The sequence below is a fragment of the Eublepharis macularius genome, chromosome 19 (assembly GCF_028583425.1).
Source record: "Eublepharis macularius isolate TG4126 chromosome 19, MPM_Emac_v1.0, whole genome shotgun sequence".
In the NCBI taxonomy this organism is placed as follows: domain Eukaryota; kingdom Metazoa; phylum Chordata; class Lepidosauria; order Squamata; family Eublepharidae; genus Eublepharis; species Eublepharis macularius.
Window position 1 is genome coordinate 4,846,375 of NC_072808.1, and position 63,200 is coordinate 4,909,574.

Here is a 63,200-nt window from a genome sequence, read left to right on the forward strand (position 1 = left end):
AGGAGGCAATGCTCGCTCCCCGCCTTCACCCAGCTGGGATCAGGAGTGGAGCAGGTGGCAATGCCTGCCCATTCCCTTCACCCAGCAGGTATCAGGTGTGGAGCAGGAGGCAATGCCCGCCCCCCGCCTTCACCCTGCCGGGATCAGGCGCAGAGGAGGAGGAAATACCTGCCTGCCCTCCTCCATTTTCTAGAGCCCGTTGTATTTTTTCCACAAAGGGCTTTGTTGCTAGTTACTCCATATTCTGCCCAACTCACCAGCACCTGCTCTAGCTCTCTCTCTTGCCCACTAGAACCTATTCGGGGTTCTTGCCTGACATGTAAGATTCTTCAAAGTTCTACCCCGTTGATCCATCATGTCCTGTCCTTCCCTCAGCTACCTTAGCTCTTCCTCTGGCTCTGAAATTTTAAAAAGACCAAGAAACATCTATTTGGAACACTTAAGCCTGAAGAAGCATTTTTTTTTAATATTCTGAAGGCTTGATTACAGTGTTTTTAAAAGACTCGTTGAATGACTCACTTGCTTTATGTCAAACTTCTAAGCAACTTTGAGTCTTGCCAGCAGGTGTCACTGAATTCACAGCGAGAACATTTCGTTATAAGAATTTCCCCAAACGTTTCCCCCTTTGTTAAGTTTCCGCATGGATTATTTGTCCTGTTCTCAGTATTGTTGGGAAGTGGGTCTTTTTCCTGTTCCCCCCCACAGCATGGTGGTGCATTCATGTACCCCTTGGAATCTCCCCAGTTTTTTCACAATCTTTCCAAAACCTGCTTTTCTGTAAAGTTTTAGGAAAGAACTACTGCGGCCAGGGCTTTTTTTCTGGGGAAAGAGGTGGTGGAACTCAGTGGGTTGCCCTTGGAGAAAATGGTCACATGGCTGGTGGCCCCGCCCCCTGATCTCCAGACAGAGGGGACTTGAGATTGCCCAATGCGCCTCTGTCTGGACATCAGGGGGCGGAGCCACCAGTCATGTGACCATTTTCAAGCGGTTCCGGAACTCCGTTCCACCGCGTTCCTGCTGAAAAAAAGCCCTGATTGCGGCTAACCCTGGATGGCTGCTGTGTGGGTTTGGGGGGCCCTGGGAAGAGAGCGTTCAGAGCCCACTGCTAGGCTCCCCTTCTTGCCCTCCTACCCACATGCACCCACCTGCCTGTGTGTTCTGCCATTGCTCATTCTCAAGCTCTCCCACCAACTGCAGTCACACAGCAGCCCATACCGCCCTTTCCGCGATGGTGCTGGGTGAAGCTGCCATGGCCACCAGGAATGCTTTGCCCACCAACTACATGCCCTTCTCCAGCAGTGCTGGGCAGCCTATGCAGCTCGGAGTAGAGGTGGCAGAGTTCTCACAAGCAGGAAATGGAAGCGTGTGAGTGGAGGCACCAGAGGAGATGCATGAGTAGGGAGTCAGTCAGCAGCAACGGACCCCAGCAGAAGCTATGGGCCTTGGCAGCTGCCCCACCTCGCTGTGTGATGATGCTGGCCCCATGCCCCGTGCTGATCTTAGGCCATGCATAACTGGGGTGGGAGCTAGTAGCCGTACGCAGTGATGCACTCTCCGACATGCATTGTCTGGACCAGGGCTTTTTTTCAGCTGGAACGCTGGGGAACGGAGTTCCGGAACCTCTTGAAAATGGTCACATGGCCGGTGGCCCCGCCCCCTGATCTCCAGACAGAGGAGAATTTAGATTGCCAGAGGGCAATCTAAACTCCCCTCTGTCTGGAGATCAGGGGGCGGGGCCACCGGCCATGTGACCATTTTCGCCAAAGGCAATTTAAACTTTAAAAAACTCCCCCTTTGTTCCAGCTGACCCAAAGTGACGTCATTGTGCGGTCTTGAGTTCCACCACTGAGTTCCACCACCTCTTTTCCCAGAAAAAAAGCCCTGGTCTGGACAAAGCTACATCGTGCATATACATGATTATTGCTGTGCAAACCCACGGTACCATTTTATGGTTTGTTTGTTTTTCTCTTGGACTTTATCATCTTTAAAGGGGAGGGGAGACGAGGCCAGGTGTTCCCTCTCCCTGCTGGTGAATTTATGGAACCACAGAATTGGACTTCCTTGGCACTTTGGACGGCAGTTACCCCACTGCTTGTGTTCAAACTATTTTGTAAACATGCCAACAAATGGCTTGGAAACCTGGCACATTCCCTTGCATCAAATTCACTTCCATAACTATTTCCAGGAGATGTTTCATAAAAACTGACCCTGGACAGACAGCTCCGAAAGGAGGATCCAGCCCCGGCGCCACTGCGTTTGCCAAGCGTGCGCTGGTCTTTGTTCCCGCAGTGACACATGAATGTATCCATCTATCTGGCAGGACGGAGTACCCCCATTGATCCCCTGCCAGCTTGGAAGGAGTCTCTGGGAGCTGAAGCAGGAAGCTTTTGAAGCACCCCAGATAAGTTAAAGGGCGGGGAAGGCTTTTCCAAGATGAATTGGATAACTCCAGAGATCAAACAATGGCAAATATTTCAGCATAAAATACCCTCTCCTAAAAATCAGAGGGGAGAGTGGGAGCCAAATATATTTTATAATATACACAGGTTTGGGAAATTAAATTAAAACGCTTAACGTTTATTATAGCGCATGATCTGGCTAGTGGTAAGCGCCTTTTAAAGCCCCGCTAATTCCAGGGGGAGAATTGCGCACATGTCACTTGTCGCTGGAGCATCAACAAAAGTGAAGGGAATGTCCCCCAAAGTTCCTCGCCCTTCAGCTCCCCCCCAAGCCCAGACACACCAGTACTGCTGTTGTGGTGTGAAATGATGGCACAGCCTGCCAGGGGGGGGGAATCAACTACTTCAGAAAGCACACACAACTACCATGGCAGGTGGATGGCTGCCTAGGATGGAGAGCTGTGGTCAAAATTACAGGTGTCTAAGGTGACGCTATTATTGGCCTTTGCACCACTGCCTCATCTTCGATGAGCATGTCCATTTCAAGGACTTTCTCTTGGGAGATTATCACCAGGGCTCAAATGTGGCATCTCTTGTGTGCCACTCTTGTGGCATTCCCTTGAACTATGGCTCTACGTGTTGCTTCTTCCATCTATGCAGCTGGGTAGGTCCATATAGGGTTTAAGATGAAGAAGGCTTGTCATAGGTTAGAACACAGGAGAAGTTTCATTACTTATCTCTCTTCATCTGTTCCTTGGAAGAGGAGGACTCAGCACTGTCCCTTTCCTCAGGTTTCAGAGGGGGACAAACCAAAGAGTTAGAAAGATAGAGAGGTCAGGGCACTCTGTTTACTACTCGGACTATCCCTTTGATGTGTAGATTGCTATTTTCAGGATTTCCTCCTTCTGACTTCCTCCCTCTCATCTCTTCTCTCCCTGGCTTTGTTCCAGGTGACATCTTCTCCTCCCTCCATCTTGGAAGCATGTGTGCAGGACTTGTCCTAGCATCCATGTTCATCCTTAGACTAGATAGATAGTTAGGATCTCTCTCTCCTCCTTTCCTATCAGAGTATGGAGTTCCTATAATAAAGAACTCTTATTTCCTTTCTAAATATGAACAAGTGTATGCTTTGTTATTTTCTCTCCTGCACACACACCAGCTAGCGGAACCAGCTCACAACCACCTATAATCACGCTTAGACAATGGCCCAAACATGGAATCCTTTAATTAGGTTTCTGGGGACAACATACAATTTATTTATCACTTGGAGCAGGAGTCGGGGGCTCTAGTCTCCCCTCCCATTCCCACCAAGACTTTAGCTTTGCTCTGTGATGTCTGTTCCCCATCTTCCAGAACTGGAACGTGCACCTTCGTCTCCTGCTTCCCATTGCGTTGTAGTTTCCTACTGATCCCAGGCACTTCCTCCTATGAGCTTACGTTGCTGTTTCGTTACTTGCTGGCCCATATGGTCCCCAACCCCCTTCCCTTGCAAAAAGTTTACCCCCTTAACATCAATGCCAAAATACGGTTCCCATTTGCAAATATGGGATGCTGGTATATGGGGTGTCACTGGGGCATTTGTGCTACTATAGAATGCTGAGTAATGCCCAGGCTAGCCTGATCTCTTCAGATTTCAGAAGCTAAGCAAGGTCAGCTCTGGTTAGCATTTGGATGGGAGACCTCCAAGGAAGTCTATTCTGAGAGCCAGGCTACAAGTGACGCCTGACACAGGTTGGACACTTGTCAGCTTCCCTCAAGTTTTGATGGGGAATGTAGGCGTCCTGGTCTTGCAGCTTGGCTCTCCGACTGCTGTCCAATGGACTTTTCAACTGTCACTTGTCCAACATTCCGCCAAGCTGCCTACATTTCCCATCAAAACTTTAGGGAAGCTGACAAGCGTCCAACCTGTGTCAGGCGTCACTTGTAGCTTGGCTCTCAGTGACATCCTCTAAGCATAGATAATGGGCACATTGGAAATGTTTGCTATTCTGTCGCAACAGTGATTACAAATTTGGAGCTGTGTGTGAGATAGTGATTCTAAATTAATACAACATCAAAGGGATGAAGGAGACAGATGCACCTACAGGGTTTTTGTTGGTTGGTAGGTTGTGTTTGTCTTGCTGTGGAGCGAGCCCTTCTCCTCTCTGTTCTTGCTTCTCTGTAGACACGTGCCTTCCTTCCTCTGCTTCAGAAGGGCTTTTTGACTTTCTGAGCACCCCCCTCCCTGCACCTGGTGTTTGGCATGTGTAGGGTTATCCGGACATGTGACAAAAAAGTGGCTCTGTAATTGCCATGAGATGAGACCAGTTTGTTCTCAGCATAGCCAGATAAGCTGGTAAAAGATACAGCTCTGTAATTGCCACAATCAGCTTTGGGCACAGCCAGCTTCTTCTGGTTTTGGTTGCTGCTGGACTCATCTAACTTCTAGTTTGCACAACCACCCCCAAATTGGTGGGTAAAGATCCACAGCAGGCTCACCACTCAAGTGGAATACATCCGTCTTTAACCAAGGTGATCCAGTGCTAGTTGCCTAATCTCTGAGAAGTGCACAGGTTCTTTAGCAGAGCACAAAATGAACTTGTGGTTGTGTGCTGTGCACGTGTGGTTTGGGGGTATAAATGTGATTTTGATAGGGACATAAATTATTATTGCTATTGTTGTTGTTTGATGACTGCAGCTGCTCTGCTTTACCGCTGCACTGAAAACCAAATAAAAGTCAACTGGACCTGAGAGGAAGAAAATGGGGAGGGGAACCTAAAATAAAAAGAGAGTGACCATAGGGCAGCCAGTGTGTCAGTGCCGAAGAAGATACTGCTTAGTATGCTAGCCATTAAATGGCTCTGCTTTATGCCATTGGATGAAAATAATTGTAGCCTTGTGGCACTCGTGCGTCGGGTTTCGGGGTGTGGCTGCAAGTTAATGTGATGTATTTTATGGCGTCACCCAGTTAATTTAATCGGCCTTCAACAGGCATGAGAGAGCAGGCGCTGCGTGACGAGCCAGTTTCAGTATGACTGCCCTAGTTCTAGCATTCTCCCTCTCTTTCAATAAATATTATCTTTGGTTAGATTCTCTAAGGTTTATTTAGTAGTAGTAGGGTGGTCTTAGGGCACAATCCCCAGGTTTGACCAAGAGAAGCCACTGCCCATTTTATTTGTGTGCGTGTGTGTGTGTGTGTTTGTTTGAAACATGCAGGGCTTTTTTTCAGGGGGGACGCGGTGGAATGGAGTTCCGGCGCCTCTTGAAAATACTCGGCAACAGTGCTTGAAAATAAAATGATTTCAAAGAATCCCATGTGTTTCTTCCTCATTTTCCTCTTGAGAGTTCCACCACCTCTTTTCCCAGGAAAAAAAACCCTGGAAACACGTATTAGCTGTCTTTCTACCTTGCAGGAAGTTAAGGCAGCTTACGATACAAATAAAACGACAATAAAAAAATTAAAAGGAAAATTTTAAAAAACAGTTTAGAACTGCCAATGAACATAAACAAACAGTTAATTTAAAGCCGTCCTAAATAAAAATGTCTTTCGCTTCTTCCGGAAGATCAGCAGTGAAGGGGGCCAGGCAAACTTCTGTGGGGGATGCTGTTCCATAATCCATTTTACAACTGAACAGAGGTGATCTAAAAACACCGCAAAGGCCTGATCTTGTTTGGGCGTGCATAGCAATGTTCTCTCTGCTAGGTTGCCAGCTCTGGGTTGGGAAATTCCTGGAGATATGGGGGGAGGGGTGGAATCTGGAGAGGGTGGGGTTTGTGCAGGGGATAATACCATACAGTCCACCTTCCAAAACTGCCATTTTCTCCAGGGGAACTGATCTTGGTCGGCAGGAGATCAGTTGTAATTTCAGGAGATCTCCAGCTGCCACCTGGAGGATGGTAACTTCCCCTCCTCAAGTGCCAAAACAGCTACTGGGGAAGGGGATAGGACATGCCCATTATGGCACTTGAAAAGGCACAAGGTGGAACAAGAGCGCCTGGGCCCGATCAGGACTGGGCCCTCACATCATTTTTAAATTGCCCGCTAGGTTCCGCTATGGCAGTGAGGTCTCTGGGTTTGAGCTGGGAACACCAGCACATCTGGTTGTGCTCTGGGCTCTGGGCAAAAGTCCAAAATGGGGTCCCAGAATCTGAGCCATCCCTCCCAACACAGCTCAGCCCCTGCCATCATCACTCCAAGCTCAAGCTAGGGGTGGCCTTCACCCCATGGAAGGCAGGCAGGCACATGCAGCTGCCTCCGGAGCCCTCAAGTGGGCACACAGAGAAGCAACTAGCCAAGAGGTGGTGGGGGTGAGCCTGCCTTCTTGCTCTTCCTCTTCTCCCCCCCCCCCCGCAAAGCCCTGGGAGCAGTACAGCCCTCTCTGATGCCCTGTTGCTAAGAGGAGAAGAGACTGACATCCCAAAAGACTCCAGAGTCAAGCTCTGAAAAGATGGATTCTGAAAATTTCCAGGAAAAGCTAGCTACGGGGTGACTATCAATTGGTTAGTGCCCGAGTCTCCAAGACACCGCCCACGATGTCTCCAAGACACCGCCCACATCCCCTCAGCAGTTTTTGCAGCTGTTTTTAAAACAGCTAGTGACATTACTAAACGAATAATAAATCAACATGTACGTGGCACCTAAAGACAAGGTGGATAGCTTGCTTCGCGTGTGAAGGGCGAGGGGACAGAATGTCAGCTTGACAGAATGTACTTCCATGCAAATATGTGAAGCGAGGAAGAAGCTAGGCGCACATCACTGGCAACTTCCCTTTAAGATTGCATCTGTCCTCACCTTTGGAATGCCAACCCGCTTGAGGCTCCCCTGGCATTTCCTTTAGTGACAGCAGGGGGGAAAAAACATTTGTACCCAGGATTTTAATTGAAGGTCCCCATCCTCTTCCAGCTGTTTTATAGTTTGCTTCTAGCCGTTTGTGGATATCATTTCCATGTTGTTTTTATGGCTTGTTTTAATATTAACTTTTTTAGTGATTTGATTGTATTTGTGATCTGCCTCAAGCATGTCTCTGGAGAGGCGGCATAATACATTTTCCATATAAATAACTACTACAACAACAACATTTGATTTATATACCGCCCTTCAGGATGATTTAACACCCACTCAGAGCGGTTTACAAAGTATGTTATTATTATCCCCACAACAATCACCCTGTGAGGTGGGTGGGGCTGAGAGAGCTCTGAGAGAGCTGTGAAAGACCCAAGGTCACCCAGCTGGCTTCAAGCGGAGGAGTGGGGAATCAAACCTGGTTCTCCAGATTAGAGTCCTGCCGCTCTTAACCACTACACCAAACTGGCTCTCATATATAAATACCCTACCGAGTACGATTTAGATTTTCATAAATGTGTGCAAATGCAACAATGCAAACATTTCTGTATGCACTCTGGGATTTTTGTTTGGGTGCAGTGATTGGCTGAGTTGCCTTAATGTCACAGAGAGGTCTGGCAGGCAGGAAAAAATCGCCGGCTGCTGTTGAGTGAAGTATCTTGATACAAAAAAAAAAAAGGCAGGGCAGGTAGAGGTAAAAGAAGGGTGAAGGTGAGTGGGGCTTTTAACTTACCAGGAAATTTCTTGGTGGGTCATTGCCAGCCACGACTGCAAGTGCAGAATAATAATAATAATGATAACAACATTATTGTTATCAATAATGATAACAACTGCACTTATATACCACTTTTTTAGACAGATTAGTGCCCTACTCAGAGCGGTAGTTCCAATAGTGCTGTCATCGCTGTCACAATCAAGCTCCAAGCTGAACAGACCCTGCGGCGTGGCCAGCACCACAACAGCCCCTTAGAATAGTTGGCTCCTGGGCTGTTTTAACATCCCATTCATCTCCTACTGAACAGGATGCATTAAATGGCATGCTACATTTTTTTTTACCCAAAATGGCTGAAGTAGATTATTCCCCATTACTACGTATGGATGTGAAAGTTGGACAGTGAAGAAAGCGGACAGGAAGAAAATGGATTCATTTGAAATGTGGTGCTGGAGGAGAGTTTTGTAGATACCATGGACAGCCAAAAAGACCAATAAGTGGGTACTAGATCAAATGAGGCCTGAATTCTCCCTAGAAGCTAAGAAGCTACGGCTATCGTACTTTGATCACATCATGAGAAGACAAGATTCTCTGGAAAAGTCAATCATGCTAGGAAAAGTGGAAGACAGTAGGAAAAGAGGAAAACCTAAAACTAGATGGCTTGACTCAATCAAAGAAGCCAAGTCCTCCAGTTTGCAGGATCTGAGCAAGTCTGTTAATGGTAGGATGTTTTGGAGGTTTTTCGTTCATAGGGTTGCCATAAGTCAGAGGCAGCTTGACAGCACATCACACAGAGAGAGAGATGGAAAAGTCACAGCCATGTTTCGTTTTGGGTCCCACGGCTTGGTGTGAGATTGAACAGAGGCATAGAAGGGCAGTGGGTAAAGAGGACAGCAGGAAGCAGACAAGGCAATCCCAGCTGGTTTACAACTCTGGCAGAAGATCAAAGAGGGAGCCTCATCCTTGCCTCCTTGAAGTCACTCCTCCTGCCGCCCCTCCCACTCAGAGAGATCTTCATCAGGCATGGCTCAGAATTAGGCACTCTTTGGTGGTTTTTAACGAGTGTCTTGTTTGGGTTAGGCCTCCAAGCAGAAGAACAGGGGGCCACTTGGCTCAGGGCTGCAAACGATGATTAACATGGAACGGGAATACCCAACATCTGGAGATCGAAGAGAGATCTTGTAGTATAAGAGATGAAAGAGATCAGGGCAAAAGCAAACTTGGAAGCAGTAAAATGAAATGGAAATGAAGGGGGAGGCTCGAAGCGGCAGGGCCTCTTTCAAAGAAAGATGTTTCAATTGGAATCTGAAGGGTGTCTGGAAGGGATAGGGTTCCCAGCTGCCCACCAGTGGGGGGCAATCTCCAGGGGTTTACCCCCCCCAATGCCCACCGATCACTGGTGATCAGCAGGAAGTGGCAAACCACTCGGTGATAGCCTGCCACCAGCGGGCAACCTAGGCAAGCATGCAGCACGCATAATCCTGGTGGGGCATGATGGGCTGTTTCCACCTGTACCGGCATAGCGCTAACCTCTTGCAACGAGGGTGTCTTCCTGGCACGATTTCTGACATCATTGCGCTGTGAAAATGGGATCGTGGTGTGATTATGTCAAAAATCAAAGGCGCCCTTGTTGAGAGTGGTTAGCACTATGTTGGTACGTGTGGAAACGGCGTGATGTCACTTCCTCAAGTGACGTTATCGTGCTGGAGGTGGGCACGCGCCAGTGCTTCACAGGGGCCAATTTTGGCTCCCAACAGGCTGAATTGGTCCACCAGGAAGGTATAGGGACCTGGCAACTCTATGGAAAGATGCTTACCACCGCCCAAACTTGAGCATGGTGTTTCTCATATTTGGAACAGGGTGATGCTTGCCGTCCCCTCCCTCTTCCCAAAACAGCTGTGTAGCAAACAGTGAGTTGTACGAAGGCAGCAGTAGCCCTGAGCCAACACGGTGCCACTTTGATTTATGTTGCTCCAGCTGTTGGGTAGCCTGGGAGCAATTTGACCCAGCACTCTCTAGAGCTTCATCGGCTGCGATGCAGTTGCATGGCAGTAAACTAAGGTCTAAACTGTACAAGATGTTAGAATTCCATGCTTGGAATGGCTTATTTAGCCTGAAAAAAGTAGCCGCTGGACACTCAGTATGGGTTAAGGCCTTGACACTTCCTTATCAGGGCTAAAAGCTGCCCAGGAGGAGAGGGAGTTTTGATCAGGGAAAGGGTTCAAGAAGAAAGTTTTTAAAAATCCCTCTCCCATGCTATGGCCCCACTCCACGCCCATCGTGAAAGACGAAGCTAAGTCGGTTTCCGGTTCCTTATTCGCAGTTCCTAGTTCCTTATTCGCAGAGCAAAAACACAAATATTGGGGGAAATTGAAAAGCTCCGTACCCCCAAATAAAGACTGTAGGAGCACATGTCATACACCTCCATATCCAGCGGACGCTGCCCTCTAAGTGGATCTGTACTGGGTCCTCCTACAAAGCCCAGTTCTTGAGTTAATGGCTTCAAAGTAGGGTGCCCCCAGAACAAATGCACCTGAAAAAACTTTGGATGACCTCAAATCAAACAGCTCAGCAGTCTAGAGAATGTTTCCTACCCCAAAATAAAATTCCCCCAATATTTGTGTTTTGCTCTGCAATTAAAGAACTAGGCGCCAGGAACTAGGAACCAACTTCAGCTTTGTTCTTTTTGAGGCTGGATTATAGACTGGGAGATGTGAAACGTGTTTTTTGGCTGTAAGTTAGATGATCAGCTGTCTCTACAGTGGCAACACATGGAGATGCTTTGGATAGGGTTAGGACCAGGGGTCATTTCGTAGAAAAAGAACTGGAGGAACTCATTAGCATAACTCATTTGCATATGCCACGCCCCTGACATCACCTATCCTGTCTATTTTGGACCCAATCCTGGCTATTCAGGGCTGAAAGTGGGCCCAAAATGGCAAAAAGAGGCTGAAAATGGCCAAAAAGGGGCCCAAAATGGTCAGGATCGGGCCGCTGCTGAGTGGGAGAGTGATCCACCACCCGTCAGAGGCCCAATCCGGGCCGTTTCGGCCACAATCCAGGCTGAAACGGGCCCAAAATGGCCGAGAGTCAGGTGGGCAGGGCCACCTGACATGTGACCTCTTTGGGGAACTGCCGGAACTGCGTTCCAGCGCGTTCCCCCTCAAAATGAGCCCTGGTTAGGACAATCCTTGGCTCAGGACAGCACTCCAGTTCTGACTGCTGGCCTTAAGCCTCTGCTTAAAGAGGGTGACAACACTAAGGTAACTGGGCTCCCATTTTGAGGTCTATTGCTGACCATTTGCCCAGTAAGAAAATTAGGTTTCTAAGGGCAATTTCAAAGTCCTTGTGTCCCCCCTCCCACAAGGCCACCGTGAGGACTTTTGATGAGATGTGCTCTGGGCTTAAATTACCACATGTGTTGGGGTGTGATTCGGATAGGGACTCCCATCCTGAAACAGCCGCCATGAGCCCAATGCTGTCCTTGCTCACCTGGGAATTAATTTCCAAGCACAGAACTCGCAGTGCTGTTCACATTGAATATCCTTGTGGTGGCCATACGAAGGACACAAGGACTTTGTAATGTGTGAATAGGGTTGCCAGCCTCCAGGTAGTAAAGAACCACAATAGAGAGGCTTTCCCAAGCTGACAACCAAATGAACAAATCTCATGTAAGGAAAGAATAGCAGTAAGTAGTAAGTCCAGACACTTCTCAGTGTATCAATAGATATGAAAATAATTTAACCTCTAATTGAGAATGCAACCATTCGTATACATTTATCATAAAGCCAAGTTCATATATGGTATTGAACACAACCTAATCTCCAAAACACCGTATTCATGAATTGGCAATCCCAGCGTTCCAGGAGCAGATTCTCTAATGTCCCGTGAAGTAGCTGAGATGCCGAAAAAAGTAAACTGAAGTCCCTCCTACAAAGAGTCTCTGTTGTAGAAGAGGAAGCCAGTCTGTGTCCCATGGTAATGTGTAGGTCTTTCCGTTTTACTTTTTACAGGTAGGTGGACCGATGTGGCTGGAGATCTCCCGGAATTACAACTGGTCTCCAGGCCACAAAGATCAATTCACCGGGAGAAAATGGCTACTTTTAGCGTTGGACTCTATGGAATTATGCCATGCCAAGGTCTTTTCCCTCCCCAAACCCCTTTCTCCAGGTTTATCCAAGTTTCACCCCCTAGATCTCCAGGAATTTCCCAACTTGGAGCTGGCAACCCTATGTGTGAATCAGCCCTTTAAGCAGGGAACACTCTGAAGGAAGCATCTTTCCTCATATCGAATACCAGGATCCATTTTAAAAAAATATGAAGTCATAATAAAAAGACGGTGCCTCTGAGCATGTGCAGCATGCATTTCTTTTGGAAACCTCTATCCCATCCGTGGCTCAGCTAGGCTTACCTGTAACAGATAGAGATGAGCCGTACCACAAAACTTGATGTGCAGGCATGCTGAAACCCTAGCAGCACTGAATATTATGAATATTATCAACACTGTGTAAACATGCTTTTGCTATCACAGCAATAAAAAACGTATACAAAACTGTCACTCCAACTCATGGACACCCTCTTCTCTGCTGGAGCATACTGATTAAGTGGTTGGGCTGCAAATCAGCACTCTGCCAGTTCAAATCCCACTACTACCATGAGCTCAGCAGGTGAGGTGGCCTTAGATAAGCCACTCTTCTCAGCCCCCAGCTGTATTGTGGGGATAATAATAACACTGCCTTTGTTCACTGCTCCGAGTGGGACACTCATCTGTTTAAAAGAGCAGTATAAATGCACAATTGTTGTTGTTATTAATATGCTCTGATCCAGCCTCCCCTTCCACCCCTTCAGCTCCGGGGGAGGAAAGTTTTGTTATAGCAGATGAAAAACAGCCACCCCACACCCATTCAGTGCAGAGAAAAGATAAGGCCCAGTGCATCCATTTTTGTACCTCCCTTCCTAAACAGCATGACAGAGTGGGTTTTGTGGAGAAGCCATATACTAAACAGAATTTCTGTGCCTGCAGGCTTCGGTTGCTGCTCAAACCACACCGAAGCATTCAGCCCATAATTTCCTAAAATATCAGACTGAAAGCAGAGCACAGGGATGAGAAGCCAAGTCCCTTCCTCCTTCCTCCTTCCCCTTGAGTGCCTTGCCATCAGAAACATAATTTGAGCTGAACATTCCCAAGATGCACGGGCAGAAAGGGGGCAGGAAATGTATCAGGAAGCCCATATAGACAAATAGTTCTCACAGATCTGGACCTCTTTGGCTGGAACGTGCGCCTTCAAAGCAGACCTAAGCTTCAGAATTTCTCTGTTGACTTTTTAAAAAGATATTTTAGTTATAGCTTTGTAGATAGATGGCTATATCTAATAGTAAAGCGGCCGGGCACCGAGCTGATACCAAAAACCCTACAATGGGACCACCCATAGACAAAGGAGGGGTATAGGGTTGCCAGCTCCAAGTTGAGAAATTCCTGGAGATCTGGGGAGTGAAACCTGGAGAAAGTGGGGTTTGGGGAGGGAAAGGGCCTTGGCATGGCATAATTCCATAGTCTACCCCCAAAAGTAGCCATTTTCTCCAGGTGAACTCATCTCTGTGGCCTGGAGACCGGTTGTAATTCCAGGAGATCTCCAGCCACTACCTGGAGGCTGGCAACCCTAGAGGGGTATCTACATACTCAGAGAAATCCACAGATAGGCATAAATGCACACACACAAAGCTATATATATATTAAAAAGTTGGGAAATTAACAAAAAAGATAAAACAACGGTCAAAGAACAAACTGTTCCCAAATGGGCAGTTAAAGAGGGAAAGGGAGGGGAAATCAGGCTGTCCCTGCAAGCTTGGTCTTGGAAAAGGAGATTTTGGGGGTGGGAATTGTCACGTGCCATGGGATTCCCAAACTGGGTATTTCCCTCCAGGATTCTTGTTGGCTCCCGGTCTTTCACAATATCTAACAGAAAAGTGGCTTGCCCATGTTATGATAACAGAAACATCAAAACCAGGCCACCCACAGACAAAGGATAGATTTCGATATACGTGGGGGGTTTCCAAGGGATGCAGAAAATATGACTTTATAAATTAACCAAAGAGGAGGGGACCTCAAATAAAAACAGCCTGAGGAGTCTGAGGAGTAGGGTGGGAAATGCCAAATCCTCCCCTCCGCCCCGCACCCCCACAAGCATGCCTTTGGCTTGCTTGTGTCCTCCGTTTTAGATGTGGATATGTATAAACAGTATTTAATTTCTGCCAGTGCTCGTCGAGACTGCCTGAGGACCAACTAACTTTTGTCCACACAAACTTTGCATAAACCAGAAAGAAAAGCCGGTATGGCTTTTCATGTGACCTGCTTTATTTTAGGAACCCTATTATCCTCCCTGCCTTTATTTATTTATTTTAAACATTTGGATTTTAAAACGATGTTTCAAGTATTATAAAAAATACTGCACCAAAAACACACATGCAGTTACAAACCACAACGCCAAGAACACGGAGGAGGGCCTATAACAGTTATTGGCGGCACACCAAACGAAACAAAAAAAGTCTTTAGTAGTAGATAGCACTAGAGGGGAACAGGGGACACTCCCTAGGGAGGGAGTTCCAATGTTTTGGCGCCATTACCAAGAAGAACCTTTCTCGGATTACCACCCATCTGGTCTCAGATGGTATGAGCACCTGAAGCAAGGTCTCCAAAGATAACCAGGCTGGACAGGTAGGTTCATACGGCAGAAGGTGATTCTTCAAGTATGCTGGCCCCAAGCCATATACAGTTTAAAGGTCAGTAGCAGCACCTTGAATTAGGAAAATTGGGAGCCAGTATAGATGGAACAAGACTTAAGTAATCTGGTCCATTCAACCCACTCTAGTCAGCGTTCTGGCCCACTGTAGCCTTCGGACAGTCTTCAAGGGCAGCCCCGCATAGAGCGCATTGCAGCAATCTAATCTAGATGTTCCCAGGGCATGTACTACAGTGGCAAGATCTTTTCTGCCCAGGATAGGCCGTAGCTGACTCACCAGCTGAAGCTGCCCTGGCAACTGCTGCCACTTGTTTTTCGAATAAAAAGCCCAGGTACAGGAGCACTATCATGTCTGAGCCCCATCCATGCCAACGTTAATGACCCTTCTATGCTGAACCACTGTACCCTGCTGTCATTTTACCAGTGTCATAACTATTTCTTTCACAGGCTTCCACATAGGGTTGCCAGCCTCCAGGTGGTGGCTGGAGATCTCCCGGAATTACAGTTGATCCCCAGGCCATAGAGATCAGTTCCTCTGGAGAAAATGGCTGCTTTAGAGGATGGACTCTATGGGATTAAATCCTGTTCAGGATCCTCCCCTCCCCAAATCCTGCCTTCTCCAGGCCTCATTCCCAAAATCTCCAGGAATTTCCCAATCTGCAGCTGGCAACCCTACTTCCACAGGTGTTTATCTGGACTGTAACAGCTTCCAGTGTTTTTAATCTTGTACTCCCTCTCAGCCTTTGCTATGTCTTGCTTCTTAGTAAAATCAAAGAGTCCAGTAGCACCTTTAAGACTAACCAATTTTATTGTAGCATAAGCTTTCGAGAATCAAGTTCTCTTCGTCACATACGGCTAACTCCTTTGCATCTTTGCTTCTTAGTGACTCACTTTGATAGTACAAAGACGTGGAACATAAATCAAAGTGGCACCGTGTTGGCGGGAGAAGGGGGGACCTGGCACTCACCTTCCTGAAGTCTTCGCATGCACACTTCCTGTACAGTGTGATGTCACTTCCAGGAGTGACGTCATTGTGCAGGCTGTGGGAGCATTCCTGCGCTTCTCCCCAGGCCAGGGCTTAAAGAATCAGCTCATTTGGGACCCAAATTAGCCTGTCGCAAAGCACTGGAGCACTCCTGCGGCCTGTGTGATGTCGTCACTCCTGGCTGGGATGTCGTCGCACTGTGCCAGGACTGCACCCCAGGAGGCCCATTCTCCCGCCTCCCCCCTCCCCCCAACGGCCAGATGAGTGGTGGCAGAGGGTGGAGGCTGGGAGTGGGGGATTCCCCCGTTCCCCCCCACCGGGGGCCGGCAATCCAAGCATGCACATGTGCATTTATGGATGGCAGATGTTAGTGGTATGCATACACGGGGGTGAGTGCATATGTGAATGGATACTGGGTCTTGTCGAGGTACTGTAAGCAAAACTAAAAATACTCCAGTGCTCCCAGACCTTAAGCACAAATTCCCATGCTTAACACCGGCAAGTCCCGACTCAGATTAAGGTCCTCTCTGCTGATACCCAGGAGGGGTACAAAGCCAATCGCTTAAATAGCTTCCCTTATTTATGAACTGTTGATCAAGTAACCTTAGCGGCTATGGACAAACACAAGCTTATGCCTGTAGGAGGAATCCGAGTTTGGTTGCCAAGCACATTCTATGCCTGTATTTTGCTGGTGATGCCGTGCAGTCTACGCCCTTCCCTACTACTGAAAGGTACCATTATCAAACAACTGCTTGAAATAGCTTGAAAGAGGCCACCCGGCAGCTGCATCAGCAAGTTGGAACAGCTCAGGCTACCAAACCACACCCCAATGGGTGCTTCCAAGCTTGCAGGGCTCATGCAGGGTTTGTCGAAAGAGCACTTCCCCCAAACTAGGCCCTTCCTGTCTCTCCTGTCCCTGGGCTATGGATGCCAGGCTGGGGGACTCTTCCAACCCCATCTGCTGTCCCCTGGTCCTGCTCTCCTGGCTGGCAGGCGAAAGGTATCTAGGGGAGGAGAAACATGCACGCACAACACTCCCACACTCCCCTGTCGCATCGGGAAAATGTCATTTTCTGGCACAATGGGGGAACATGGGAGTGTGTGAACGCTCAGGCAGTCATTGGCCCAAGAAACTCTGATTCTTACTTGACAGAAGCTGGTTTCTCAGAAGGAAGGTGGGAGCAGGGGATTGCTTTGGAATAAGGAAGCTTCACATTTCTTTATCAAAGTGTCAGAGAACAGAGCGTTGGACATAGAGCAGAACCACAAGTGACAAAAGGCACAGATTGGACACTTGCCAGCTTCCCTCAAGTTTTGATGGGAAATGTAGGCATCCTGCTCTTGCAGCTTGGCTCTCCGACGGCTGTCCAACGGACTTTTCAACTGTCACTTGTCCAACATTCCGCCAAGCTGCCTACATTTCCCATCAAAACTTGAGGGAAACTGACAAGTGTCCATTCTGTGCCTTTTGTCACTTGTGGTTCTGCTCTTAGTTATGCATGACCAGGATTCAAGCCTGACTATATGTTATACCATTTATGGGTCTGCCTGTGTCCACCCAGGATTGCCAGACAAACACGGGCAACCTGCAAGTGGTGGACCAGAATGGGCTAATGTAAATATGTGGGATTCCAACAGCACGACATCATTTCCAGCACAACCCCGGAAGTGATGTCAATGTGTCGGTGCAATGCTCTAGGATTCCCCCCAAACTTTGGAATCCTAGAGCAATATGATGACATCACTTCCAGGGTGGTACCGGAAGCAATGTTGCAGTATCAGAAGTCATTTTTCTTCCACTGCTGTACCTAGCGGCAGCAAGCAACCAAGGCAAATTAGCGGTAAGTGGCAAGATTTGGCTTGGGAAATTACTGGAGACTTGGGAGTGGTACCTGGGGTGGGTGAAGTTTGGGGAGGGAGCTTAGCAGAGATGTCACTGTAGGACTTTTGTTTTGCCTAATCTCTATGGTATACCATAGAGCCTTTAATCAAAAACTGCCATTTCCATCAGGAATGGTATGGAGAACAGCGGTAATTCTAGGGGAACTCCGGCTCCCATATGGAGATTGGCCACTCTAATATACATGCTCACCTATTTACTGTCATTTCAAACAATCTCATGGGTCATGAAAAAAAATTAATTCTATAACGGCATCAATAAATCATACGATAGTATGATACAGCAAGCTGCTTGTGAGTGGAGTGATTGTCAGTGCAGCAGGGAGGGATGGAGCTAAACTCAATCTGCATTCCACCACCTCTGCCTCCTTTTTTAGCTGCTTTCAAAGTCCTTTTCCTTTTTGCTACTGTAGTAGTGCACCACAGCTCATCTGGGAAACAGAAAAGGAGGGGAATGGGGGGGGTGGCTGGGCTGGGGGGGCAACACAGTCTTGCTTGTGTCTGTGCTTTTGAGCAACAGAAGAAAAGGGGACTGGGCTGGGTGTGAGGAGCAGCAGCAAGCAGCGCAAGAAATGGGGTGTTTCCATGCCACTTGTTGCTGCCTTGGCAGGATGTGTTTTCATGCCCTTGTGTCAAGGCAGCCTAAACCATCTGCCATAGTTTAATTGGAGAATATTACTTCTAAAGCCCCATGACGCAGATTGGTAAGCTGCAGTACGGCAGCCCAAGCTCTGCTCACGAACCAAAATTAAGCACGAACCAGGCTGGTTCGTGGTTCACAAACCACGGTTTGTCAGATCCCATTTCTGACGAACCACCACAAACTTTAGGCTGGTTTGTTTTTTGGTTCGTCACTGTAGACAGCTTGGTGCCAATCAATCAGTTTCCTAGGCAACAGGGGATGGACTTCCTGCAGACCTTTTGCAGACCTGTAAGTGACCTTCTGCTGACCTGGAAGTGATGATTTTCTGACCTGGATGTGACGTTTTCATGAACCAAACGAACCGGTTCACGAACCAGGGGCAGGTTTGTGAAAGTTCGTGGTTTGTAGTTCGTGAAATTTGACGAACCACGAACCACATGGTTCGGGTTTTTCCAGTTCGTGCCCATCTCTACTCACGACCTGAGTTCGATCTTGGCAGAAGCCGGGTTCACGTAGCCGGCTCAAGGTTGACTCAGCCTTCCATCCTTCCGAGGTTGGTAAAATGAGTACCCAATTTCCTGGGGGTAAAGTGTAGATGACTGGGGAAGGCAATGGCAAACCACTCCATAAAAAGTCTGCCAAGAAAACATCGTGATGCGACGTCCCCCTATGGGTCAGTAATGACTTGGTGCGCGCACAGGGGACTACCTTTACCTACCTTTTTACGTCTAAAGCACAGAAGATTAAGTAAGCGGGGGATCAAGTTCATCATGCAGTAAATCTGCAAACTGGGGTGGGGGGAAACAAATTAATATCAGCAGCCTGGAGTGTTCTAATTTTATATGGGAAGAACAGGCCATCAGATTATTTCAGTGACCTTGTAAAATGGTTCAAAATGTAGTTTTGTATTTTACATGGGATTTTCATAGGGAGGTGCACAGCTAATGTTAACTGAAGACCGAGGAAAATTCCTTCAGGGATAACTGGCTGGTATACATATTGATCTGGGGTTGGCAGACACCAAAATTAGTTAACCTTATTCTCTTCCCCATGAAAACGAGCAGAATATGTTCTCCTGGTGCCCGTTCCTTTTCCACTGATTACATCCGTTGCCTCCATAATGATAATTATTTAATGTAATAATAACAGAGGAAGACAGTTGTACTCTGCAAAACCTCCCCAGGGTGAGATGGCAGCTCTAAAAGACATTGGGTCAAATTGAGCTGCATTTTCAGTAAACGGGCAATTAATTGCCATGCCATGATTCGAGGCCAATGAACACCACACTGCTGGCTTTTACGGCATTTTAAAATCACATTAAAATAGCGGTGATGTCCCTGTGATGGGCATGAGGATGCTGTCACATTTGGTGTTGGTAAGAGCGCAGGACTCTAACCTGGAGAACCGGGTTTGATTCCCCACTCCTCCACTTGCAGACGGCTGGGTGAACGTGGGTCAGTCACAGCTCTTCCAGAGCTCTCTCACCTCACAGTGTTTTGTTGTGGGGATAATAATAACATACTTTGCAAACCGCTCTGAGTGGGCATTAAGTTGTCCTGAAGGGCGGTATATAAATCAAATGTTGTTATTATTATAGTTCGGCCCCCAGTACAAGAGCATACAGTGTAACAGACAGTAGCCTGCTGAAGATCTCAACCCACGAGGCTCCCAGTTTCAAGCCATGGATTGTAAAACATCTTGTGACAGCAATACTGAAAGATGTTCCAAACTCTTTCCAGCTCTCTCCTTCTAGGAACATTCCCATTAGAGAACGTCCAGTGGGAAAAGACTGGCGATGATCACAGTGATGTCAAATTTTTCTGGCAGGGTTCTTGCGCTGCACACAAGAAGACAAAATTCAGCAGCGGACTCTTTCCCCAGAATATGAATGCTCAGAAGGGAAAACTCTCAGTTACCGGATTTTAGCTACGTGTGCCGCCAGTAGAAAAGGTGGCCCTGGCTAGCCTGATTAAGATCTTTTCCTGCTATATCCCTTTATGAGGAGGCTTCCGTGAAGCTTGTCAGCCCCAGGTTCAGCTACAAGCTCAGTCAATCATAGAGTTGGAAAGTAATGAAAGGCCAGTTTGCCTATTCTGGCATATAAACCACATAATCTGTTTCTGGGTATTTTGCTTTTGATAAAAAAAAAACGGACATAAAATGCTACTGCCAGACTGTAATTCCAGGGTCTTTTTCCCCAGAGTCCAGTGACCGAAAAAAACGCAAAACCAAATCAAAACAAAAAAAACCCCTCCAACGTAGCCACCTCTCCAAAGCCTGCGAGTTCTGGGAGGAGGTCTCTAAGTGATCCACATCGACTAGGGTTGCCAGCTCCGGGTTGGGAAATTCCTGGAGATTTGGGGAGGTGGAGCCTGGAGAGGGTGGGGTTTGGGGAAGGGAGGGACCTCAGCGGGGTATAATGCCATACAGTCCACCCTCCAAAGCATCCATTCTCTCCAGGAAAACTGATGTGTGTTGCCTGGAGATCAGTTGTAATTCCAGGAGCTCTCCAGCCGCCACCTGGAGGCTGGCAATCCTAACATCGACCTTGCTGAGCCCTTACCCTCCAAGTATGACTTTTTGAATGCTCTCAAAGCATTATTCACCAGGCTGAATATGAAACAAGATAGTACAGAAGTAGGAGCATTGATATTACAAACTATCCATTATGGGTTTTTTAAAACTTGTTCCACATGCAGTGTGTTTTTGTCCAACAGTCTTTAAAAAAAACCCTCAGAGCTGTGGACTGTTAGTTTTGCCTGTGGTTCACTGCCCTCTGAACTCCAAGGAGTGAAATGAAAACAATATCATCGGATGGGAATGGGGGTGTGAGGTCATGCTTGGTAAAGGCAGAATTTTCCAGCTGGCAATTTAACATGGACGGAAACTGCTCTCACAGCTGTGTTTGGGACTGTCTCCAAGCCAGTACAACATTGGAAGAGAGAACGGAAATTTACCTAAAATCAATAAAAGGAAAAAAAATAAATAATTCAAAAAATAATCCAATTCCACCAGAATTATCAACAGATTTTTACGAATTCGTATTTTTCTCATATTTTGTGGCCCACAAAAGCAGGAGTTTTTAGAAAATGATATTTGACCCTATGTTATGTTCTGTAGCAGAACTTCCTCCAAACCTTTATGTATTACATCTTTATTCCACCCATCCCAAGGTTACCCTGGAAACTTTATCTAAGATTGCCAACCTCCAAGAGAGTTCCCAGAAGTACAGCTGATCTCCAGTCAACAGAGGACAATTCCCCTGAAGAAAATGGCTTTGGAGGGTGGACTCTATGACATTATACTAGGGTTGCCAGCCTCCAGGTAGTGGCTGGAGATCTCCCGGAATTACAACCGGTCTCCAGGCCACAGAGATGAGTTCACCTGGAGAAAATAGCTACTTTTGGGGGTGGACTCTATGGAATTATGCCATGTCAAGGTCCTTTCCCTCCCCAAACCCCACTTTCTCCAGGTTTCACTCCCCAGATCTCTAGGAATTTCCTAAACTGGAGCTGGCAACCCTACATTATACCCTGCTGATATATCACCTCTCCCCAAATCCCAGTCTTCCTAGGTTCCGCCCCCAAATCTCCAGGAATTTCCTAATCCAGATTTGGCAGCAGAGTGGAAATTTGAACTCAGGAATCCTAGGGCCAAGCTACCCATGACGAATGACACTTGAACAGCAAGTGGATTGAGTGGAGGGCAAGTGAACAGGGAGAAATACACTTGCTGTTCAAGTGTCATTCGTCATGTGTAGCTTGGCCCCTAGTCTAACATCATACTGGCTGTTCAGTCAAACTACCTCTTGGCATTCTTGAGAATAAAACAGAGGAGGGGAGAGCACGAAAGGAAAGATTTAAAAAGTGTGATGTGGATAATGCATTGTGTTGGAATCCTAGGAATGATAGCTATCTAAAGTTTAGTAAGATGCATCCCTTATTGCTGGCCTCTGTCACTCAGTAGTGATTCTCCTAGTTGTTGTTAAATTTAGGCTAAGTAGGTTGTAAGCGAGTTGCAAAAGAGCTGGGAAACAACAGGGAGTGTTCATTGTAGGTTGTAAAAGCCCTTTGGGCAGCAGTGATTCAGCCATGCCCATATTTTGTCCAGTCCCTAGCACATGGTTGCATTAGTATACAATAAGCGTGACACATTAAGAGTAGTCCAGTGTGACTGGAACCATTATGACTCTGCCATAGAAGTGATGAGTTGGGAGCAGGACCTGTTCTCAGTTAAGAACCTGTTCTCACCTGAGAAGTGAAACCTGGCCTTTTTGAGGGGCACTGACATTCCAGTTTCTAACTCAAATGAGGCACATGGAGAAAATGGTGGTTGTATCCATATGACTTGACTTCACTTTGAGGGAAGACGGGGGAACCCTAGCACATGTCCTCTGCCAACCTCAAACTGGGATTCCCTTTAAAACTAGTTGCTAGCCCTGGTTTAGTCCTAGGATATTTTTAGGGGAACAGAGAAACAAGCAGCATTTTGAGAAATGTCCTCTTATATCACCCTAGTGTTTTCACCTATTTGATGAAGCATTTCAGATAAAACATCCCAGTGGATGGCTTTAGTGTTTTGTGCAAAGATTGGTTGGGTGATGCGCAGATAAAAATTCTATTTTTTGCGCATATCCAAAATCCTGAGTAATGTCCTGAACAGTATGTTTATGGCGATTAGCTTTACACTAACATCAGAAAATACACCTTATTTAAAGATTTTCAGAGGCCTGTGGTAGCGTAGAACCATGATTATTCACATGGCATGTGGTAATCTTTCGTGATCTACCAGTCTCTAGTCAAACTGGTTCTCCAGGTTTACATAGAAACTAGGTCATTTCTCCCCTTACATGGAGTTATTCTGGGGAAAAGTACAATTCTGAAGTAGGTGGTAGCCCATAAAAGTTTATCTACATTTACAGCGCAAGAGTTAATCTAGTCTAAATCCATAGACATATACAGTGAGATCCTAAACAGTTACCCTAGTCAAAACCCATTGTAATCAATGGGTTTAGCCTGGGTTAGCTGTTTAGAATTTCACTCATAGTTAGAAGGCAACTCTACATAGGATTGCATGGAAAATCTTTTATTTTTCAGATGCTTGATCTTTCCCCCCCCCCCCTCTTCATACAACAGATTAATGTAGATACCCTTTCAAAATAATCCTCAGCAGTTTCAAAGTGTGAAATGGCTCGGTATGGCATTGTTTATGGAAATGTTTCTGATATTGACTGTACTAATCTCGCACTATGTAATCTGCCTTGAGTCTCAGTGAAAAAGGCAGACTATAAACGACATAAAATAATAATAATAAATAAATAAGGCCCTGGTATTTATACACATGCAGGTTCATCACCTTCAGGAGGAAGCTGAAGCCTGAAGAATAACACAGTCTAGCAACTCGAACATATTTTTAATACAAGGAAAAGATTTATAATTGATAGGAATCAAAACATTGGGATGCGTCCCTTCTGAACAGAAACAGCAAATTTGTTTTCTTAAATTCTGCCCCTCATGCAGAGGCCTTTGAGCATATGCAAAGTGCTCCCTTTTCTGAAAAGATACCATCTTCCAATTGAAAATAAAAACAAATTTATTTTTTTTCAAAGGTGGTATGTGAAAAGATGCTGTCTTGAATTTAAAAAATAATTTAAAAATAAATTTAAAACAAATACATTTATTTTGAAAAACACACCATCTTGAACTTAAAATAGTAATAATAAAAATAAATAAAATAAAAACAAGTAAAATATATTTATTTTTTAAAAGGTATGTGAAAAAAATAAAAACAATTTTTTTAAAAGACGGTATGTGAAGAAATAATAAATATATATAAAAACAAATAAAAATTTTATTTTTAAAAAAGTATCTTACAGGAAAAAAATAATAAAAATTTAAAGTTTCTTTTCCTCCTCTTGGCTTTATGCCTTTTTGCACTGGCAAAAAACCAAGGAGGAAACAATTCCTGTCAGGCTGCTGAGATTCTGGCCTCATGCGAGGCCCTGAGATGGAAAACCACCCGCGTCACTTCTCGTTATATAACCCGTTTATTAAATGGAGGAAAAAAGGCGGGACATTTCCTCCTCCGCCTGATCTAAAATGGCGTTACATCCGTCACTTGTGGAGGCGTTTTTTAACCCTCACAGCAACCGCTGTCACCATTGGTTTATTTAAGATTCTGCCCATTTTTCATTGGCGGCAAAGATCCTCCCTTCTGTCTCTCCTGAAAGCTCTTTGGCTACATTTCCGATCGCTCCGACACGCACCCGCCCACCTCTGAAGGCGGATTGGCTCTCCTGCCTCAAATTCCCTACTTCAGCGCTTACACGCACTCCCTTCTAAATCCTTGATTGGGTTAGCGCCCACTGAGGAAAGATCCCCTCCCGCCTCTCCTGGCGACCTCCGATTGGCCGCCTGGCCCGTCAGTTACTTTGCCTCTTGCCTCATCCACTCGGCTCGTTTCTTCGCCCTCTCGGTCAATCCCCCCGCCTCCTCGCCATTGGGTGGAGCTTCCTCGAGAGGCGTTTCCCGAAAGGGAGGGGGGCGCCGCCGTCGAGTTCCTCGTCAACTGCGCCCACTCGCTCCTTCCACACGTCCTCGGGCCTCCGACACCCCGCCCCGCTCCTCTGAATGGCCCGACGGGGCGCCGCTCACCGCCAGCCCCGCCTCCCGCTCCCCGCCATTGGGCGCGCCGCCGGGAGGCGTGTCGCTGGGCTTGTGGGGCCGAGTCGGCGCCGCTCCCTCCCCTCGCCAACCCTTTGGCGGTCACCGGTGGGGTTAGGCTGCCTCGTCACCGACTTCGCGGCCCCCGCCCCGCCCACCCCTCCGGCGCCACTTGGGCTCGCCTCCCCCCTTCGGCCAACATGAGCGGTAAGGACGGGACCATCCGCCGGGCGGGGGGCGCCGCCTTCCTGCCCTCGCGCGCCCCGCCCAGCCCAGCCCCCCGGGCGGAGGGACCCGAGCGGGGGAGGGGGGACGCGCCTGAGGAGGGCAGGGAAGGGGAGGGCAGGGCGGCCGGGGAGGGCCCCGAGCAGCGCGATTGGGGGCGGAGGGAGCCCGAGGGAGGGAGGGACCAGGCCGGGCAGGAGCCGGGCCGGGGGTGGGGATGCCGCGGCGGGGACGCAGCGCCTCTCGGGCGGGAGGCGCGGGCCGGAGGGCGGAGAAACGAGCGGGGCCGGCGGGAGGCGGAAAGGAGGGATTCGCGTCTCCTCCTCAGGGGGGGGGGTGTCTCTGCGCATACGCAGAGGGCGGCCTGGCCTGGCCTCCCCCCCCCGCCCCCGCATAGAGCCCGGCGTCGGGATTGGGGCGGTGGCAACGCGGGCCGCGTGGTGGAAATCGCCTCGGGTGGAAGTCGATCCGTGCTCGCCTGTCGTTGCCAAAGAGTGTAAGAGCCCAGGAGGAGCCCTGGAAGACGAACCCGATTTATTGTAAGCTTTCAAGAGCCGCAGCTCCCCTCGTCACATGCATGGAGTAAAGAGTCCAGAAGGCCGTTTAAGACTTACTCAGTTTATTGTAAGCTTTCGGGAACCACAGCTGTCTTCGTCAGAGGCATGTAACCAACTTTATGGTTGCATCAGCTTTCGAGAACCACAGCTCTCTTCATCAGATGCATGGAGTAAAGAGTGCAGTAGCCCCTTAAAGACTTACCCACTTTATTGTAAGCTTATGAGAACCACAGCTCTCTTCGTCACATGCATGGAGTGAAGAGTCCAGAAGCCCCCTTTAAGACTAACCCACTTTATTGTAAGCTTTTGAGAACCACAGCACTCTTCATCAGATCAGATGCATGGAGTAAAGAGCCCCTTAAAGTAGCCCCTTAAAGACGAACCCACTTTATTGTAGCATAAGCTTTCGAGAAGCACAGCTTTCTTCGCAGTTGGTTAGTCTTAAAGGGGCTATTGGACTCTACTCCATGCATGTGACGAAGAGAGCGGTGGTTCTCAAAAGGTTATGCTACAATAAAGTGGGTTAGTCTTAAAGGGGTTACTGGACTCTTTACTATTCAGGAGGAAGTGGCTTCCGAGTCAGATGCGAATTAGGATTGGAGCCCAGGGGCACCTTGGAGAGTAGCGTTGCCAGCTTCCAGGTGGTGGCTGGAAATCTCCCAGAATTGCAGCTGATCTCCAGGCGACAGAGATTAGTTCCACTGGAGAAAACAGCTGTTTTGGAAGAGGAACTGTGTGGCATTATACCATTCGGAGGTCCCTCTCCTCCCCCAAACCCCGCCCTCTCCAGCCTCCACCTCCCAAATCTCCAGGAATTTCCCAACCTGGACCTGGCAAACCTGTGGGAGACCCAACCAGATTGTCAGGGTATATGAGCTTTCGAGGATCACATACAGAGGTTACCTTTTGCATGCCGAAAGTTTCAGTTGAGTAGCCAAGTGGGTCTGCCTCAGAACAGCAAGATTTGAATCCAGTATCGCCTTAAAGACCCAACAAGATTTTCAGGGTGTCGGCTTTCGAGAGTCAGAGCTCCCTCCTTCAGATACCCAGTAAAAAGGAGCTCTTAACTCTTGAAAGCTGACCTCAAAAATCTTGTTCGTCTATAAGGTGCCCCTGGGCTCCGATCCTGCTGTTCTTCTGCAGACTAACATGGTTACCCATGGTAACATGGTATCTGAAGAAGTGAGCTGTGTCTCACGCAAGCTCATACCCTACCACTAATTTTGTTAGTCTTATAGGTTACTGGACTCTTCCTCTTTTCCATGGTTACCCTCCTTAGACATGAAGCATTGAGCAATAACTTCCTGAAACCCCTAAGCAGAGATACTCTCTTTCAAGTCCATGGAAGTCTATGGGCTTCCTCTTGTGCGTGGCGTAGTTTCTTTTGATGTGTGCTGTTGGAGTATTAGACTTAGGCAGAACTCCTTGGTGACCCGCCTGTCAATAGCAAGTTTGCATTCTTCTTGGTCGCTTCATACAGCGGTTCACAACTTGTTTCGTTTCCCCCATCATCTGAACTTTGTTTTAATACTCGAGGCAGCTTTGCACGTGTGTGTATGAGCCTGGCTGAGGGGAGGCAGTTTGTGTGTGGTGCTTACCACCTTGCAAAGAGGAAGTAATTCCTCCTTTGCAGGGAGTTGGGGGGGTGTTAATAATAGTGCAATGAATCTTGGTACTTTTTGTCAGCGTGTAATGTGGAAAGCTTGTTAAAAATCTGGCACGGCGCTTCTCCCCTTCGTTCTTTTGTTTCATGCAGAAATGTTTAAAATGCGTATGTAAGGATTACTCTGAGAAAGGGGTCCTTAGTGAATGGATTCAGTATTCAGTGGTATTTTCTACCATGCTTGAAAACAAAAGCTTGCTATGTGGTGGTAAGAGAACACTGAATAAAGTGGGATCTGTTCCCAAGAAAATGTGCTCTCTGTTTAACTTTTATCTCTAAAAAGCAAGCAAGCAAGCTTTCAGGCTTCATGTTCTGACAGGAAGAGGAAGTGTGTGGTTTGGTGTGGTTGGGAGAGAGAGTTGGGTTTTGATGTGTCAGACCAGGCTCAGTAGCTCCACCCAGCACACAGGCTGGCCTTATTTTGCCATCTCTCAGCCTATGAAATCCTACGTGGTTGGTTTGAATTTGCATACTGTGGATTATCGTAGGAATAATAAAATAATCGCTGCAGTCTTTCTTGTCTCTGTCTTTACTCTTGGCAATGCAGCATCTCCCCCCCCCTTATGTTCTAAGCTCCTACTTAACTTTCCATTGACACATGCCAAGCTTGTGGGATGGAGATTGGCGTCCTTTAAATGCCAACCATGTTTTATATATTTCATTTGCATCCCAGCCTTTCTCCGTAGAGTCCTGGGCGGCATACATAACATCCCCAAAACAGCCCTGTGGGGTAGTTTATGCTGAGACACAGTAACGTGCTTGGGACAACTGTGCAGGAATTTGACTGTAGCACTCTCTGGTACAAAGCTTAGATTGCTCATTGGAACAAGTAGCTCTGTCTGTGTTCCTTATTCCCCACTCTCCATTTTTTCTATATGGATCTTAACTTGGGGTTGGATCTCCGTGGTGCTTGCTGCTTTTGAGCAGAAGTTCCTAAGACAGGCGTTTATGTCCCAGTATCCAAGTTGCACCCCGTGTTGTTTTGTGCTGTCTGCCCTCAAGGACTTCCTTACCCGTCACTGCCTGAGATGTTCGAAAATATAGATTTTAAAAACATCTCCCTGTTCCATCTGTAACAGTTCTGTTTTTATTCTTCTCTGTGTGTGTCCCCCCCCCCCGCCACCTCTCACGCAGACCATGATATTTCAGAAGAAATGGTGATTGTCAAGACCGAGAAGACAGAAGAAGGTTGTAGCAATGATGGTGGAAACTGTGAGGGTCAGGTAAGTTCTTAAAATAACGTGTGGCCAAATTGGCAGTCTTGTGGGGGGCAATGTCTCTGGTCCTTGGGTAATACTGTGGTACATTTTTGTGAATGCCCTTCTGTTTTCTGCTTCATGGGATAATATGGGTTGGCCCTTTGGCATTCCTTATGAAACGTGCTCAGAATTCTTGGAACTTTTGTGACTTACGGATTGAAAAGGGGGTGATGGCAGCGATCCCGTCCCTTGTGTTAACATGCAATCTAAAAAAAGCGATCCTAAACAAAGTTACTCCAGTTGAAACCCATTGAATTCAGTGGGCTTAGACTGGAGTAACTCAGGATTATAGATCCAGAGGAGTTAGCCGTGTTAGTCTGTAGTAGCAAAATAGAAAAGAGTCCAGTAGCACCTTTAAGACTAACCAACTTTACAGTAGCATAAGCTTTCGAGAACCACAGCTCTCTTCGTCAGATGAGATTATTACAATGTTAGTTCATTAAGGGTTGTTCCTCTCAATTTTAACAATGACAGTATGCGCGCTGTCCTTTGAACTGTGCCAGAATTCTTAGCTGAATTAAAATTTCCTTGCCAAAGGTGCCGGCGGACTGTGGATTCATAGACTAGCGCTTGCTGGGACATCTTTTTAAGGCAGTTTTGAAAACCACTCCCTCTCTGAGGAAGGATTTCTGTTCTTTAGAAATCTTCCTGCTTTCCTTCTCTCCCCAGCAGCGTAGCGTGATCCAGCACTCCGCGATCGCAGTCGCTGCTCCTCGCAGTGGGCGGGTCGCTTATTTTTTTACAGGCTCCCTGCATGTATGTTCCTCCTGCCTTTCCCCGCCCTTGTTCTGTGCTTCCCGCGGGGCTGTCAAATGGGCACCTGACTCCTGCTTCTGTGTTTCCTGTTAGGAGTCTCAGCCTTCTCCTCTGGCTCTGCTGGCAGCCACGTGCAGCAGGATCGAGTCCCCCAACGAGAACGTGGACGGCTCACAGGGACAGCAGGGGGCCTCGAATGAACTGGACCTCGCTGCTGCTGCTGCGACTCAGATGTCCCAGAATGGCAATGGCTGGCAAATAATTTCCACTCCCTCCGGGACTTCTGATTCTCCAAAAGACCAAGGGACTAACAGCAACGATGAGAGCGATTCGTCGTCCAAAAACCGGCCTGCTGTTACCGGGCAGTACGTGGTCACCACCACCCCCAGTATGCAGAACCAGCAAGTCCTGACGAGCTTGTCGGGAGTGATCCCCAATATTCAGTATCAGGTGATCCCCCAGTTTCAGACTGTGGACGGGCAGCAGCTGCAGTTCGCCACCACCCCCACCCAGGTCAGTGTCCAGCAGGATGCCTCCGGCCAGCTGCAGATCATCCCCGGGACGAACCAGCAGCTCATTGCAAACCGGTCGGGGACTGGCAACATCTTGGCTGCCATGCCAAACCTCCTGCAGCAGGCCGTCCCCATCCAGGGAGTGAACGCTCTCTCGGGGCAGACCCAGTACGTCACGAACGTCCCACTAGCTTTGAACGGCAACATCACGTTGTTGCCCGTCAACAGCATTGCTGCCAGTTTGGCCCCCACCTCTCAGTCAGTTACCCTGAGCAGCTCCGGCTCTCAGGAGAGCAGCTCTCAGCCGGCCACTTCCGGCGCCTCCATCAGCTCCTCCTCCGGCGTGGCTGTTTCCCAGGCCAGCTCTGGCTGTTTCTTTACCAATGCCAACAGCTACAACGCCACCACCACCAGTAACGTGGGGATCATGAATTTCTCCACCGCCGGCACGGCAGGAACAAATATTCAGGTGCAGACACCTCAGAGGACAAGCGGTGCTCAAAACGCCGATGCTTTGCAGGTTGCCGTCCAGCCGGGGCAGCAGAAAGAGGCTGATCAGAATCAGCAGCAGCAGCAGCAGATCCTGGTGCAGCCTCAGCTTGTGCAAGGGGGACAGGCGGGCCAGACCTTCACCACCCAAGACGCCCTGCAGAACTTGCAGATCCAGACTCTCCCCAGCACCGCTCCGATCTTCATTCGGACGCCCACCGTGGGGCCGAACGGGCAGGTCACCTGGCAGACCATTCAGCTGCAAAACCTTCAGGTTCAGAACCCGCAAGCTCAGACAATCGCCCTGGCTCCCGTGCAGGGGGTGTCCCTGGGGCAGACCGGGAGCACCAACACGACGCTGACACCGATAGCGTCCGCCTCTCTGCCCAGCGGCACCGTCACCGTGAACGCCGCTCAGCTCTCCTCCGTGCCGGGCCTTCAGACGATTAACCTCGGGGCCTTGGGAGCAGCCGGAATCCAGGTTCACCAGCTGCAAGGGCTTCCACTCGCGATAGCGAATGCCACTGGTAAGTGGAGCTTTGTGGTGATTGCTCTTTTTGCGATGATCCCTGTCTACATAGTAAGAATTCTGAGTATCCATAGTAAAGGTTTCAACTCACATTGCCCTTTGTCAGCAGTACGGAGTAGGTTAATGCATCTGATGCGCTGAATAGAGAAGCAGTCAATATTCAGCCCCTGAGGTTCTCCGTAGCTCACATGGGTTGAAGAGTTCTAGATTCCGGATTTTAAAGATCAAGTTTTGAGCCCTCGTAGAGGAGGGGAAAATGCCAGTGGGGCAGGATCCAGCAGTAAATTTCTGCTAATAGAGGTGATTTTTGCCAGCTGCAGATCTCAAACTCCCTTCTTATGCTGTTCCTGTGGGCCCCCAGTCTCCCAGGAGCAACAAGTTTTTTTGTGGGGAAGGGGTACCTTTGGGGCAGTAGTGGGAGAATTCGGTTGTCTCCTTATTGAGAGAAACCATTTCAGAACATTAAAAGCGTCGAAAGTGTTCAGAGTGTAGTGTTGGCCTCTGGTGTATTGAAGATACACAAAATCATACTCGTTTCAGCAGTGTGGTCCATTTCTTGTAGGATCCTCCATGCTGAAGAAGCTCTGCGTCTCTTGTGTGCTTTTCCTAAGGAATAAGTGTTCTGAATGGGTTTAGACAGCTGCCTCTTCTTCAGATGACCAACTGCCTAGATTGTTGTTGCAGTGTCCAGCATTGTGGGGGCAAATCTGAGCTGTCACAGTTAGAAATGTGGGGATACGGCAGCGTGTGCTGTGTGGCTCGGTGGTCCAGCATCCGCTTGGCATGTCCCAGGTCCAACCCCCAGCATTTCCAGTTAGAAGGATTAGGTAGCAGAAAGACCTGCACCTGGGACCCTGGAGAGGCGTTGCCAGTGTGGATGGACAGTGCTGATTTTGATGCGCCCCAGTGGTCTGATTCAATATAAGGCAGCTTCATGAATCCTGTTTCCACACACCTGCAGCTTCGTAGGAACCATTTCTTCTAATGCTGACCCGTGTCGCTGTGGCTTGTGTGTGCAAGTTGCACCCGCATGGACAGGTCCAGTCTTTACACACACGCTGCAGCCGCATCGGGTAGCACCACGAAGAAACCGTTTCTGCAGAGTGGTAGGAGGCTGTGAAGGGGGCCCGAATGCCGATACGCTTGGCCCTCTGTGTAGTGGCCTCACCACACAAGGAATCTTAGCGTAAATGGTCATCTGAATCAGAAACCGCCTTCTAATCTTCATGGTCACACAAACCAAGAACAGCAGGCGATAAATACACCTGCTGGTTCAGGATTCAGATCGCTGCAAAACGAGCTGCCGCTTCCTGCGACGGGTTGATTCCAAAGTTCACTGAGGACACTTTATGGGCTGTTAACGCTTCAGTTGCTCAATGACGAGAGTTGTGCAAGTAAAACCCTTGTGATTTGGGAATGGAAGGTTGCGTGTGTGGGAGGAGGAAATAACAGGAAAATGCCAGAAATGAAAGGGGAAGGAGCAGGGGCGGGGATCACATTGCTACCAGTGGATCTCCCATGTAAGTACATTCTGAGTTGCCTCCTTAATGCGCTACCTATTCTCCCATTACATGACGCTGAATAATAACACAGCCAGCCAGCTATAGTGATCTAGCAATTCCTGTGTGTGTTTGCCTTTAAATCTCCTATTGTGCGGGGAGAAAATTGTGGCCATAGGTGCTGAGGCAAGGAAAATGGTGCTGATGGAGCCTGGGCTGCAAAAATGCACTCTCTTTCATTCACACAGTGTCCAAAGGTGCTTTGACTTTGATCACCCCCATTCTGCAGTCACTCCATTGGCTCCGTGCTCAGTTCAAGGTATTAGTTATCACATACAAAACTCTTCACGGCCTTGGTCCAGCACACCTACAGGACCGCCTCCCTCTCTGTGTTCCTTCAGGGCAACTTCGTTCATCCAAACAGGGTCTCTTGCAGGTGCCACCCTGCACATTGGCGAAATCAACAGCAGCCTGTACACAGACTTTCTCTGTGGTGGCCCCTTCCCTGTGGAACAGCCTGCCTGAAAAGGTCGGGAGAGCCCCCACCACTCTCCTGGCTTTCTGCAAACGATGCAAAACCGAATTATTCAAAAAGGCTCTTGTATTGTAGGGAGGGGTCCTAGATGCTCCGCTAATGAGTTAGGGACCATAGACTTCACCACTATGTTGCCTTATGTACTATTTATTTATTTATTTTATTCGACTTATACCCCACTCTATCTGTTGCTTTAAATATGTGCTGCTCTGTCAGCCCTAGCATTGCTTATGTTCTGTTTCAGCATTTCTTAAACTCTGTATTGGATTCTTGCTAATACTATTCCTTTGTAAACTTGTGTTTATTTACCCTATGGTACTGTTTACGAAATTGTCCTTGATACTGACTGTACTAATCTCACACGGTGTAATCCGCCTTGAGTCTCAGTGAGAAAGGCGGATAATCAATCAGTCTGTCATCAATCTTTCCCCCCAAAAAGATCGTATCGAACCAGGTTTGGGAAAGACTGGAGCAAAACAGGGGCACAGAAGCAGAATGAATAGAGGACAGCCTCATGTGGGGGCGCCCCCCCCCCCAGCAGCACTCTTGTCAGAAAGCCACGGTGGAGCAAAACATCTATATGGAGACAGTCGCAAAGCTAATACAGGCTATGACAGCAGTGGTTTTACCGATCCCATTCTCTGCGAGCGTTTGTGTGGTTCCCAAATGTATATTTTAAAAAAGTCATGTATCTCACGGGTGTACAACGTTCATGATCTCATTGGGGACGTGTCTCATATTCAGACTGACACACAGCCTTCCAGTTGTTACAGAGGGCCATTGATAAGGAGGTACATTTTCATACAGTCGAAGACAGCGAGTGTAAAACGGCATCATGTAAATGTGGTTGGAAAGTAATTCTTGGCACTCAGAACGTGTAGCCTTCTTTTGAAAGCACAGGTCTTGGGTTTGCTTGTGAAAGTAACACTTTGCAAAGCCTGTCTTGTTTCTTCTTGTTCCTACTTTGCATTGTTCCTGGGATGGTGCGTGTTTGAACAATCTGTCATCCAACTGAAATTAAGCTTTAAGTGCCGTTCGGTTTAATTTTCTATTTCCTTCACAGAGAATAATTAAGCTGCTCGGGGTGGGGTGGTGTTGTATTTGCAGCATGCAGAATTGTTGCACATTTGGGGAGGTTTTTGTTCTTGCGCTTGTGGCTGTTTGTGGCCTCTCTCCGTGAAGCATGCGCCTTGTTAATAGTCAGGGGCTAGGGCCCGTTCTACTTATGTGACATAGTTTGCATAGGATTTTGATGCCGAGATGACTAGGTCATATTCAAATTGTGTTCAATGATGGATGACTCCACGCTTAGTTAAAATTCTGCTCCCAAGCAATCTAAATTCTGGACCAAGAAAAGAGAAATTCCACAGCTCGCTTAATTGAAGTCACTGCGTCTGATTTCTCTGCTTAAGTCTACAGTTTCTGTTGTTTCACGTTAATTCTGCTCGTCACTCCAGGAGGCAGAGCTATGACGGCACTGCGCCCTGCCCTCTGACTGCAGGAAATCTTATTTAGCAACTCATCAGGCTGCTGAGATTAGAGCAGACGTTGCTGTCAGACTTCAAGCCTATCTTTGCAGTCCTTTTAACTCAGCATTTCCCTGCTTAAGGGTGCCGTCTCAAAAGTGGGTTGTAAAAGGCTGTGGAAGTGAGTGCCAGGCGTTTGCAGTTTTACTGATTTGTGCACGCTCTTTTTTTTTACCCCAAGTGTGTCACTGTGCTAAGTAAATTTGGACTTTGTCACCATACCAAAAAGGTAGGGGACCTCTGTCTTAATGAAAGCAGAGGGTTTTACATGCTGAGCTAAGCGCAATGTGCTCCTTTTTTGCCTCCCATCAGAGTTTTGGTTTAAACAAGCCTGATTATAATCCTTTCCACGACATCTAGGATTACCAAGATCAGAGTAATGGCCAACTATAAACAGTATGGCTGTTGTACCTCCAGTGGTGATTTTTTTAAAAAAAATCCATAATTTCATGTTAGAGCTGGTTTGAATGGTTTCTTTAATTTCCATAGAAATGTCCTGTGTTTTACAAATTTGGGCGCATAAAACTCTTGATAAACCCCAAGCGCGTCAATACACTGGGGTCCCCAGCATATTTGAGCCTTCAGATACTTTGAAGTATTTTGAAAGGGGGTGGTGAGTGCCTCCCCAAAATGGCTGCCAGGGGAGGTGGAGCCAAACATTACTTCCCTCCCCACTTTGCAAAAGAATCACAGTAGGGGAAGGGATAGAAGGGAGAAAGAGAAGGGGGATGAAAAGAAGGAAAAGCCCGCAGGGGAATGGAAGCCCAAGCCTGCATGCTTACGGGTCGTCCTGAGCTCTGTTGTCAGCGGGCACTGCTGCTGTAGTGTCCATGGAAATCCCTTTCGTTTGAATGCCCTTCCTTACAAAGGCCCCACCCAATTTCTGAAAAGCCCGGCGGGGGCTAGGGGAAGAATCGGTGGGTGCCCTGGCACCCAGAGGCACCACTTCAGGGAACCTTGGTCTACCCTGTGGTGTTATTCTTCGCAGCTTCCCCTCCTCTTTTCAAGAGATTGAGGAGCTGTAGTTTTCTGAGGCGACTGAGACTTCCTGGTTATTGGTCCTTAGCCCCTCACAGGACTACAGTGTCCTGGAGTCCTTGAGGGAAGCGGTTAAATTCTCTGCCTTTGCAAAGTAGATGTAGCCTGCGTGTAACAAAAAGGGCTGTAGCAGCTCTGGCCTTATGGAGCTTACATCGAGGCATTTAATGGTTGGTTGAGCCTGCTTGGGATGTGTTAAGAGTAGAGCCAGTAGCAATATTTTGCATTGTTCCTCTTCCACACAATGTCCTCTAAGCTCATTAACTCAAGGATCAAACCAAACTATTTTTTTCTGAGCCAGTCCTTGACCTGAACAACAAAGCCCCTTAACGGCATCTTAAAGACTAACACATTTGTTGTGGCCTAACTTTGGTAAGGCAGTAGCTGTTTCTTCCAGGTTCATGAGGTGAAGCAAGCTTATGTATTTGACAGAATGAGTGCTGGCTCACCAAAGTGTGTGCTACAATAAATATGCCACAAGACTCCCTCTTGTTGGGGCTGCAACAGAGTTGCAACACTAAACTGGCACAGAATGCTTTAAAAAAAAAACCCAGATCATTAGTTCAGAAGATCTTTTCAAAAGTGACATGGTATTTCTCTTACCAGGCCCAACCAGAACGAACCAAGATGTTGTAATACCTGGAAGGGTTTTTATCCCCTTTGGGTTTGTCACGGTTTCTGTTTCCTTAAAGTGCCAGGAGCGGGGAGTCCGGCAAATGTCTGGCACTTCAGTGGTTTATAGCTTATAAACTAAAAACATGTTAAATTCCGAATTTAATATTGAATGTGCAAGGTCTTAAAAAATCATCTATACTTTATGGTCCTTATTCCTGATGCTCTAGTTATGGGTGAGTTGGCCTCATTTCCTGTACCCATACTATGCGAATCATCTTTGGGGCTTGACTCGTATTTAGATTTTCTCATGCAAATACAATCTCGCCTGGTTCTGGAGCACAGCCAAACCAAGTTACCAAGCTTTTAGTGGCTTCAACTGGGAACAAACCAGAACAGTTACAGCTGGAGCCAAACGTAAGCTGAACAGAATTGGAAATCCTTGTCTCAGTAAAGGACTTTGATCTACATGTACTTCTCTCTTAACTCAGACTCTTGGTAGCTTTCAGCACTTGCTTTGCATTTGCATTTATTTATTTTAATTTATATCCCACTTTTCTCCCATTTTGGGAACTCTGAGCAGCCTGGAGCAGTATTTTCCCCCCAACAACCACCCTATGAGGTAGGTCAGGCTGAGTCTGTGCCAGGCCCAGTGTTACCCAGTGAGCTAGCCTGGTAGAAGCATGGATTCAAACTCAAGTTTCCCAGGCTCCCAGCCTGACACACTATCTGTTACGCCACACCGGCTCCAGTTCTGTATTAGCAATCTATAATTGGCACATTTACCAGCAGAGAGATTTCACAGATTTTATTTTTCTATGCATCATCATACACTTGAGGCCCAGCACAGTGTGGAGCTCAATATGGGAAAAGGCAGGAACTCTGATGAGGCACGGTGCTGGGCTCGCAGCCAGGAGCTGGTGAGTTCCTACCTTAGCTGTTCCACCAGCCTGTCTGCTTACATCATGGCCCTTAATTATTCTGGAGTAATATCACATTATTGCTAGCAGTGAGGCAAGTTTTTCTGATTTTGTTATCCTATATTGTCATCACACATTTACTTGCCATCAGTGTATATGGTGCTTTACAGCATAGACAGGGAAAAAAGAGGGGGGGGAGTCCTCTGCTCCAAGGCACTTACTATATAAAGTTGGAACCACAAGAAGGGAGAAGTTAGGTTAGCATGTGTGGAGCATTCGCAAATACAGTCACGGACATTTTAAATAAGAAAAGGGTGTTTATGTATGGAGCTAACTGGGCAACTTAAGTTTTTTCAACAGCTGCTCACAAGCATCTAGTATGAACATACGCGAAGTGGCTTAATGGTCAATAAGACTTTTTGTCCATCAAGGCCAGTATTGTCTACTCAGAATGGGAGTGGCTCTCCACGGTCTTTCACATCACCTACTTCCAGATCCTTTTTAATTGGAGATGGTGGGGATTGAACTGGGGACCTTCTGTACATACAGTAGATCTTCTACCACTGAGCCGCAGCCCCTCCTCCTAAAGGCCAAATCAAAAAGATGCCAAATCAAAGCTGCCCGTGTTCTTTTTTTTTTTTTAAGCTAGAGAAGATTGTTTGACTTCCTTAACAAAAACGTGGATGGTTTTTAAAGCAAAAATGGAATTCGGGCGTGCGAGTCTTAACGTAATGAGCGTTCCTCCTAAAGATTCAGCAATGCTCAAAATAAATCTAGCCAGACCGGATTTCTGGAGACAGCAGTGCAAGGTATAGATTTTGATGGATGAGATAGTAATGAGTAAATCCTGTGTTTTCTGTTTGTGCGTGTGTTGTGCTGTATGTGCCTTGAGCGTGCGGAGCAGCAAGGCTTTTGAGCCTTTCAGCGTAGCCATCATTATGTCTCTGTGGCCACCTCCTTTAAAGACACGATCCATATTTTCTGTGTGTGAGGAATGTAAGGCTGTTCAGAAAAAGGGGGACCGTTTAACATAGAGCAATGGACATTGGGTTGATGACATATAACCTGTCCACAGAAGGGGCGCTTTTGATGATAGGATAGTCTAGTAGCAGCAATGAATTCTTTATAAAATAAATAAAGGCAGGTCTTGGAAGAATTCGTTCCTTTGCAGGACAACTGCAAAGTTCACCAAGCCAGTGGTCTTTGACCTTTCCAGACTTGAGACCCACTGAGCTGCAAGCATACGGCAGGAAGTCACATGGCAGGAAGTGGGGGAACCAGAGTTGGGATGTTATTGCCCACAGCCAGGACTGTGGGCAGCTAATGAAGAAAGCCAGCGGCAGGAAATGCAGGCTGAGCACAAGGAAGTGTACTGTAGTGAGGAACAAAAGTCAGAGCCATGGAGGAGTCTTCTTCGTGGCGGCATGGTCCTCTCAGCAGGCGGGCTTACGGTGGTTCTCCTGCTGCTCGTGCACATGCAGAGAAAGCAGATCTAAAGAGCAGCAGAAAATGATGTCTCCGTAGGGGGGTCTTGACCCAGCAAGTGTAGCTCTGCAATGCACTTGAGGGTCATGATCAGTGGGCCTGAAGCCATGGTTGGCTAGCCTTCATCGTGACAGGAGGGCCCATGAGCCTGGCTACAGGCAGAACTAGTCTGCATCTCTGGTTTCTCAGTGTATTAGAGGCAAAAGTTCACTAAGGGCTGGGCCGTAGGGGCTGCCTGCAGTAACAATCACCAGAGTGGGGCTGTCTCATACTAATGGCGCCCCTTGCCAAAAAGGCAGGCCCCTCACAGCATTTCATTAAAAGTGTACTGTACACAGAACAACCTCAGCTTTTACCTGCAATCTTATCTGTTCAGATAGGAATAGTTGTTGTAACAGTCAGGCTGCAGGGACCTCAATAACGAAGCAGCTTGAAATGTTTTTAGCAGATTGGACCTAGTAAAATTGGAATGTGGTTAGTTGCCTTGATGTCATTCTAGTTATCTCAAGAATTAGAGGAGGGATCTCAAGAGAAAGGTGCGGTAATAAAGCAAATAAATAAAAGAATACTTCATATTGGCTTGTTAAGTTGTGCAGATGACTGGTGCGGAAACAGTTGTGATAGTTTGGGAGCATGGGGAATTTAGGGGAGTGCTGAAACCCCCCCTGTTTCTCCCCCTTTTGCATGGATTGTCCCCCATGAGGATCGTTTTTTTGAGGCTTTTAGCTGGCCAAAGAGGATTTAGTTGATCCTTTTAGCTGATCCATTGAAACAGCATATTATCTTCAGTATAGGTTACTTGTTCAGGAATTGAAAGGATGGGAGGGTTTGAGGAATGTTACTACCTGTTTTCAGATGTTTTAATGTTTTCTTTCTTTGTGTTACCTCAAATGGAGTCTTAATATCTTGAAAAATGCAAGTAGTATACCCCTGGTCCCCTGCCTCATTTAAACTTGTCTCCAGCCAGTGAGAAGTTTAACCAGTCTACCAGTTAAAACTTGCAGCCATGGTATTTTGGCCAGCTGTCACCTATGGTACGTACCATGAAATGGACCTGCTGTATGCTTTTGATTTGATAACTGAGGCTTCCATGCAGTCCCACAGAGCACCTTTTTGGGTTTGAGCCTCGCGGGTTCTAAGAGAGGAATACTTTGGCTGCTTGTTCAGATTGTCGAGCAAGATGTTGATTCTGGAGAGGAGGTAGTTATGTGGCCAAACATGCAGAAGTTGACCAGGACAAAATAGCAAATGTCTGATAAGTGAATATTGGATGATTGCTCTAGATTGGAGATAGGAACAAAGTGAGATAAGGAGGAGGCACAATTTTCCTTATGCCTGTTGGAATATCTTATAGTGAGACTTGGAAACAGAGAGAAATGAGACATGCCTGGGCTTGTGTGGCTATGACATCTTATCCCTTGACTGCCAGAGTATGTCTGCTGTGTTTACTCTTAGATTTTTGCAAGCTTATCTTGAAGCAGTAGCTATAAGTAATGCAGTAGGAACAGGGAAGGATATGGCTAGGAGTAACTGCTACCTACGTCTTGTCTCGGGCAATTTAAGGTCAAAAGTAAATGACATAAAAATCTAATATGTTTACAAGCTACTAGAAACAAATAAATGGGATTACTGTGAATCAGCATCAACTTGCCTGTTGTCCAGGCACCATAAAACTATCCAGCCCTGGCCTGGTGTTAGAAATACTAAGTTTTTTCAGAGCAGTCTCTGCAGACAGATCTAGAACTGTTACAAACAGCTGTGCCATGAACAGCAAAAAAACCCCGCACCCTCCCCCCTTGACTGAGTACAACAAGAGATGTAACCTAAAATTTTAGTACCTGCTATTGTGAGTTGGTAGGTTTGTGCAAATGTTGAAGGTTGGCATGCCGTTGTTGCTGGCGCATGGGGCATGAATATACTCAAAATTTCCGTGACTTAAAAGCCAAAATATTGTATACTCACTGTTGCTCTGATGTGATGGAGATCAAGATGTTTTTGTAAACGTAGTATAGTAAAAATAATATGCCCACATGTACGGTCCTCAGCAAGCAGCTAAAGACCAAATGAAGAACTTGAATTCTGTCATGTAAATAAAAGCTGTTTTAAGTATAAATGGAGAGTGCCTCAAAATATGCAGTTTTATTTTACGCAGTTTTATTTTATTTACAGTAGCAAGCATGTTAAGTTGCGTGTTGACATATCTCAGTCCAGCAGACTGCAGATCCATCCTCACTTTGTGGTTGTTTTAGCCTCTTCTGTAGTGTGGCTTACTGAGTGACATAACAAAAGTGGGGCTGGGTAATTGCTGTCTAGTTTAGCTGGCTCTCCGCCTACCCTGTGCAATCGTGTTGGTACTTGATGCGTGGGTGAGGTGTCTAGTTAAACAGCGTGCTGACGTGGGACTAATAGTGGTAGCGGTGTGCCAGTCCCTTTACCACCGTTTACAGTTTTCATCGGAAATGAAGGTAATACTAACTTTTAGCCAAGGAGTAGTCGATGGTCATTCTTGCTAGAATTTACCTAATACATCTGAACACTGCCATGTCCCTTAAATCAGTAAATAAGAATTCATCATGGAGAATGTGTGGTAGTTGCTGGGAAGGTTAGAGGCAGTGGGGTCTGTCAGCAGAAGGCGCTAAGGCTCGGTATACAGATGCAGCAGAATGAGGGAGTAAATGCAGTAAAGATGCTCCTGGCTGCTGGTTGGGACTGCCATTTTTAATATTCGCTTGTATGGGGGCGGGAGGCAGGGAGGGGACCTTCCCTGAAAGTTGAAAACTAGCACAGCAGGAGCAGACTGAGCTATAATTTCTTTCCTGCTGTACTGTTTTTCTGTTTATGGGAGAGGCGCTTTTTTTTGGTCGGGGAATATTACCTGCTGTGATCCTTTCGTGTCTACAGCCGGATTGACTCTTGATTCAACTACATGGGTAGACCAAGTCTGGCTGTCTTAAGGAGCTGTATTAAATCATAACTGCATCCCGTTTTGATCTACTGCCGAGGGGAGACTGCCGGGTGGCCGTGGGTGGAGGGAGCGTCCATCTAGACATTCCACCCACTGTTTCTACAGGGAAGCAGAATTTTCAACCCCTTTCCCCACTTCCCTTTTGGCCCTTTATAGGGCTCTTCTCCCCAGTTGTGCAGCTAAGCCACTCCATAATGCATGGTTGGCAGGAAAAAAAGAGAAGGTCCCGAGCTGTGAGAGGGAGTGTTACGGCTATTATGTCTGCACATTGGCGCGTGTGCACTGGAGGAAGATGGGGCATCAGTTACAAGTGATAGCAGGACCAGGCGCATGGACGTAGTTTCTACACGCTCCCCTGCTACTTGCTGCTGTGTTGAGCATGCGTTTTGGCGCCAGCGTCTCTGACCCACCTGTGTTCTTAGGGGGCCGTGCTTGCTTTTTCCACAGTTGAAACTAGGGGCTGATTTATGTGAAAGAAGGTTTTGTTCCTGGTGCTTTGCTGAAGAGGATATGCTTGGCACATAAGCCCAATTATGTCTACAACCTGATGCTTTTATTACAGGATGCATAAAGAATGAAATTTTACTCTGCTAATAAAGTGCCTCCTGCAAACACTTGTATTCTCAGTTGAATGGGGAATTGAGGAAAATAGATTTTAAAATCAAACTTTGTTCTGAGTGTGTTTGCTTGCGGTGCTCGGATTGCACTGGATTTAAATTTTCCCCTGGAATCAAGACTTTTCTGGCAAGTGGTGATGAAACTGCAGAAAACTGAATTTGTAACTTTTACAGGTCTAGTGTTTGTGCAACTGATCTGTGTTATTTACACCAGAACTTCCTCCTTTGGTAGATGAATGCCCGTTGCAAAACCCACCTGTTATTAACAAGAAGGCAAGCACATATTAGTCAGCTGCAATGAAGCAAGGCTTACTCATTTGTAATAGGAAACGCTCTTAAATTGTTTCATTGTAGTCTAAGTAACCTCCGCTTTTCTCCCTTCCCACAAGGAGATGTTTTTAATTTGCTGTCGAAAAAAACATCATGATTAAAGAATATTGAGAACTATAAATACATGGAATACAACTGCTTGATCTGCTGCTCTTTAACCTTGAAGCCTATCACATTTCCACTGTGTGCCAAATATCTCCCCCCCACCCCCAAGGTCCCCAAAACAAAAGAGTGATTAACTGCTAAACTAGAAAGGGTGTTCTGCAGTCTAGCATAGAAGACTGATGGAATAAAAAGTGAGGATCCAGTTTGGTGTAGTGAGCTGTAGGCAGCGCTGCAAATCTCTTAATAATAAAATCACAGTTCTTTGCTGAGGGAATCTAAATTTGGTGCCAGCTGAATTTTGCAATCTGTATATATTATACAAATCAGGCTCTTTAGCAATTTCTGTTGCTCAATTCTAGTTTTGCTCTTTGGAGTGATTTTACTATTTCTGGCTCTTGCGCAGTCCTACATAGGGGACTTGTGCATGCACAGGCCAACTGTGGTGTAATGGCTAGAGCGGTGGGTTAGGATCAGAGCGACCCAGGTTTGATTCCCCATTCTGCCACGGAAGCTTACCTTGGGCCAGTCGCATAAACTCGGCCTGATTTACCTCACAGGGTTTGTTGTGAGGAAAAATGGAGGAGAATGATGTAAGCCGCTTTGGGTCGTCATTGGGGAGAACGGTGGGGTATAAAGAAAGTAAAATAAAAATACATTTTTTAAAAAAGCATACTCAGTGTTCCTCAGTCCACTTGGGGAGGGGTGCCCCCCCCCTTTGTAGATTAACCGAAAGAGGTATATCTGTACCTAGAGACTGATACCTTGTCTGAGAGTAGCCTGGCTTGTGGCTTTTGTCATCAACACGCGAATCAGCCGGATAGGAATCATGTACTCTGTGAAAACAGTTCACTCCCAGATCAAGTGACGGAGCTTCCAGACTGAAAATTAGGTTGTGGGAGAAGGCCTTGGCGGCATGAGATATGACTGCCTCAGGCCAGACTGTGAAGTTTGTATCTGGTGAGCTCCCACAGAAGTCTGTTCTGGCTCTGCCTGGAGTTGGCATCTGTTCTAAGGTTTATGTGTCAGGAGCAAGAAAATTGGAGGGAAGGTCAAGGAGACCTCTGTAAGTCTTATTACTGCAATTCTCTGAGATTTTACCAGATGTTTCCTGGATGCTTTAACAAGCATATCTTCATAACCATAAGAGCTAGAAACTTACAACACCAATATTTTAAGGAAGCTGAATTCTGTGCCAAGTACCACGTTTCTTCTGTGTTTGCATGGAGTCAGTAATGCCCAGGCCCCTAACCTGCTCCAGACTAGAAAGCGGCTGCAAACATTCAGTAAAATAGGTCCATGAAGGAGTTGTGGAAGTGTAGAAGGGCAGTGATTTGAGCCACTTTCTCTCACACAGTTGCAATTGTAAGAGAATGGCTGTGATGCTACGGAAAAGGCTTGTTATTCTCGTAACATGGTTCTTATGCAGGCTATATAAAAGTTCTGCTTATCACTGGATTGTCCTACCTTTGAATTGGGGTGAGGATCTGGGATCCCCAACCTTTTTGAGCCTGCAAGCACCTTTGAGATTCTGCCCCAGGGTGGTGGGTGCAGCCACAAAATGGCTGCTGCAGGAGGTGGAGCCAAGCACAAAATGGCAGGGAGTGAGGTCACACGTCAAGGTGCTGGACAGGAAGCAAAGGTTCGTTTTCTGCATGTGCACAGAAGACACATTAGTTTGTGCTTTATGGTTGTTTGTTTTTTAATGTGATATATATGTATTGTAGCACAATGGCATAATTAACAATAGTATATGCGGCTGAAAATATTATATTCATATTGTCGACTTGTCAACTGATAATCATAAATGGGCGGAATATTTAATTTATTAAAATTTTAAAGAATTTTTAATTCTTTTCTGGGCTTGCAGACTGGCCTCGGTCCCCAGACCGCCTCTTTGAGTAGCGGTGCACTAGTGCTTCAGCCCCCAGGTTGTCTTCAGCTCTCATTTGCAGTTTTTGGATGATAACGCTGGCCCTGCCCTACTTTACCCTGTTAATGAGTTTGCTGAGATGTCAGCTTAGGTGGGCAGCTGTGCTGGTTCACAGTCAAACAGCAGGATTTGAGTCCAGCAGCACCTTAGAGACCAGCGAGATTTTCAGAGTGTGAGCTTTCGAGAGCCAGTGCTCCCTTTTTCAGACACCAAGAAGGGCGTCTCTGAGGTGCCACGGAACTCAAATCCCACTGAGATGTCGGGCATTTTGAACGCTGTAAAGCCCAATATAGAAATCTTGAGTTTCAAGGCGAGTGACATTTGTACTGCTTCTTCACCAGCTCCGCTTCAGGTAATCACTCCTGCATAGGACATTGCTGTAGTTCCATCCCATTATTCTACTTGGAGCAGTGGGTTGCCTTTCACACTGCAAGCTAGCGACAGTGTCCACTTCAAGGAGCTCTTGAGTGCAGATGGGCATGAACCGGGGGAAAAACAAACCCTGCTGTTCGTGGTTCGTACAAACGATGAACTTTCACGAACCTGCCCTGGTTCACGAACTAGTTCGTTTAGTTAGTGAAAACGTCACATCCAGGTCAGCAAATCGTTACTTCTGGGCCAGCAGAAGGTTTGCAGAAAATCCATCCCCTGTTGCCTAGGAACATGGTGGTTCGTCAGAAATGGTCTCTAACGAACCACCGGTTCGGGAAACACGAACCAGGGTGGTTCGTCATGAACTTTGGTTCGTATTTCGGTTCGTGCCCCTCTCTACTCTTGAGTATGTTCCATTTAAATGGCAGCCACTTTGCAACCCTAACTAGGTAATAGTTGTTGCAAACTCCTGAAGGCTTTGTGTGCACCTCGGTCTGATGAACATGAACCGGCCTACTGGCATACGTTAAATCGCCTCTGAAAACAGATTGCTCAGCCTGCTGCGTTTTGCATCTGTGACTATTTGTGTGGGGGTCACCCCCCCCCCAAATGAAAATAATCAAGCAGCGAATCTTGTAGGGAAATAAACTATTTGGAAAGTGTAGCTGGGAGTTATGGAAGAAGCAATTAGATGACAGCATAAGCACGGCCCAATAAAATGGAAATGAAAATGGATAGGCTTGAAAGCTTCCCACTCCTAGTGCTCCCCTCCCGTTAGGAAATGTTTTATATCTTCCCCTGCCTTTGAAAAACTAATCAGCAATGCGCTATAATTCCTATGGTTTTTGTAATTGGATATTGGCTCTTGAGAAAGAGGAAGAGAGAACGTGGTACATGGGCTGTTAACAGATAATTTTTCAACTTTATATATCCTTTCTGTGATCACAGTAATTAGCCAGCTAGCAAGCTCCCCCAAATCCCTGATATCTTCCTTATAAGCTTCATTTAAACTACGCTTTCTCCCAGGCTGCTGTATTTATTACCTTTTCTCATTTTATTGTTGGGATGGTTTGCATCTGTTTGCTAGATTAGCTCCCGGGGTGCCACTACAATCATTTCCAGCTAAACAGATACTTTAAAAAAAAAAAAAACCACGCACTCTGCATTCTTTCTGTTGAGCCCAGCACTTTGCAAGTTCTGGAACAAAGAAACTTGGCCCACTCTGAAGAGAACAAGCTTCACAGTTCATAAGAATCTAGGCCCCAATACAGCTTTATCATTCTGGTGTGATATCACAACGGGGATCGAGTAGGGATGGGCTTAGAAGATATTTGTGTCTTAGACTACAGAAGTCAAGCTTTTGGAAAGAACATCTGAGTTAAGGCCAGATGAAAAATGTTATTCTTTAAAAACTCCTTCCACAGAACAAAGCTAAAACCCGTCTCGTGCATTAACTCAAACCGCCATTTTATTTATTCATATTAGTGCATTTTTGCCCCCTCCCTTCAAAGAGCTCATATCATTGTGACGCATCTCCCTCCATCGTCTCCTAACAACCACCCTGCAAGGTGAGTTTAGAGTGGGACTGGCCTGAGGTCTCCCAGTCAGCTTTGAGGCCGAGTGGGATTTGAACCTGGGTTTCCCCAGTCCTGCCTTATGCTGGCTCTCTTTTCTTAAGTTTTGGTTTCTCGTTTCAGTGCTTTCTAGTAACGTTTGAAGCCACCCCCAAGTTGGTCACATTACAAAGCAGTTTGTGCTGGCTTTGGTTTCGCTTTAAACTGGGTAACCCATTTTCAGAGAGTGTACTTTTTTTTTTTGTCTCTTGACCACAGAGAAAATAGCTAAGTCCAAAACACATCATTTCCTTGCAGGTGATCATAATACCCACCTCAGCCTTCACGGCGCCGGTGGTGATGGCTTGGCTGACGATGGCACCACCCTGGAAGAAGGGGAGAACAGTCCAGATGCCCAGCCGCAGCAAGGCCGACGGATGCGCAGAGAAGCGTGCACTTGCCCATATTGCAAAGATAACGAAGGAAGGTAAGGTTGCGTGGGAAGAGCCTCCTGCAAATTAGAAGTGCGCTGTGGTACAAAAACCCACGAGCAAGGAGGAGTCCAGTTGGCTGGGGATTCCTTTTTGTGTCCAGAGCAGCAGCAAGTCCATCCTTTGAGAAGCCCATTTCGTAAGCCGCTTCTCAAAGGATGGACTAGTTGCTGCTCTGGATTTGGGGTGTACAGTGTACAGTCTTGCAAAAATGGCTCCCCACCCCCCACCCCCCAAAAAATCTCGTGGATTGTAGCTTGGTTAGAGTTGAAATGTCTCCGCTTAAGACTTTGTCTCATCATCCGCAGAACTAGGATTTCTAGGGATCTTTGGGGAGAAATTGATTAAAAATTCAGACTGTGATTAGTATAGCTTCACATTGAGGGTGCAAAGCAAAAAGTCGTTCAGTCTGATTGTAGTCATGTCCATCCTCACCCGTCCCAGAAACGTTTGTATGGTGCTGTGTCGGTGGGTAACTAGTAAACTTGGGTGAAGCTAGATATCTTTTATAGCCTCGCCCTCTTCTGTAGGCAAAGCTTTGTCACGATTACATTATGTGTTGACACTCGCAGGGGGCCACAGCCAGACTGTGTGCCTCCTGCGCCGCCCCCCGCCCCGCGGTTTACCATATTCAAAAAAAGTCTCTTGGAACTCATGAAACCCTCACCTGGATAGCCCAGGCAGGCCTGATCTCGTCAGATCTCAGAAGCTAAGCAGAGTTGGCCTTGGTTAGTAGTTGGATGGGAGAACTCCAACGAAGACCAGGGTTGCTGAGGCAGGCAATGGCAAACCACCTCTGTTAGTCTCTTGCCATGAAAACCCCACCAGGGGTCACACCATTAGTTAGCTATGAATCAACGGCGCTCTTCATCACCAGCTCGTGGTGCTCATTTTGAAGAACTAGTGCTGAGGTTCTAAATCTCTGAAAACAACTGAAGGTGCTTGAGAATTCCTCCCCCCGCTTTCTGCTCAAGACCTCCTCCCTCTTTACTCACGTGGTATTTCTTTTCCACCATCTCAGTTCTGCACCAACGGTGTCTTTCCCAGACCCTGGCCTGGCCTGAAAATTGCAAACTGCAAAGCCAGATAACGGAGCTTCTGTGGCAAAGCCGTGTGTAACTCTGATACATATGCACAGTTCACTCTGCTGCAGAAATCTGGTTTTCTTCTTGTGGAAGCTGCATTGTTTATTATACAACTTTTACAGTTGGCAGGATAGGCTCAAGTACAGTTGTGTGGGAGCTGATGATTGCGAGGATTGCCAGTTCAGGGTTGGGAAACTTCTGGAGGTTAAGGGTGGAGCCTGGGGAGGGAAGGGTTTGGAGAGGAACCCTCTCCACAGGAATTGATCTCTGTAGTCTGGAATTCAGTATTAATTCTGAGAGATCTCCAGGCCCTACCTGGAGGTTGGCAACCTGTCAGTGCCTAGGAGCTCTGTTATCCCTTGGCCGCCAGAAGTGAAAACCTTTCATTCTTTTTGGTATATAGTTTCATTTTCTTAACTTACCGGAGGCCCTTGAGATGGCTTACAATTAATCAAATACCGCTTTTAAAATTTGCATCGTTATAACCCAAATCAGAATTAAAAGATTTGAGTGGGTATATTTGAAATTGGAAGGTGCCCCTTTATATCTCCCTAAGCTCTTGGAATAAGTTGTGGTGCAAATCTGCATAATGGAGATGGCAGAGGAAACATCTGGCCACCAGAATGAACTTCAAGTCACATGTTTCACATCAGTAGCCAGATCACTTCTACGGCTGTAGCTGGTGACTCAAGAACTATAACAACAACATAATAATAACATTGGATTTATATACGGCCCTTCAGGATGACTTAAGACCCACTCAGAGCAGTTTACAAAGGATGTCATTATTATCCCCACAACAACAAACACCCTGTGAGGTGGGTGGGGCTGAGAGATCTCTGAGAGAGCTGTGACTAGCCCAAGGTCACCCCGCTGTCTTCAAGCGGAGGAGTGGGGAATCAAACCTGGCTCTCCAGATTAGAGTCCTGCCACTCTTAAGTGACTGACCCAAGGTCACCCAGCTGGCTTCAAGTGGAGGAGTGGGGAATCAGACCCGGCTCTCCAGATTAGAGTCCTGCCACTCTTAAGTGACTGACCCAAGGTCACCCAGCTGGCTTCAAGTGGAGGAGTGGGGAATCAGACCCGGCTCTCCAGATTAGAGTCCCGCATTCTTAACCACTACACCAAACTGGCTCTCTGGTTTTAAGAGAGCTCCTTGTAATGTAACAGGCCCCCCCCTCCCCCAAGTAGATTGTACATTATTTTAAGCTGTTGTGCATCTTACGGATGTGCAGCACAAGTCTACTGGTTTCAAGCTGAAAGCTGAGAAATCAGAAAAATTCAGAGGGTGATTGCGAAAGCAGCTTCCCCAAGAGGAAAAGTTGCTGTTGCTGGGAATTGCTAGCTTTGCGAAAATTGTCAGATATAATAAAAAGGACGTCTGAAGGTGGAGATCAAGTCCATTGAGAGGGACAGCATGAGGCACCTTCTGCTTATGTATTGCAGGAAGTCAGGTCTGAAGCACAAGCCGTTCAGCAGCGCAGTGTGCTGGTTATGGGAACAAAGTCCTGTTATGGAAAGCTTTCAAGAAAAAAGGCCGGACATCTGTTGGGGGTTCTTTGGGTGTAGCCTCATGCCTTCCCATCTGATGGATGGGTGATTCACATGCTGGTGGGAATGCATGTACATGTGAATCCCTTTCCAATTGTTTTTTTAAAAGCCGTTGCGATGGAGTTGATTCCCTGGCTGGCAGCTGTTGCATTTGTTTAAACCAGCCTTGCATAAGTTACTCTGGGAGCAGTTCCTCTCCCCTAGTAGGCAAAAGCAGTTGCTCCCACAATAAGCCAGACGTGGCAGTCTTCAAAAAGCTGTGTCTTGTGGCGGCCAGCCCAGAATGTGTTAGATCTCTGTATGATGGTGGTATCTTGTGGGAAGAAGGACAAGCAAGCCAGCCTGGTCCTCCCTTCAGTTCTTACGTGGCGTGTGCTACTTCTTCCAGGAGCTCTGGGGATCCAGGCAAAAAGAAACAGCACATCTGCCACATGCCAGGCTGCGGGAAAGTGTATGGGAAGACATCACACTTGCGAGCTCACCTTCGGTGGCATACCGGAGAACGGCCTTTCGTGTGCGGCTGGATGTTCTGTGGCAAGCGCTTCACACGCAGCGACGAGTTGCAGCGACACAAGCGAACACACACAGGTAACTGATAGGAGCTGTTAGGACTCAGGCAGGAAGCAATTCTTAGTGAACCAGCTCTTATAGTTGTGCCTAGAGGCCCCCTTTGTGCACAACTTTTTTTTTTAACCCATGACCGGTCATTTGCTTGGGATAAATTGTAGTCCCTTTCAGGCACATGCTTGGCGTTTTCTCTGCAGTATAAACTAGTAGGGTGAATCCAGCCATCCTCCAAGAAGCCTTCCTCCAGCTTAAGGAGTCGGCTAACTTTTTTTAAATAACTTTTTATTTCTGAATGTTTAACAATAATACAAAAATAACAGGATTCCGAAGCTTTTTATCAAGGCTGATCTCATTTAATGAATGGAGGGAGACGGGAAGAAGAATGTTCTGTTTCACTTGATAGAAGCGCCTCACACGGTGGAAAGTTTCGTTTGGATCCAGCCCACAATGGAGACATCCTCGCTGACTTGTAGCACCTCTTGGCTGGCTTCTTATAAGCAAGTACTTCTTAGTTTCCTGGCTGTAAAATGTTGATTGAGTCAATGTCAATTTCTTGCTTATTTCCTTCATTCAGGAGAGAAGAAATTTGCCTGCCCAGAGTGTCCAAAACGCTTTATGAGAAGTGACCACCTCTCCAAGCACATCAAGACCCACCAAAACAAGAAGGGAGGCGCACCCAACAGCATGTCCATGGACGTCTCTGCTGTCTCCATGGACCCGGGTGCTTCTGCGGAGGGTGCTGCCGGAGCAACGCCATCTGCCCTCATTGCGACCAACATGGTAGCCATGGAGGCGATCTGCCCCGAAGGCATCGCACGCCTCGCCAGCAGTGGCATTAACGTCATGCAGGTGGCTGACCTTCAGTCCATCAACATCAGCGGCAACGGATTCTGAGGCCGTGCCGGCCGCATGGTGGAGGCGTTGCACAAAGACAGGATTCTCAAGGTAGCAATGGGTCCAAGAGATCAGGTCTTTTCACTGCACGAGTGGTAGAAGACAGGGGACTCAGCTGCTCCACCAGCCCTCCAAAATCCCAATTTGGTCTCCCAGGAATGCTTCGTGCAGAATAAGGCCTGCTGCTGTTGAGGGCAGCCCTCAGGTGCCTGGTGTTAATTACCTGGGGAAATGGAGATGGGCCAGAGCTCTAGGACTCATTTGTTTTGCTTCCCCCCCCCCTTATAAAAGTCTCTTTATTCTCCCTACTAGGTACCCCAGATACCATCATGCCTTGGTTCTAAATGTATATGATCACTGAAATACTTTTTAGCAGAAGAAAATTCTATATTATTATTATTATTGTAATTATATAAAACTATAAAATATGTTCATTTTTTTTTGAGAGAGAGAGAGAGGTTAAAATTGCTGTGACCAAAGTCTTTGGTCGTCGTTCAGATGCCTTAACTTTGAACTCTTGAGCTGTTAGGTGGCGCTCAGGCTTATGTTGAGATGCTATATTGCATTTTACATTGTAACTATATAAAAATATAAATTTAGCTCTCCTTTTTTTTGTATGCTTGGCTTTTAGATTTGAGTTTTTCTTAATGTTTTGGGCAAAATTTCCCACTTTGGTCTCTCTTTTTTTTTTTAACCTGTTCTTCCCCTTTTTTAAAAAAATCTTAATTTTTCTCTATTTGGCGAGAAGCATATCCATGAAATCCAGCATGTGTCCGTTCAGGTAGTTTCACGCCAGCTGTTTTTCTGAGAGGTAGGGTCCATGACCCAAAATGCAATCTGAGTTTTATAGGGGAGTGAGTGAGGTGGGGAAGAAGACACGGAGGGAGATTGAAATAGTATTTAGCAGAGGTTGTTCCTGCAGTTGCTTTAAAAAAAAAAAAAAGACAGTCCAGATATAGCACATTCGACATCACAGATGCTTTGGGCACCAGCAGGAGAGGGGAGAGCCCTTTTCATAATCAGAACTACAGAACTGTCATGGGAGCAAGGCCCAGTTAACCTAGTGCCCACCCAAGTAGTAACGTGCCAGGTATGTTTGGTGGGCTGGTGCTTTTTTCTTAGTTTCAAAAAGTAGAGTCTTCCTGTGTATTTTGATGGCCCAGCTAAGGAAATTTGTACTGTGAAATAAGTTGGAGCTTTACATCTCGGGCTGGAATTTTTTTGTTGCAGGGGGAGCCTGTCCAGTAGCGAATCCAGCAGGCATATAACAAGGGGACAGGCGCCTGGGATACGTCAGACTGCTGCATTGCTGTGGAACACTGCAGTCGCTTCTGCTCTATTCCAGCCGCCTTGGATAGTGTTGTTCAGTGACACACACACTCCTCCTGAGTCCCCATTTTGTCTCATGAACCTATTCAACATAGATGGTTGTTGTTGTGGATTTTCCGGGCTGTATAGCCCGGAAAATCCACAACAACCATCGTTCTCGGGCCGTGAAAGCCTTTGACAATATATCTCTTCAACATAGTCCCTTGCACCCATCTTGTTTCTTTACTGGTTACGTATGTCCATCCAAGCCACCCCAAACAGCAGAGACACCTATGAGGCCCCAGTGTTGATGGGGAAGGGGAGGAGCAGAGACTTGGAGAATGGCCGGAGAGGCTAGCTTTCTCGGTCACATATACAGGGGCAAGAGCTTTATGGCCTCCTCTTCTGAACTGTTTTGGCATTTACTCAAAAGCCATAGTGTTTGGTGTTCTGGGACTGTTCTGAGACACCTCTGTCCGGTGCCGTATTAGGCCGCATTGCATCTTTGCTCTCTTCCTCCTATTTCTCTCCCAACTATTAAAAACAGAAGCCCAAACCAAAGCAGCTATTCCCCAGATAGATTTCCCCCCTGGAAATGAGTCGCCCTGCTTCCAGTGAACCCTGAGCAAATAGCAAATCTTGAACTGCAAGACAAAGAGAGAGTTGAGAACGTTCCTGTTACACCTTCCTTTTTAAGATTTCCTCTACAGGAGTTGATCCCTTTGTGCAGTCACCTTTACCTTAGGATGTTCGAGAGGGGGGATCACAGGTTGGGACCAGGTTTAGTGATTGGCCGTTACTTTGCTTCCAACTGCTCCACCCCTAGGTTGTGCCTTAACTGTGCTCCTCACCCACCAAGTTGCATCTTCTCCCCCTCCTCAACCTGCAGCATGGATCCACTCTCCCATCAGCACACCAGCTCCCCATCTCACCGTGTCCTCTTACCTTCATCTGCCAGGCTCACTGCCCTCCTGGACAGCACTAGGAAACATATATACCACGTGCCAAGGGACCAGCTGGATCCTCTCTTGCTGTTCGTCCAGCCCCCGGTTCACTCTCTGATCACGCCGGCTAGCAGGGCGCGATCAGGCCCAGAAAAAGAGTTTTTCTGTGGGGTGAGGAGGAATTGGCTCTGCCATCTCACTCCCTTAAGATGTTGCCAGAATTAAAGTGAACATTGCTGTTCTTGAGCCAGGCGGCTGCGTTTGTGGATCTCTAGCACTCACTTAGCCCGGCGGTGAGTAGCACCAGCATCAACATCAGTTTTTGTAAGGAAATCTTCAGGTTCGGCGGCGGTTAGGGGAGATGGAAACCTTCTCTAGGACAAAGGTATAAGAGGGTGCAGTGGTGCTGTACTTTTCTCCTGTCTTTTAAACTAAAGAGGGGAAGACTCCCCCCCCCCACACACACACACCCCAGGAGACTGCCATATAATAATTGTGTATGTTGAGAGTCCCGCAGCACAAGTGGAAACAGCCAGAGTAGCTGATGAAAAGGAGCACATCAGTCTGGGCTCTGCTGGCTGTTATCACTTCACTCTTGTTTTATGAGCCTTATTAAATTATAACTGTTTCATACCAGCATAGAAAATGGGATGCTAGCATCCCAGTGTCTTTTTCTGACACTGGAGGGGGGAGGGGAATCCAGACAAACCCTGCCGTTTTGACCATATGTAAGTTTGTAGGTGTGAACAAGTGTGCCAAGCCCCTCAGAGACACCCTGGTATGAGAATGTATTAAGTTCCTGCTCAAAACTTCTTGCAGTTAGTTTTGTAAGCTTCCACATCGCCTCCCTAAGAGGTGATCTCCTTATCAAAAGGAAATAAGCTAGTTGCCCTATACACACATTTGTGTTTCGGATCAGCCGTAGAAAGGCCATTAAAATGTTTACAAGCTTGTTTCCTCAGTAGCGCCAGCTTAGTTGCGCCTGATGAAGGCAACTTGCCTGCCTACCTTCTCCCTCTACAGCCTTCTGTACCGTCCAGATTGTATACCTGTAGGTCATTGGACACCCCCCCCACCCCCGGACTAGTGTAAAGGGCAATGTAGTTGGCAGAAATTGCCTTCCCGCCATTCCATTAACAGAACTGCTGTTTCATTGACAGCGGCAACGAAAGATCTAACCCACCGTGACAAATGACCTACATACGGGAGAGTTGTTCATTTTTATTTTAGTTATTTAAGATAGGGGGAAAATACTGTTTTGACGTTTTTCTAATATCTGTGCCAAGACCACAGCTGGCATACAATGAAACATCTTGATATCAGATAAACCCTAATGGGAAGATTTGCCCAGGACTGGCTGCAAAAGTTTCCTCTTTGACCCAGTGTTGCTTCAGACACAAAGGGTGTTCTCACATAGCACATCCGACGCTCTCTTAAACCAGAGTCCAGAGTTCCAAAGAAGCAGGGATTTCAGAAGCTCATGTGTCCATTTGGCCGTCCAAATCTGTTTTTACAATGTTGGGTCTCAGGATTTTGTCAAGGACGAGGTAACAATTTGGTTGCTGAACTTCACTAACTGAGGCATTTCTTGGAAAGCAGAAGGTGGGAGGGAGTAGATTTTTCTCCATAAATTTGAGTACCAAATGGCAAGCATTTATATAAAATTGAAAGCGCCAAGCCTTCGTCTCCTTTCTCCCGTTTCGCTTCCCGTTGCTTCAAATTAATTGTGACTGAAACGTCGTGCAGATGTCCCTCTTTTTATATATCCTTTGCCAGGAGCTGTTTGTCACATCCTAGGAGCCTTGAAAAGTGTTGCTTCCCAATTAATTTCCTCATGTTCTGGCAACTTTTTTTCTTGTAGGAATCTGTAGAACCCAGAAAGGGGCGTGGGAGAGTGATGTCACTTGACCGCTCTTCTTGTGGCCCGCCACTCTCAGCCCAAACCTACCGCCATGCCCGTCTGAACAAAAAGTATTATTCGTGGTTCTTACACACATTTTTCTTAACGAAGGAAACCTGAAATTCTTTAAATCTGTAGGAAACGTTCTTGGTTATTCCAAAAGGGCGGCAGTTCGCATCGAAAAAGACGACTAGCTGCTAGCGCTAAAACTTTTGTCAGTGTTAAGTTGTCAATATGAGTGCAGCTCCTGCCGCTGCAGATAATCCATTCAAAGATTTACAGGTATATCATTTAAATTTTCATGTTCCAATGAGTTATATTGCTTGGTTTGCAGGGGGGCCGACTTGTCTTCAAAGCAGACTTTAAGTCCAGCAAAACTGTGAAGCAAACATTCACACCTAGAAAGGGAAGAAGCTCATGCTAACTTTATTTAGTTGATTTCTTCCCTCCCCCACGCTGTATATTTAAAGTGAAAACATTTGTGTTTTTTATAATCTAGAAGTCTTTAGAAACAGCGGTTGCAATGGAAAGGCAGCGTTTCGCAAATGCTGGAAATTACCGATCCTTTGGTAGAACACAGTATTCATTTTCTGGAAGCTTTGCCGAACCGCTTCGCGGGAAGACCCCCTAGTGGTATCGCACTGGCTCGCTTGCACCACCAGTTCTCTGCGTGCTCCTTTCTGTAAGAATTGGAAGCGCAAGACAAACCAAGTTGTTTTTCTTTGTCCGAAGGTTCCTCCTGTCAAATGTTAATGGAGCTTTAGGAAGGTGTGCCCTCTCTGCAGAGTGTTAAAAAAACCCTGTTCCTTTCCTATTCTCTGTGCTACGGAGGAGGAAGCCCACATATTTAACTCGAGCGGTACTTCCCTCTCATTATAGCTCCGTTCTCTGAAGTGGGTTCTCTTGTATTATTAAGCAAAACAATACTAACAAAAACTTTGTAGAAAAATTGATGCTGGGGGAGGGGTCAAAATAAATCTCTTGTTTTGGGGTCTTAACTTCCCTGCAGAATTTAGCATGAAGCTGAGATGGCCCCTCTTAACCTCTGGCATGAAATGTTGGCTTTGTGGCACTCTTAATAACCAACCGCGCCTTGATTACGATCCTGTATACCATCAAACTCCCATCTAGAACGTGCATGGATATATCTGGGAGCAGGAATGCTGCTTGTGTCTTTAGCCTTTCTCATAATTTCTCCTCTGTTGCCAACGTGGGTTTAGGTGCTACTTTTTTTTAATCTTCTTCCTCCTCTTCTTTTTTTTTTGCCCCGTGCATAAGTGAGGGTTTTTATAATCCTTCATGCCTTTATCTTCTAGCCCCGTCTCTTTGTCCACAGCATAATGGGCTCTTGCACAGCACATGAGCCGGAGAACCGTGCGGTCTCACGTCTTAGCCAAGCGCCCCCCTCCTCCTTTTGCATGAGGCGATAGGAATGTACTGCCAAAAGCTACTGTTGTGGGAGGGCCCTGAAGCGTCGCTGTGGGAGACCCTGAGGTTTCTAAAAGGGAATAGACTGCACTGCTGAGCATCTGCCATCCCTCTTGGGTGCTCTTTCCCTGGCTGTTGTATCGGGTTTTCTGTGCTCCCCCCCCCCTCAACCTTTTCTGTAATGGTGCAACCTTGTGACCTGTGCCAGAAAAACACTGTGATTCTTGGTTATCTTGTGGCTGGCAAGGCCATGGGGCTGCCTGCCAGGAGATGGTCCCTGCTCAAAAGCACGCATTGCTAAGTTTTATGCATAAAACAGGGATACGGCCACATCCTTAAAACAAAGTTTGGCTGTCGTTCTCTGTCCAGTTGGTTCACTGTGTTAAATGGATTATGGTGTTTTAGTTGACTCATGCAATAGGCAGGATCAAATGGAAATATGTCCCCGGGCTGTCCTTTTAGCCTGCAGATGTGGGTGGCTGCATTGATGGATGCTTCCCCATAGGGTGTGTATTGGGGATGGGGGGCGGGGAGGGTGTGTGACTTGCATTAAGACAGCCAGCAGTTCAAAAACAGGTCCAGTTCTAGCCTAGCCTTTTCCCTGCTGTATTTTAAAGTGCAGGGAGCTTTACTCACGGGTAAACATTCAGACACAGAGGTGTTTGCACCTTCATTAGAGACCGTGGGAAAGCTTTACCACCTGATTCTATTGATCATATATAACCTAACCCCGAATCTCAGATATATACACAAAGGCTCCTCCACGTGGGACCTGTACAGCTCTTTAAAAACTATCCACAGTTATATTTTTGGAATCAAATGTGCCTTTCCTTTATATACAAGGGTTCTGTGTTGCCAAGTGCCATCAGCCTTAAGACACTTTGTCAAGCATTCTGTGCCTTGAAACAACCTGTTCTAGCTTTAATCTTGTCACAGTCTGATTTAAATGGGCAGCAGAAGTTCAGTAATTAAATTATCACCACCACCACCCCATCCACTAGTGATAGGATGAGGGGTGTTTTTTTTTTTTTTTTTGCATGCTTTGCAATGGAAAAGGAGGAAATGGAGTTTCTGCCTGATTGCCGTTCACTCATTCACTGGTTCCGCTAATGTTCAGTAAATGTATTTTTTGTAATCCTCTTCCGTAGTGACATGGCTGCCTCTCCGATCCATTCCCAGGAAGGGAGAATGTGAGGTAGCAATCTTAAAAGTCTTTTTGGTGCTTACAGCACAATTCTGCAGACACTTAAGCCAACCTGTAACACTGGCAATAAAATAATTCTTGTATATCGGTGTAAAAGACTGTTTTATCTTGTAATAATGTATGTGCTTTTTTTAAAAAAAGGAAAAAAAATCCAATTACCGGTGTAATGATGTCTGAAACACTTTTTAAAAGTGCTATTTTTGTACAAAGATTAAAGTAGTTTGGCTCCTTTGTATACTGATTACAATTTTTTTAAAATGAAAGGAATAAAGCAAGTATCTACAGAGTTTGTATTAAGCCGGTTGGCCACATGGGACTTTGTGTGTGTGTGTGTGTGTGTGAGAGAGAGAGAGAGAGAGAGTATGGTTTCTTTCTGCTTTTTGTGGTGTGCACCTTTGAGCCTGAAAAATAACCTCATTTAGTAATTTTCTCTTTAATCTCCAAGATTAATGTGGTAGTTTCATATATTACAGTAAATGTCTAATGTAGTCAACGGTAAGATTTTTTTCAAGGGTGGGGGAAATGTCAGCAACATTTCTGCCACGAGATTTGTTGGAATTTAGTCATAACAATGGGAAACGATGACATTTGGACAGTTAACCTGATTTAGCATCGAATCTCTCTAATTAGGGTAGAATTTTCTGAACTCTGACTGGTACATGTTAACGTTCACCAATTTCAAGGACAGTGTACATAGGTACACAATCGCTCATGTACTTGCTTTTTGCATATAATCAGGTTTTTTTCCTGTTAAGAAGTGAGCAGAACTAAAACTTGTCTTGAAAACAGTTTCAGTTTTGCAAGCCTTGTGGACAGCCCTAAATGAGGCCTGTTTGCTTAACTGCTCGTTCACTGCCGTCCTCCTGCTCCTTGGGAGACCAGACAGGATCCGGCCGAGATCCATGCAATAAGCTCCTCCGAGCTCCGGTGGAAAGGAAGCCTTCCCTTTTCCTGCCATCTCTAACCAAGGGGTCAGGAGAAGGAGAATGAGAAACTTGTGTCGGCAGCTGCCGCAGGCTGGCTTTCCTGGGCCAGTTTCGAGAAGTACCCAACTCAGATCTCGCCTTTACATTAAAAAGAAACAAACTCAAGAGGGCAGTGTTTCTGAACATAACATGCAATTTTATTTCCTTTTTCTATACCCCCCGCCTCCAGCTTTTCCGTATTGTATTTATTTTATACCCTACTTCCTCGCCGGTGAGGATCCGAAACATCTTAACACTGTCCTCCTCTTGTTTTATTCGCACTACAACCCTGTGAGGTAGTTTAGGCTGAGAGGGTGTGTGACTGGCCCGAGACCACCCGGAGAGCTTCCTTTCTTGTGTTCCCCCTCAATGCAACTGAAGTCTACGAGCATAAAAGGGCAGGGGGATCCCTACCTGTATTGAAAATGTGGAAACAGTCCAGGTGCTGGGATTGCAGCTTCTTGATGCATAAGTGAATTTCCTCTTGGCAACAAGTGAGAGTACCTGCCAGGGGTGAGGCTTGCTCTGTTTTCACCCAGGGATTTGGGAGTCTTTCTACACGAGACATCTGACACGTGAAGAATGTAAACTACCAGCAAGGGTAGTTTAAAAAGACAGAGCCGGAGGCAGGGCAAAGGCATTGCTATACATGGGAGCTGTGTGAAGGGGCTGTGAAATGCCAGAAAGGAAACTTCAGCCCGTTAGAACCTCTCCGGGTCCAAGCCTGGCTCTGGAAGGCAGCTCCAGCCCATTTCCATTCCTCACTGCCCTCTGGTTGCGATCCCACACAGTTTTAGACTGCAGAGGTGAAATTGACAGCCTTCAGGGAGGCAAAGATGAAATTAACGAACTCTCTGAGGAGCGATCTCTGTCAGCTCTGTGTTTTTAAACTACGCTTCCCTGGTTAACATTGCATCTCCCTACACTTGACAAACAAGCACTGAGGCATCTCTTGTAGAGAGAGACTTGAGGGTGGTGTGAGAAAGTCGTGATTGCTGGTGGTGTGGCCGTTCCTTTTCCCCTTGTAGTATCTTTTCTAGGAGGTTTAATCTCTGAGCCAATATTTAGAAATAGAAGATGGACTTTTCATCACAAGTCAAGGGTCAACAGTAGCAGCTGTATAGAAAGGCCCTTAATTGTTTGGCCTCTGTGTTTTATAGCAAGGACCTTAGACTGTGGGCTGCTGGCTTATTTCTCGTTGACCACCTAAAGCTTTCTCTGTGCTGGGATTTTCGCACTGGACCAGATAAACTTGTTTTGACTCAGCCAGTACATAGACAAAGGATTCGAAGTCAGTTTCTTGCATTGTTTATGCCTTAATTGTTGAGCAATCTTTACTATACTGTCTCACTTCATGAATTTAAAAGTACATCATAAGCACTCTAGTATTTTTAAAAAAATTAAGACTGTGCAAGACAGAACTCACTCCACTCTCACTTTACACAAAACACCTACCTGAAATGTTTTCCTTTCCTAATCACAGACAGATAAGAAAGGCCAGGACTGAAATGCCAAGTGGAGGACTTGGAAATGGCAGTGCTGTACTCTAGATAGATGTTACAATGCTGCCATTGTCACCAGTCCCGAAAAGTCATCTCATGGTTGCCCAGTGTGTAAATATTTATGCAGCCCAGTAACACAGGTGGTGTTCAATGCTTTGTAGCCACGGACAAGGCAAACACGAGCAATTTTGCAGAAATATTGGCTCCTAATTGAATGAGAATTCGAACCTATGCCATCAAAGCAGAAATCTTACATTTTCACTAGCTAGACCTAAAATGTTTAGAGAGGAGGTACTGCTTCAAATAAAATCTGGTTCCACCCCCCCCCCTCCACCCATGAAGCCTGCAAGGTGCCCAGAGAAAACTGCATGTGTTAAGGTCTGCCGTTCAACCAACAGCAAAGACTGCCTGCTGTTTCTAAGCTCTACATAAGATTTTCCCCAGGTGAAATGTTCACAGCAGCTCAGCCGATATCCAAGGACGCTGGGAAGTGGGCAAATGTCCCAACATTTTAGGGCATTTGGATAAATCTGTGGTTCTGTCCTTTTAAATGCTGTTCACTCCTGGGCAAATAGATTATAATGTTATCAATCGCCCTTGTCCTGCAGCTTTCCCCAAGTTACCATAGCGTTGTCTGTTACTTCCTCCATGTTCGCTTCCTTGTCACCCAGGCATCACACGGTTTGCAGCCTCTTACCTTATCTCAGGCTCCTTTCCCACGTTCAAGATCCCGACTGATCCCCCCTCCCCCAGTTTCTCAAACCCAAGCCAATGATGGCAGCTGGGACATCACAGGAGCTCAGCTGGTTGGCTAGGCTGCGCCTTGCAGTCTCCTGGCTAATACATTACTGCCAACTTAGGTGTGGGCCATTAACTTTTGTGATGTGTCTAGTTCACATCTGCCTACCATAACAGTAGTCCTTTACATAAGAGTTGGCGAGTAGTTCATGTACGGCGACTGACTAAGCAACTCATTTTCGTCCGCTCTATAGGTATCTTTCCCCCACCCACAGTTTATAGTGATACACAGAAATTTCTCCGAGCAGCATCATGAGCTACAATTGAAATTTGCAAACTCGCAGCACTGAGCCTTTTGGGGCCAGCACATCGTTTCAGCTATATCCATGCCTCAATGCTTCCACATTTATCTTTGCTGGCTTTGTGATATCCTGTGAAATAGCTCCCAGTGAGCCTTGCTTAACAAACGAACTGAAGTTGAGGGAATGACTTGCCAAAGCTACACAGTGAGTCCAAAGCAGAGGTTGAAGTCCCATGGTCTGTCTTCAGCAAATTTTACCTAATAAAGTTGGCCTCATACCCGGATCCAAAATCCTGTTGAGTGAGTTTGGTGTAGTGGTTAAGAGCGCAGGACTCTAATCTGGAGAGCCGGGTTTGATTCCCTACTCCTCCTTGAAGCCAGCTGGGTGACCTTGGGTCAGTCACAGCTCTCTCAGAGCTCTCTCAGCCCTACTCACCTCACAGAGTGATTGTTGTGGGGATAATAATGACACTTTGTAAACAGCACTGAGTGGGTGTTAAGTTGTCCTGAAGGGTGGTATATAAATCAAAATAATTAGTAGTAGTAAGCTTTCCAAGGGACTGAGTAGTTCTAATGGATATGGAGATGTGTAGCTGTCACATAGCAGAGCTGCCACCTCTAGGTTGAGAAATTCCTGGAGATTTAGGGGTGGTGCCTGGGGATGGTGAAGTTTGGGAAGGGGAAGGACCTCAATGGGGCATAAAGTCATAGAGTCCAACCTCCAAAGCAGCCATTTTCTCCTGGGAACTGATCTCCATCAGCTGGAGATCAGTTGTGATTCTAGATCTCCAGCCCCCACCTGGAGGTTGGCAAGCCTGTCTTACAGGGATCCAGGCCCATGGCCCACATCCTTCTTGAACTGCTAGGCCTTGAGATAAGGCATTGGGCACACCCACGAAATGGCTGGCATGGGCCGGCAAAACCACACAATGGCTGCCACGAAGGCTGGGTCCACTCGCATAACGTTGTGAGGTGTCACAACATGTCAGGAGGTTTCAAGCCAAACATGTTCTTACCGTGGAAATGTCTGTTTCTGAATAGTATTTTCCAGCAATCCTAGAAGGGAAGAAGCTGGAGACTGAATTGGGGGATATTTTAGATAACAAGCACTAAGCCATGCCTCCACCGCACTGCACCCCAAAATGAGATAACCCCAGTATAGGTGGGAAGAATAGGACACACGTTTCCACTGATTTTCATTGGTTCTGTCCTGGAAAAGTCATGGTTTCTTATAGCAAGAGTACCACTGGAGGCAGGGAAGGGCAGTCATCACCCAAACCTGGCATTTTCAGACCACGTTCTCAAAAGCACACATATTTTTGCACCATTTTCTGGTTCTACATCCTAAGAAGCTAAATAAATGAGCCTCTATGGTACACGTGTGGAAATAATCATAACAGTGACTTTGAGTGATTCCGCACACGTTGGATAATGCACTTCCAATCCTCTTTATAGATCATTTGGAACGGATTTTTTCGTGTCCACCTCAAACAATTGATAAAGCGCATTGAAAGTGCATTATCCAACGTGTGCGGAATCAGCCAGCGTTCACCACGCTGAGCGGGGCACGAATCTGTCTAGAAGAGCAGTATATAAGCACAGTTATTATAAATGTTACGAATATTAGTGCTACATATGACAAAGGTACAAATACGAAGGCTCAGAAATAAAAGTCGACACTGCTGATCACATTTCCTGTCATTTTTAAAAAAAATATGTGGTATAAAAACAGAATCTAAATATGTATTGTCGAAGGCTTTCACGGCCGGAGAACGATGGTTGTTGCGGGTTTTCCAGGCTGTATTGCTGTGGTCTTGGCATTGTAGTTCCTGACTGTGACACTGAGATCTCTCTGTCTTTTGGAGCTACACCTCTGAAGATGCCAGCCACAGCTGCTGGCGAAACGTCAGGAACTACAATGCCAAGACCACGGCAATACAGCCCGGAAAACCCACAACAACCATAGAATCTAAATAGAAAGGG

At 46.7% G+C, this 63,200-nt stretch overlaps 1 protein-coding gene across 2 annotated transcripts; it reads left to right on the forward strand.

Annotated features, from left to right (window-relative positions):
- The first annotated feature begins 24,993 nt into the window (after positions 1 to 24,993).
- Positions 24,994 to 52,301, forward strand: SP1 (Sp1 transcription factor). Of its 2 annotated transcripts, none has more exons than XM_055003294.1 (6): positions 24,994 to 25,069; positions 28,442 to 28,530; positions 29,416 to 30,850; positions 46,658 to 46,826; positions 49,855 to 50,054; positions 50,608 to 52,301. In XM_055003294.1, the coding sequence occupies exons 1-6, from the start codon at positions 25,063 to 25,065 to the stop codon at positions 50,925 to 50,927; spliced, it is 2,220 nt and encodes a 739-aa protein (XP_054859269.1). In that variant the 5' UTR covers positions 24,994 to 25,062; the 3' UTR covers positions 50,928 to 52,301. The 2 variants fall into 2 exon arrangements, with proteins under 2 accessions (XP_054859269.1, XP_054859270.1); XM_055003295.1 differs by lacking the exon at positions 24,994 to 25,069 and adding an exon at positions 25,354 to 25,626.
- Positions 52,302 to 63,200: the final 10,899 nt, after the last annotated feature.

Bases quoted from the DNA above. Each gene is read 5' to 3' on its own strand.
- SP1 (XM_055003294.1), top strand. The intron at 46,827-49,854 runs GTAAGGTTGCGT...TACTTCTTCCAG, and splicing joins TGCAAAGATAACGAAGGAAG to GAGCTCTGGGGATCCAGGCA. The intron at 50,055-50,607 runs GTAACTGATAGG...TCCTTCATTCAG, and splicing joins ACACAAGCGAACACACACAG to GAGAGAAGAAATTTGCCTGC.